The sequence below is a fragment of the Bos indicus x Bos taurus genome, chromosome 16 (assembly GCF_003369695.1).
Source record: "Bos indicus x Bos taurus breed Angus x Brahman F1 hybrid chromosome 16, Bos_hybrid_MaternalHap_v2.0, whole genome shotgun sequence".
Lineage (NCBI taxonomy): Eukaryota > Metazoa > Chordata > Mammalia > Artiodactyla > Bovidae > Bos > Bos indicus x Bos taurus.
The window spans coordinates 401422-471646 of record NC_040091.1 but is presented as its reverse complement, the minus strand read 5'-3'; the positions used below and the strand labels follow the sequence as shown (position 1 = coordinate 471646).

At 37.1% G+C, this 70225-nt stretch overlaps 1 non-coding gene and 6 pseudogenes across 1 annotated transcript; 4 read left to right on the top strand and 3 right to left on the bottom strand.

Moving 5' to 3' along the window:
- Nucleotides 1-11057: 11057 nt before the first annotated feature.
- Nucleotides 11058-12314, top strand: LOC113907036 (annotated as a pseudogene).
- Nucleotides 12315-19703: 7389 nt separating this feature from the next.
- Nucleotides 19704-20596, bottom strand: LOC113907035 (annotated as a pseudogene).
- Nucleotides 20597-29052: 8456 nt separating this feature from the next.
- On the bottom strand, nucleotides 29053-29125 carry TRNAR-UCU. The gene has a single exon. It is a non-coding gene; the product is annotated as a tRNA-Arg (tRNA).
- A 1310-nt stretch (nucleotides 29126-30435) lies between these two features.
- Nucleotides 30436-31702, top strand: LOC113907034 (annotated as a pseudogene).
- A 13904-nt stretch (nucleotides 31703-45606) lies between these two features.
- Nucleotides 45607-46556, bottom strand: LOC113906872 (annotated as a pseudogene).
- A 5617-nt stretch (nucleotides 46557-52173) lies between these two features.
- Nucleotides 52174-55970, top strand: LOC113907033 (annotated as a pseudogene).
- An 8538-nt stretch (nucleotides 55971-64508) lies between these two features.
- On the top strand, nucleotides 64509-65413 carry LOC113907032 (annotated as a pseudogene).
- Nucleotides 65414-70225: the final 4812 nt, after the last annotated feature.

The following is a 70225-nucleotide window of genomic DNA, read 5'->3' as shown; positions in this document are numbered from 1 at the left end:
TTTCTGTCCTTTATTGAGCCCATCTTTGCATGACATGTTCCTTTGGTATCTCTGATTTTCTTGAAGAGATCACTAGTCTTTCCCATTCTGTTGTTTTCCTCTATTTCTTTGCATTGATCACTGAAGAAGGCTTTCTTATCTCTTCTTGCTATTCTTTGGAACTCTGCATTCAAATGTTTATATCTTTCCTTTTCTCCCTTGCTTTTCACTTCTCTTCTTTTCACAGCTATTTGTAAGGCCTCCCCAGACAGCCATTTTGCTTTTATGCATTTCTTTTCTATGGGAATCGTCTTGATCCCTGTCTCCTGTACAATATCACGAACCTCATTCCATAGTTCATCAGGCACTCTATCAGATCTAGGCCCTTAAATCCTATTTCTCACTTCCATTGTATAATCATAAGGGATTTGATTTAGGTCACACCTGAATGGTCTAGTGGTTTTCCCTACTTTCTTCAATTGAAGTCTGAATTTGGCAACAAGGAGTTCATGGTCTGAGCCACAGTCAGCTCCTGGTCTTGTTTTTGCTGACTGTATAGAGCTTTTCCATCTTTGGCTGCAAAGAATATAATCAATCTGATTTCGGTGTTGACCATCTGGTGATGTCCATGTGTAGAGTCTTCTCTTGTGTTGTTGGAAGAGGGTGTTTGTTATGACCAGTGCATTTTCTTAGCAAAACGCTATTAGTCTTTGCCCTGCTTCATTCTGTATTCCAAAGCCAAATTTGCCTGTTACTCCAGGTGTTTCTTGACTTCCTACTTTTGCATTCCAGTCCCCTATAATGAAAAGGACATCTTTTTTGGGTGTTAGTTCTAAAAGGTCTTGTAGGTCTGCATAGAACCGTTCAACTTCAGTCTCATGAGTGTTACTGGTTGGGGCATAGACTTGGATTACTGTGGTATTGAATGATTTGCCTTGGAAACGAACAGAGATCATTCTGTCGTCTTTGAGATTGCATCCAAGTACTGCATTTCGGACTCTTTTGTTGACCATGATGGCCACTCCATTTCTTCTGAGGGATTCCTGCCCGCAGTAGTAGATATAATGGTCATCTGAGTTAAATTCACCCATTCCAGTCCATTTCAGTTCGCTGATTCCTAGAATGTCGACATTCACTCTTGCCATCTCTTTTTTGACCACTTCCAATTTGCCTTGATTCATGGACCTGACGTTCCAGGTTCCTATGCAATATTGCTCTTTACAGCATTGGACCCTGCTTCTATCACCAGTCACGTCTACAGCTGGGTATTGTTTTTGCTATGGCTCCATCCCTTCATTCTTTCTGGAGTTATTTCTCCACTGATCTCCAGTAGCATATTGGGCACCCACTGACCTGGGGAGTTTCTCTTTAAGTATCCTATCATTTTGCCTTTTCACACTGTTCATGGGGTTCTTAAGGCAAGAATACTGAAGTGGTTTGCCATTCCCTTCTCCAGTGGAGTATAGCTATATATAGCTATACTATATAAAATAAAATTACTATAGAAAATAAAAATAAAAATTGCTGATTTCACTCTTTTCACAGAGAGAACATCAAACACACACACACACACAACCAAGAAGCACATCTCACTTCAGTGATAACACCGGTTCTTTTCAATTTTTCTGTATTCCCAGTGTCTGGGTGTTTCTCTTTGTAATATTTTCCTTTTTTATGTGATTATCCTGGTGAGAAGCAACAACAATACTTTTATAATCAGAGCTGACCAGGCTCTCAAATTCCCATGTGTTTTTTCCTCAGTAACTTTTCCTTCCTAGAAATCTAGAATATTCATAAATTTCACAGTCAGTATATATATATATATATATATATATATATATATATATATATATATACATGCACTACAAAGATATATTTTATTTGTATTCTTGGGGACACAGAATACTTGGTCTTGACAGTTATGGCCCGTGACTGCTATGTGGCCAACTGTAACTTCCACAACTTCCCCTACTTATAAACCAACAGCTCTGTATTCAGCTGATGACGCTTGGCTCTTGGATCAGTGGTGTTACAGTCAGGAAAAGGCAAACATGGCCAGATTTTCCCTCTGTCATTTTTGGATCTAACTACAAGCTGGCCTGTGGCGATGTTTTTCTGAATGAGATGTCAGTCCCTGTAGTTGTACCATTAGTGAATCGTTTATCATAATCTCTTTTCAGTTGACACTTGGCTCCTACAGTAAAATCACTTCTCCATCCTGTGTTGCCATCAGCAACAGGATGAGCTAAAGTTTTCTCCACCTGCTCACCTCACATCATGCATGTGCACTAAACTGCTTCGGTTGTGCCCAACTCTCTGCAACCCAGTGGACTGTAGCCCAGCCGGCTCCTCTGTCCACAGGATTCTCCAGGCAGGAACACTGGAATGGGATGCTGTGCCCTTCTCCAAGGGATCTTCCCTACCCAGCGATTGAACCTGTGTCTCTTACATCTCCTGCATTGGCAGGTAGGTTCTTTACCATTAGCGCCACCTGGGAAGACCCATAGTTGAGCCTTTATTTTGTGGACCCAGAACCATTACATATTTATGACATGATTCCAACATTTTTACAGGAAAGATTTTTTTCTGCTTTCTATCCCATGTTACCCTGATGTTTAATCCCATGACATATACTCTAAGGAATAAGGATGTCACAGCAGCCTTGAGAAAATGACTGCATTAATGTTTAACATCCACTGCTTTGAGCTAGTGATCTTTCCCCCCACTTAGTTCTGCAGTTATCTTAATCAGACATTATTTGAAATTTTGCTTCCTGTATTAATATAAATTGATTATCCTCATGATCCTGCCATTTTATGCTTAACTTTCTGATATCAGGATTATCTCCCTAGTGTTTGTATTTATAAGAAATTATTTTTTTTGCTGATCTCATATTTAATGGACTAGTCTCTGTCAGCAAAAATTCACTGCTTATTTGATTTGTTGTTGTTCAGTTGGTAAGTCATGTCCGACTCTGTGTCTTCATGGACCGTAGCATGCCAGGCTCCTCAGTCCTCCACTATGTCTGGAATTTGCTCAGCTTCATGTCCATTGAGTCAGTGATACAATTAATATCCAAGTGTCTCATCCTCTGCTGTCCTCCATTTTGCCTTCATCTTTACTAGCATCAGGGTCTTTTACATTGAGTTGGCTCTCTGCATCAGGTAGCCAAAGTACTAAAACAATATAATATATTTTATCTATCAATTGGCCTCCCAATATTTTCATCCAAAATTTATAATATATATTCTATTTTGTCTCCCTCTGTATTGTTACAACTTACTTAAAACCAAAAGATTTCAGCTAGCAAAGATTAGTGCATATGGAAAGCTTTAGAAAATATTTGTTGAATGACTATAGAATGTGGGCACAGTTGAATAAGCAAAAGTTCATACTGCAGAAAATGTAGAAAAGATGGCATTTTAATAAATTATATTAATTTAATTAATAATGGTGCATAAAAAGAGAGCTTGACCCTCACTTCACAAAATTTATTTTAAAATGTAATCTCAGATAATTTGTAAACTTAAGTAAAATGCATAACAATGAGTCTTTTCCAAGATAATGTTTATTAACTTCATGACGGTGCGAGAAAATTGTTTTTGATAAAATTATTAATCATAATGTAAACATTAATCTGTTGCACTTCCTGGACTAAGAAATACTGGTATTCAGAGTGAAGTTTTTCAACATAAAATGTTTAAATACACTATAGTTAAAGGAGTGCTCTAAATCAAAAGCATCAAACATTCAGGAGAAAAATTGACAACAGACTTAAAGATGCACTTCACAAGACAGAATAATCTAAATGCCCAGAAAAAAGAAGGAAATAACCCATTAGCAACCAGTAAAAGCAAATTAAAACCAGATTAATATACTATGGAGAACAGTGTGGAGATTCCTTAAAAAGCTGGAAATAGAACTGCCTTATGATCCAGCAATCCCACTGCTGGGCATACACACTGAGGAAACCAGAAGGGAAAGAGACACGTGTACCCCAATGTTCATTGCAGCACTGTTTATAATAGCCAGGACATGGAAGCAACCTAGATGCCCATCAGCAGATGAATGGATAAGAAAGCGGTGGTACATATACACAATGGAGTATTACTCAGCCATTAAAAAGAATACATTTGAATCAGTTCTAATGAGATGGATGAAACTGGAACCTATTATACGGAGTGAAGTAAGCCAGAAAGAAAAACACCAATACAGTATACTAATGCATATATATGGAATTTAGAAAGATGGTAACAATAACCCTGTGTACGAGACAGCAAAAGAGACACTGATGTATAGATCAGTCTTATGGACTCTGTGGGAGAGGGAGAGGGTGGGGAGATTTAGGAGAATGGCATTGAAACATGTATAATATCATATATGAAACGAGTCACCAGTCCAGGTTCGATGCACAATACTGGATGCTTGGGTCTGGTGCACTGGGACGACCCAGAGGGAGGGTATGGGGAGGGAGGAGGGAGGAGGGTTCAGGATGGGGAACACAGGTATACCTGTGGCAGATTCATTTTGAAATTTGGCAAAACTAATACAATATTGTAAAGTTTAAAAATAAAATTAAATTTAAAAAAATAAAATTAAATTAAAAAAAATCAAATGAAGTCTATGACACATTCATTACAAGGAAGAAATAAACAGAAAGATTCACCCTATCACATACATAAAGGACATGGAGTAATGAAAGCTCTCCCCTGATGCTGGTGTGTGAACTGTACAGCATATTAACACACAGCCTGCCTTTATCAAGAAAAGCTTACCCTTAGCCATGTACCGGAAGAAATGTGTGGACATGTGTGCCAAGGCACACATCTGAGAATGCTCATTTCACATCATAATGTCAAATCTTTATCAAACTCGAATTGATCATACCTATATACATAATTCCATTTCTTAAATTGTATTTAAAAAAATTGTATTTAATGAGCATATTCTATCATGGAAAAAAGCATAATACTCTTTCTTACTTTTGGCTATGCTTTTATTTTTTTATGAAACTAATTTAGAAAAATGAATTACCTTTTTTTATAAAAAAGTAGTAATCAAGCAACAAAAATATGATTCAAGACTGGTGATGTTACAGAATTGCTTTGAAAAATAAATCAACATCTTTATAAAAGGACATACTTAAAGCCAAGTTTAATTTTCCAACCTCTAAAACAATTAAAAACAAATAACTTTCATTTGCGGTTAAGAGGCACTGGGTTACAATAAGCCACTTTACTTTCAAGCACTAGAAATTTTTGATAAATTATACAACATATTTTAAAGATATCATATAACTGTGGGAGAAAAAAGAATAGATGACAATATCAAAATCAAGGTTCATTAAGTCATAAAATATTCACACTTTTTCAAGCACAAATTTGTTGCAATACCATGCCACTGCATATCTTAGTATGTGTGCATGCTTACTGATTAATTCAAAGAGTGAGCACAATTGTGACATTGGACAATTGGATATTCCTCTCCACACATACATAATGCATAGGAAAATGTCTCAGATTTTTAACACTGTACATTGTTCAGATTACAATTTACTTATTATTTTTTTCTACAAATGAAGCTGTTATCTGTAGTTGAAGGAATAATTTTCTTCTGTGAATTGTTAATTCATCTGTTTTACTCATTTTTAAAATTTATACTTTGGACTTTTCCTCTGTATTAAAGGAGCCAAGATCACTTTATTTGAAATCAGTTGTAACATTTTTTCCATTATATTAATTATATTAGATACTTATGGGGTTTGCTACGTTTTAGCATCTAGAATCATTTATTTTTACAGTTTTGTGTGTGTGTGTGTCCTGCATTCTAAATTTTAATGAGTTAAACTTTCCTTACTCCAAAATTATAAAACCCATTTCTTAGAATAATGTCATCATTTCACTCTAAAATACACAAAATTGTGTATCATTTAGGGTTTATCTTGCTGTGGGATAGTTATCAAAAATACATATACTGTTTTTTTCCCTCTGAGGCTGCCCAGTTGTCCGAATAACAGTTATTTTAAATGCCCACGCCTTACCAATTTAGTAGGCTATTTTAGTCAGTGACAAATGTTCATGTATATTTGAGCCTTTTCTGGAATTTCTATTCTATTCCATCAGAAGGCTTCTTTATTTACGCATGATACTGCGCTGAGCTGTGCTCAGTCCCTCAGCTGTGTCGGACGCTTTGTCAGACGCCATGGACGATAGCCCGCCAGGCTCCCCTGGCCTCTCCTGCCTTCGTAGGCAGATTCTTTACCACTGAGCCACCTGAGAAGCCCCTGCATAATACTGCACTCTGCAAATCACGAGGTCTTGTAACTCCTTCCCAGCACTAGCTATTTCTTGGATGAGCCCCTGCAGGAGCTCAGCCTGGCTGGCCTCTCACTCCCCTTCTGTCCTTTATCACATCTGGTCCCTGTGAGAAGCCTGTCCCACCAGCCACTACTCACGGGCCTTCCGTGATATTTGCCGTGAGGCTCCTGATACGTTTTAATTAACCTTCCAAATCACTCGCACTGTCACATTACTATATGTGTTCCCTCTTGTAAATGTTTTCTCTTCGTAATCATAAACCTTGCTCCTGCTGCTAAGTCACTTCAGTCATGTCCGACTCTGTGTGACCCCATAGACGGCAGCCCACCAGGCTCCTCCCTCCCTGGGATTCTCCAGGCAAGAACACTGGAGTGGGTTGCCATTTCCTTCTCCAGTGCATGAAAGTGAAAAGTGAAAGGGAAGTTGCTCAGTCGTGTCCGACTATTCGCTACCCCATGGACTGCAGCCCACCAGGCTCCTCCTTCCACGGGATTTTCCAGACAAGAGTACTGGAGTGGGGTGCCATTGCCTTCTCCAAATCATAAACCTTAAGAAACCACTATTTACTAAATAATTGGAACCAATATGGAGAAGGAAATGGCACCCCACTCCAGTGTTCTTGCCTGGAGAGTCCTGTTGACAGAGGAACCTGGTGGGCTGCCGTCTATGGGGTCGCACAGAGTGGGACAGACTGAAGTGACTTAGCAGCAGCAGCAGCAGGAACAAATATCCAATTTTGCAGGTCATGAGAAACTGGCTCTAAGCTAAGATTTTTAAACAATCTTTCTGTTGGAGAAATTTCTCCACAGTTGAAACATATAACTCACAAACTTTTTGCTTAGCATCTTTCCTATGATCTCAGATGGACTTATTCCAGATTCTCATTTTATTGTAACTAGAATCTGAAAGTATTCACACCTTGAACATGTGAAATAAATTTGGGGAAGATTGGTGGTAGGCTGCAAAAGAGAGGAAAAATTTTCTCCTACTATGATTAATCTTGGGTTAAATTTTAAAATTTTGATATATGTTTAATACATTCATCAGCTAAATCTCAGGCTGCTGAAGAGATCAATAACACACTAATTTTGCACATAAAAATGTTTGCCATCAGAATATGTATTATAACTATTACACAGATCTGTCCTCTAACTAGGAGTCAAGAAACATATCATACAGAGACTCTGCATAATGCATTCATAATAGTTAAGAATTGGATGCATGTGTGTTTTGGATCAACCCAAATGATGCTGTGTGAGTGTGCATGCCCTGTTATGTATGCCTCTGTAGCCCACCAGGCTCCTGTGTCCATGGAATTCTCCCGGCAAGGATTCTGGAGTGGGTTGCCATTTCCTACTCCAGGTGAATTTCCTGACCCAGGGATCAAACCTGTGTCTCTTGCATCTGCTGCATTGGCCTCTTGTATCTCCTGCATTGGCAGGCCAATTCTTTACCAACTGTACCACCTGGGGAGCCCACAAATAATATTACTTAGCACCCTGTTCACATCTAAGAAATAAAATGCTCTGTGTCCTCTATTCCCTGGAGAGGCTGAAGAAAAAAATATTCTGAGTACAGTGAGAGCTATCTGGGAAAATTTTAAAAAAACACAAGTCAGAAAATGTGTAAATTATAAATTTTAATATGGTAGCAAATGTTTTGGTTCATTAAAGCAACTTCTATATATTTCTTATTCTATTAAAATTTGCAATTAAATAATAATAATAAATAATGGTACTGAGTGCCTTTGAAATGTCAAAAAATGTAATAATTAAAGTCTAGGTATAGATGATATTAAAGAAAACTTCATTTGAGTCAACACATTGTATCAAAAAAGTTATATATGTTTATTCAGTTTGATATTATAATAAGAGATTTAAAATGACATCACACATAAAGTTACAACCATTGGGGAATTCAAAGAACAACTATTTTGAAGAAAGAAACTTTTAGAATTCAGGATTTATAAAATAATAAAGATAGCTTTAAGTCCAACATAGTTTTTAAATTATTTGCAAGGATTATGTTGCTAATTTTTATCAGATATACAAATATACTTGAAATATACCTTGTTCTACTCTTGAAAAATTCAAACTCAAATCTTACCTATTTCATGTCATACAAGATTTGATCGCCAAAAAGTCATATCTGTACAATTAGAAATTGTATTTTATATAGCACTGGAAATAATTTTATTCAAGTAATGGGTGAAATTGCTCATACTAAACGTTTTTATTCATAAAACGATAAAAGATTAAAATTCTATTATTTTGTATATTAATCTTTTCTCTTTTTCAGATTGACAATTTTAAAAGTGTCTGTTTCTTTTCTCAATTTCAGAATCAAATAATGAACACCATATTAAGTAAACAAGCATTTCCTAAGTTCTATATTGTTCCCAAGTAGGAAAATAGTCTCAGTACTTCAATCCCAGATCATGTAATATCAGTGGGAAAATAGAAGGTAAATCAAAGAAATGAGCCAAATTGGAACACTATGTGCTACAAAGTTGTGTGTGTTCTCCCTATTAGTTCTACAGAGTGGAGGTGATAATATTGAAATTATTGGCAGAAAATTCTTGGAGAACTCACATCTAAGAGTCTGGGATTTTTATATCACTGTGATGATTGTTTTAATATCTTATTTCATTCCTTCATTAACCATGTGATACAAAGTCAAGGTAAATTAGAGAGTAGTTTTTCCTAGTGGTAAGACAGAGAGTGAAATTTAGAAGAATAAAATTTAGTTTTTAATGACAAAAATAATAGCTAGCTTTTGAATAGACTTTCTATGAATGCCAAAACATCTTTAATTCACTTTACATGTATCAAATGAATTGATTCATATAGGAATCTTAACTGTTGGTACCACTGTTAGTCAGTTTTGCAGCCAAGTGATCTATGGCACAGGGAGATTAAGCAATTCACATTGTCACAAAGCAGGCAAGTGAAGCCGATTCGATTGCAGGCCATCTTGTCAGGATTGTATTTTTTGTCCATGACAGTATATTTAGACTATGCTTGCATGGAAAAACTCAAAACATAAAAGATGGGGAAATGAGAAGCAAGGCTGGGAGTCATGTTGAGTCAAGTGATGCCTGGAGTGTAATATTTAAGGAGGCAGTCACTTTAACAATGTACAATGCAGAGTCAGCCCTGAAACTCTGAGATTCTGTACTAGAGGAGTCTCATTCCTTATTTAGCTAAGACCGTATTCTACTCCTGGCTCTGATGAAAGGAAAAAAATGCAAAAATGTAATCATCAACAAGTAACTCAGTAACTCTACCAAAAACAATTTTTCTAGGGAGTTGTTACAACCCTGGCAACTAAAGACTTAAGAACATTATACCATGTTAATAATTATAATTATAGGACCATAACTTATACATAAACATATTAAAAGTGATAGGTAATTTTATCAATAATATCATTTTTAATTAAAATAAGAAAGCAAAGAAAATTTAAACACTTAATATAACAGATGATAAATAACGGAGTTAGGATTCAAACTTAAGTATGATTTTAAAAATAGGCACTGATTTGCAATCACAAAACCAATGTGCAAATGATCAATGTATCCATCATTGCTAAATCTCAATATCCTAGCTCAAGAAAAGTGAATTTAGAAACTGCTATCTGAATTATTATTATTATTTTCTGAGGAACAACAAAGACATCAGAGAGGCACACAGAACACGGGGTAGAGCATGACAGGAAGTATCTCACACAGCTGGTGAACACAGTCCAGGTGACCTCTGTTTTCCCAGAGTGACCCTCTTAATTGCTTCTATCTGTATCTATTCCCACACAACTTTTCCAGAGTAAAACCCTCTGATAGCCCCCACATAGTATCTTACTGAAATATATGTATTTTATTCCCCTATATACAATTAAGTAAAATATTCTCTCGTTTTTGTATATAAGAACATGTATGATCAAGATCATCAAGTGATGGGAGGGAAATGAAGAGTTGAAATATGTAGCTGAAAATATATAAGGAAGATAATTTCTGTTATATTAATAGTTCTACTGAAGTATGTAAAGAAAAATTATAGAGAAATACAATAAAATTGCCAAAAAATGTAAATGTTTAAGGGAATTCCCTAGAAGTCCAATGATTAGGACTCTGTACTTTCACTTCAGTCTGGTTGAGGTACTAAGATCCCATAAGTCATGAGACACGGCCACAAAATACTGTAAGTATTTAAAACTGAGATAAAATAGCAAGACTGTGGGTGTATCTTCAATGATTATCAATTTGTCCAATGTCTGTGCTGATCAGGGCATTTGGTGCTTCCCTGGTGGCTCAGCTGATAAATAATCCACCTGCAATGCGGGAGACCTGGGTTTGATCCCTGGGTGGGGAAGATCCCCTGGAGAGGAGAATGACAGCCCACTCCAGTATTCTTGCCTAGGAAATCCTATGGACAGTGAAGCCTGGTGGGCTACAGTCCATGGGATCACAGAGTCAGACAAGACTGAATGACTAACACTTTAACTTTTTTGACTTCGGACTGTATTCGAAAAGAATGCCCTAAAAGATATTTCAAGGGAGAGTGTATGGTGATAACACATGGATTATAAACTGAGAAAAGAGAAATGCATAAATAATACATTCTTAAATTAGAAATAATTGCATTGATCATGGAAATCAATCTGGATATCCTGATACAATTTATAAAACAGGCACTGACCCCTGTTTTTTATTTTTTTATTTTAAAAATAAAAAGCAGATAATACACTTCTGCCTTTTCACAGATGCAACACCATGAAAAAGCACCAGAAGGTAATCTCACTAAATAGATGGAATTTGTTCTCCTGATCTTTGCTGATGTTCCTCATCTTCAGGGGTTTTTATTTGAACTGTTCTTACTCATCTATATAATTATCTTGATGGGCAATGGCATCATATTTCTGATAACAAAACTAGACCCTGGTCTCCAGACCTCCGCGAATTTTTTCCTTGGCAATTTTTCCCTTTTGGAAATCTGCTATGTGCCTGTTACGCTCCCCAGAATGCTCACGAGTCTTTGGACACAAAGAAGAACAATTTCTTTAGTTGCTTGTGCCACACAAATGTGCTTCATTCTTATACTTGGGGCCACCGAGTGCGTCCTTCTGGCCGTGATGGCCTGTGATGGCCTATGATCGCTACGCAGCCATTTGTAGCCCTTTTTATTATCCTCTAGTCATGAACTGCTGCTACTGCTGCTAAGTCGCTTCAGTCGTGTCTGACTCTGTGCGACCCCATAGACGGCAGCCCACCAGGCTCCCCCGACCCTGGGATTCTCCAGGCAAGAACACTGGAGTGGATTGCCATTTCCTTCTCCAATGCAGGAAAGTGAAAAGTGAAAGGGAAGTTGCTCAGTCGTGTCCGACTCTTCGCTACCCCATCGACTGCAGCCCACCAGGCTTCTCCGTCCATGGGGTTTTCCAGGCAAGAGTGCTGGAGTGGGATGCCATTGCCTTCTCAGAGTCATGAACTACAGGGTGTGTATCCAGCTAGTGGCTGGCTCCTGAATCGGTGGAATCCCAATCCAAATAGGCCAGACAGGCCAGATTTTCTCTCTGCCCATTTGTGATTCTAACCTCATCAACCACTTCTTCTGTGACATCCCTCCCATACTCAAGCTGGCCTGTGGGGACACTTTTCTGAAAGAAATGTTGGTCTTCACAGTTTCTGCACTGTTTGTTTTGGTTCCATTTCTGTTGATACTTGTCTCTAATGGCAAAATCATCTCCACAGTCCTTAAATTGCCATCAGCTACAAGTCGCGGCAAAGCCTTTTCCACCTGCTCCTCTCATCTTACAGTTGTGGCGTTGTTCTTTGGATCAGGCCTTGTCACATATTTAAGACCCAGGACCCAAGGCTCAGCAGGAACTGACAAAGTGCTTTCTCTCTTCTACCTGATTGTGATGCCTGTGTTTGACCCCATGATACACAGTCTAAGGAACAAGGATGTCATGATGGCACTGAGACAATGGCCATGCAAATACCTTAATTCATTGAAAAACTGACTTGTATTTCAGAAGTTGATTTTTTATATATTTGTTATAAATTTTCAATATTTATCTTAAACTCAATTTATCTGTCTATAAAGTGGTAATTATTACCAAAATAAAAATTACTTGTAACACTGAGAAACCTTTCTGTCTCCAGTTATACAGTTGTGTATGGGTCAACAAATAGCAAATCATTCACTTGGGAATTCTATAATCTTAGTGTGAAATGTTCTCTTGTAGTAAGAACTTTAGACAAGAATTGCTATAATAGGCCTAGTTGTAATACAGACTGTTATATCACTTATTTGAAAGCATATTATTCAGTTCCATAGAGTTGTCACAGAAATTTTTAAAACGAAGTTAATAATGGGCATTAATTAAAATGTTATGTATAGTTTGGCCAGCAATTATTCTACAGAGAAATAATTTCTTAGAGTGAAAAGTGCCTCTCATTGGGAATGTAGTTTAATAGATGATGTTGTACAATGATATTAGTAATTATTAGGCATTATTTATGTGTATATAAGATTAAATAATAATATGATTTGTTGATTTGATAAAAGATATTATTGAAATCTTTACATATAATAAGATGAGCTTGGAAAAAGTGATGGGAATATTCACAAGTCATGGTTTTTTTTAATATATTTTCCTAGAGATGATAGTGAGGATAGGAAAGTTAGGGGAAAAGGGAAAGGATTTAAATTTTTGTAAAAGTAAGTATCTGCTATAAAAGCACAAGTATTGTACACCTTAAACCTTACATACATACACATATTAGAAACAGTCAATACAAAAATAATTATCATTAATTACGGAAGTCACAGGGTAAATCATTCTATTTTCCCCTTTGTTTTATTAAAATTGTGCAGTTTATTACAATAAGCTTGTGCTATTCAGGTAATCAAAATAACAATTTGTATTCATTCTGGACAAGGAAAATCACAATTATTACTTGTGTGTCCTATTTCTGTAGTTTTATAATTTTCAAAATTCCATATATATGTATAATAATCCTTCCTATAGACAGGCAACAGATCATTGCAGAAATATGACCTGTAACCAGTACTCAAAGTTAAAAAATATGATGAAGCTTGAACTGTTGCTTTTAAAGTTTATTCCCATAAAAATATATGTCAGTTTTGTCACATTTCTATGGAGCTGGCTATTTCCAGATGGATAGGGAGGTGCAATACCACTTTCCCCTTGGGAGAAAGCAACCAGATGAAATGTGACCAGTTCTGATAATAAAGTGAAGAAGGAAAAACCAACTCTTAGAACCAAGTAAACAATAAGTCACCAAGATTCTCAGATAATACAGCCATCACAATCTACTAAAATCTAATGGGAATGATTGAATACAGGGGAGATTAAGAGAAAGAGAACTATACTAACAGCAATAACAAAATTCCAGGAAAATTTCTAGGCAGAAGTTGGATAAATCCTGAAACTATCATATGTTGAAAAGATTGAGACAGAAATTAAGAAATCCTCTCTTTTTGCTCTCCCTCCTGCCCGATTAAAAAAAAAAAAAGTTTTTTAGAGAGAAGAAATAACTAGTGGGCGGTGGGCAACATTTAAAAATATTGATAGATCAAACAGATGTGACTTGATCTCTCTCCTTTTATAGAGAAGAGCAAATAAGAGTGATGTCTTGGAGCATTATGACTTTTTTGGGTAGATACTAAAGCTCCACAAGCTAAAAATGTCAGTGGACAGCTTCAGAAAGTATTTTCTCTTTGGCTTGGCAACTAACAAACCATATCTAAACTAGTTACCACATTCAGTGGTAATAGCTTGCCAAAAATCTGTATCTGTATCACTTGTTTTTAAAACACAATGAATGTGTGCAAATACTACCACTGCTTTGTAAATTATGCTGCTGCTGCTAAGTCGCTTCAGTCGTGTCCGACTCTGTGGGACCTCATAGATGGCAGCCCACCAAGCTCCCCCGTACCTGGGATTCTCCAGGCAAGAACACTGGAGTGGGTTGCCATTTCCTTCTCCAATTATAAATTATCTTTATTATAAATATCTTTATTAGCAAGATAGTCTTTTGTTACTACTTTGCATTGTACTATTTCCAGAGCAAGTCACTTTTAATTCTGAGAAACTAAGCACACACAATTTTATTATTTAGAAACATGAAAACAGATATTCATTTACATAGGTATACATGCTTGTCTGTGTGTGTACTTTAGGAGAATATTGCTCTTGTGGACTGAAGTCAACTGACAACGAAGGATGGGAAGGTCAATAATATGTGCAAAATCTTTCCAAGATTAATAGCCTGATTTGGGGAAAGTGAAAAGTGAATATGTCTTCATTGTGCACCTGGATTGTATTAATAGCTATGGATTCTTTGCTGGAAAAGAATTTCAGGGAATAATGGTAGACATCTTCTCTTTCTTTCCTTCTTTTAAAGATATCTGCATATTTATATTTATATAGGTATCATACGTAAAATTGTTTCTTGGAATAGTGTTTTGCTATATGTCGATAGCAAAAGTGTTTTGCTTTATATCGATAAACTATTTCTTTAGCTGTGACATGAAAGCATGTAAGCTTATTTCACTATCATATAATTAGTATAGAGAACATATATAGAAAAAGACTAGTAGAATTGGAAGATAAAGAGAAGGTGAACATATGGTCTAAGGGAAGAACTGGAAAAAAATAAATTATGAAGCAAACTTTTAGAGAGATAATGTTGAAGTTTCAAAAAGGAAGATGATTGAGCTTTGCCATAATAAGCTTTACACACAAAAGATATACATATTTATATATGTACATTTATATTTTGTGTTTAAAGCATTTAGATAGATGATAGATACATCTATCTATCTAGTTTGTGTTTGTGAATGCAGTAACACAGATGCGAACTTTTCTAGGTGGATTCATTGAAGTAATTATATTTAGAATGATTAAGGTTATCATATATGGCCTTCCCCAGTGGCTCAGCAGTAAAGAATCTGCCTGAAGTGCAGGAGCTGCAGGAGACGTGGGTTTGATCCCTTGATTGGGAAGATACCTTGGAGAAGGGCATGGCAACACATTCCAGTATTCTTGCCAGGAGAATCCCATGGATAGAGGAGCCTGGCTGGCTACAGTCCATAGGGTGGCACAATCAGACACAACTGAAGTGACTTAGCATGCACACACAAGGTTGTCACATATTTATATTTTTGTTGCTATGCAGTTGTTCCGTTGTGTTCGACTCTTTGTGACCCTATGGACTGCAGCATGGACTTCCCTGTCCTTCATCATCTCCCGGAGGTAGTTCAAACTCATGTCCATAGAACTGGTGATGCCATCCAACCATCCTGTCCTCTGTTGTCCCTTTCTCCTCCCATCTTCAATCTTTCCCAGCATCAGGGTCTTTTCTAATGAGTCGGCTCTTTGCATCAGGTGGCCAAAGTATTGGAGCTTTAGCTTCAGCATCAGTCCCTCCAATGAATATTCAGGACTGATTTTCTGTCGGATGGACTGGCTTGATATTCTTGCAGTCCAAGCTACTCTCAAGAGTCTTCTCCAACACCACAGTTTAAAAGCATCAATTCTTCGGCTCTCAGCCTTCCTTATAAAGTGTATCTTTGAGGGTCATTATTCTGTGACAGCCGGAGAAGGCAATGGCACCCCACTCCAGTTGCTCTTGCCTGGAAAATCCCATGGATGGAGGAGCCTGGTAGGCTGCAGTCCATGGGGTCTCTAAGCGACTTCACTTTCACTTTTCACTTTCATGCATTGGAGAAGGAAATGGCAACCCACTCCAGTATTCTTGCCTGGAGAATCCCAGGGATGGGGGAGCCTGTTGGGCTGCCGTCTATGGGGTTGCACAGAGTCAGACACAACTGAAGCGACTTAGCAGTAGCAGCAGCATTCTGTGACAGCCAACATACTTGACAAAACAGAGAATCAGTTAGTAACTGCTTCATATATTGGATTTCCATACTGAAAGTATGTGTAAACATTAACAAACCACTGAATATCTTAAATAAAAAGGGAAAGAGCCTTGAGATAATCTCTGTTCCTTTCTTTCAAGTGAGGTCTCATTTAGAATTGTAAGTAAAATCAAATGACTACAAAAAACTACTCTTTTTCACTGAGATAAAGAATGATAGATGACAATGAAAAACATATTAGGAAAAATAGTTAATTGAATTAAAGAATGTTTCTAGAATCTTGAAAATCAAGTGATGAGAATCAAGAAAGGAAAAGAGATAGAAGAATATGTGTTCTATGGAAATTCAGTGCAAAATTAAATGTTCCTTGTCAGCAAATAGTGGCAGGTGCTGTAAGCCAAGGATAAGAGCAAGCATTTATTCATGCATGCGTATCATGAGACATCAAGACAGAATGAACTCTGTCTGAAGGTTTAAGAAGGCAGGGAAGTATGAACGTTGTTGTAAGAGAATGTATATTAATAATATTGTTAAAATAATTTCAATATTTAAATGAATAGCCTTCATTCTATGGAAAACTAGATGTTGGCAAATGCTTCCTTCTCCAAGATTTTTAAAATTTCCAAAAAGACTCCTTGAATCCAAGATATTGTGTTCATTGCTTTGACATACTTAATCATAGTAGGCATTATTGCTGTTTTATAGACAAAGAAATTGATACAAAAGAACAGTTGAGATACTTGAGAATGCACAGATTATAATAAATTCAAAACAAAAATCAGTTATCTTGATTATAGGACTGATACTGTTTCATTTCAATTTGCTTAGCTAAGAGTTAAGGGAAAGAATTACTATTGTTGTTCAGTCTCAAAGTCATGTCCAACTGTTTGCGACCCCATGGACTGTAGTATGCCAGGCTCCTCTGTCCTCCACTGTCTCCCAGAGTTTGCTCAAGTTCATGCCCATTGAATCCATGATGCTATCTAATTATCTCATCCTCTGCCACTTCCTTTTCCTTTTGCCTTCAATCTTTCTCAGCATCAGGGTCTTTTCCAATGAGTTGATTCTTTGCATCAGGTGGCCAGTATTGGAGCTTCAAATTTAGCATCAGTCCTTCCAATGAATATTCAGGGTTGATTTCCTTTAGGACTGACTGGTTTGACCTCCTTGCATCCAAGAGACTTCTTTAGCATCACAGTTTGAAAGGGAAAGAATAGCACTCCCATAACCATTATATCTTCACTTTCTTTATCACCATCAGTAATGTATTTAATTTTTGACACATAAAAAAATAGATGAAGTAGGTTAAGATATTTACACTCACGTGTGCCATGTATGTGTACTCAGTCACTCAGTCATGTCTGACTCCTGCTAACCCATGGACTATATAGCCCACCAGGCTCCTCTGTCCATGGAATTTTTCATGCAAGAATATTGCAGGGAGTTGCCATTTACTTCTCTAGGGGATCTTCCCAACCCAGGAATTGAACCTGCATCTCCTTCATTGGCAGGCAAATTCTATACCAATGCACCACCTAGGAATCCCCACAAGCCCTAGAAAAATAAAAATCCAAATTTATAAATCAAATGTTTTAATTAAACTGTTAACTCTTTTAAAGAGAAATTAACCTGAAGGAACAAAATCTACAAAAGAAATTAAACCTATAAAGTGACATTATCATTAGATAAATAAATGATGTTGTCTACAAGTATTAGTAATAATTTTTAGTTATAGAGACTGAGTATCCCTTGAGTTACACATTTGAAAGAGAGAAGCAGGTATATAGTGAAGTGTTGATTCTTTTTTCTTTCCTGTTAGGATATTTATGATGGATTAATTCTTGATTTTATCTGTCAGTTCAGTTAAGTTGCTCAGTCGTGTCCGACTCTTTGCAACCCCATGAATAGCAGCACACCAGGCTTCCCTGTCCATCACCAACTCCTGGAGCCTACACAAACCCATGTCCATCGAATCGGTGATGCCATCCAACCATCTCATCCTCTTTCGTCCCCTTCTCCTCCTGCCCTCAATATTTCCCAGCATCAGGGTCTTTTCCAGTGAGTCACTTCTTCACATCAGGTGGCCAAAGTATTGGAGTTCCAGCTTCAACATCAGTCCTTCCAATGAATACCCAGGACTGATCTCCTTTAGGATAGACTGATTGGATCTCCTTGCAGTCAAAGGGACTCTCAAGAGTCTGCTTCAACACCACAGTCCAAAAGCAGATTTTATCTGTACCCTCTGGTTAATTTCATATACATTACTGAAAGATCAACTGGTAAGGATTAGTTATATTCATACTAATTTAAATACAGCTTATAGGCAGGCAGTGTTAGGCATTTTTAAAGGATATATTACTATTTGTGATATTAAGTAATTGTGTGTGAATCTTTGCTTTTAAAGTGAAAGTCACTCAGTCATGTCGGATTCTTTGCAACCCCATAGACTATAGGGTCCATGGAATTCTCCAGGCCAGAATACTGGAATGGGTTGCCTTTTCCTTCATCAGGGGATATTCCCAACGCAGGAATTGAACCCAGGTCTCCTGCATTGCAGGCAGATTCTTTATCAGTTGAGCCATAACGGAAGCCCAAGAATACTGGAGTGGGTAGCCTATCCCTTCTCTAGGATCTTCCTGATCCTGGAATCGAATTGGGGTCTCCTGCATTGCAGGTGGATTCTTTAACAACTGAGCTATCGGGGAAGCTCTTAATTTTCATCTAAATTACTAATCTATTCCTTGATATTAAGTGTAAAAAAAGAATCCATACATAGATTTTTTTTTTCATTGCAACTTTGTTAATTCCAGTAAGCTCTAGCAAAGATTCTAAGTAGGAAATGCATTTTGGAGATCAGTATGAAGCACAGTAATGAGAGCAGTATGACATTGCTGTGTCAGATGTTTGATATTCAGTTTTTATAACTCTTGGAAGAAGTGGGAAGAAAAGATCCAGGTATCCAGCTCCCTCTGGTTACACATGGAATAATTTTTTAAATTTACACTGAGAAAGTGGATGTAATGAAAGGTTTTTATTCTATTTTAAAATTATTATTCACAAACATATGACTTATAATTTAGACTTGGGTTCATTCCTCATCACATATCTAATAAAAATTCTCCCATGAGAAATGAGTCACAAATACAAATGGTGGTACCAGCATATTTGTAAATAATTTACCAGTTATCAAGGCAAAGTATTTTTTTTTTCTACACATTTTAAGCAAAATTCTAGCGGTTTGTTTATCTGAAAGTGTTAGAGTTGGGTAAAATTTAAATGGCTATGAAAAAGTGGATTTGTTTTAAAGAATAAAACACAATTAATTAATTTTCTTATTTAAAATGTAGTCAAACTGACTTTAGGCAGAAAACCTCAAAATACGTAATAATTGTAAATGACAATATAATAATTGGGAATAATTACACTATCAGTAAACATGGGAAGAATGAAATTAAATCATATTTCTGTGAGCCCTCTGAGACAAACTTTAAAAAGTGACCTTTCACATCTTCAGTGTTTTCTTAAGTAATAATTTTTTCAAAGCTGCAATCACATCCTTAGTCCTAAGACTGTATATCAAGGGGTTAAACACTGGTGTCACAGCAGTGTAGGAAACAGAGCATTTTGTCGGTTCCTGCGGAATGATTTGATTTGGGGCGTAAATCGGTAATAGTCACGGAGCCAAAGAATAAAAGCACAAGGGTGAGATGGGAAGAGCAGGTGGAGAAGGCTTTGGACCGGCCTGTGGCTGAGTGCAGCTTTCAGACGGCAGAAATGATTTTGACATCAGAGCCCAGTATCAGGAGGAAAGGAATCATGGCAAACAGCGCAGCAACCGCATAGACACAAATTTATTAAGCGCAGTGTCCCCACAGGCCAGGGTGATCAACGGGGAATATCACAGAAGAAGCCGTCGATCTGCTGTGAAACACAGAAGGGCAATGAGGACACCCGGCATGTCTGTGCTGTGGGAACTGGAATTCCCGCACCCAGGCGCCAGCAGCCGACTGCAGGCCGGTCCTGTGGGTCGTGAGCAGAGGGCGGCGCAGAGGCTGCACGTGGACGCACAGGACACGGGCCTCGCCCCCAGGAGGAGCGCCCCCGGAGCAAGGAAGAAGCGCGTCTGATGGCGCAGCTCAGCGAAGAAACGCTTCTGTCCTGAGTCCAAAGGGTCACTAGAATCCTAGGGAGAGTGACAGATACGTAACAGATTTCCAGTGACGAGAAATTTGCAAGGAAAAAATACAGGGGCGTCTGGAGCACAGGGTCTACCCTCGTGATTATTATGATAAGACTATTTCCCGTTAAGATGAATATGTAGATGAGAAAGAAAGTTCCATATAGAAGTCCTTGGAGGTTTGGAAGATCCGAAAATCCCAGGAGAACAAATGCCATGACTGAAGAGAAATTGCCTTCTGCTGTTTGATCTCCTGGAAGCATCTGCAATATATATATAAATACACACACACACACACACACACACACACACACACACACACACATAAAATCAATGTAAAATCCTCTATCTCTCTGAGTTGCAGTTTGCCAAGTGATAAAATGTGTGCACTGCACTTTCAAAACTCACTAATTTGAGTCCTAGAAAAGCATCTAAATTTGATATTAAGCCATAGTTTAAAGAAGTTCATTCTTTCACGAAAAATTATCCATCAGAAAAGAGTAATATCAGGAATTAGGTCTGCTGATACATGGCTGTATTTTCCCGTTACTGATAGTGAAATAATTGATGCTGCATTTTGTTATTCAGCTGTGTGAGGCGAATATATAGCAAGAAATCTGACAATTTTATTTAGAATGACCTTTCCATCAATTCTTTCTCATGTTATTTCTTTTAAATTAATTGCATTTATTTATATTTTGATTTAAGCTATCCAAATATTTTTGAGTCATGCAACTATAATTAAAAAATAAGCCAGAAAAAGTGATTTGGGGGATGATCTTTGTGATTTTTTTGTTATAATATTTGGTATAGTCAGTTTATTTCAATTGAAAGAGTCAAAAAGAACTCAGCCAAAAAAGGTTTTTATCAAATCTCAAACACTGATTTTGCATTTGAGTGATAATTCCTGCAATCGGCAGCCATGCTTTTAATAAATTTCAACATAAAAATGTTATATAAATTGACTAAGATCAAAGTAAATAAAAGGCATTATTAAGACTAAATTTTAAGCATGTACAACTCAAAAATCCAAGTTACTTTTACGGCAACCGATAATTTCAGGGGAACATAGAATGTATCATTTACATATACTTCTCCTTCCTGGGAACTAACATATATAAATAACCCAATAAGTATTTGATTTACGAATGGATAACAATAGCCAATAGAAATTAGATTACTATATCCTCAACTAAGGATTGGTATGGGATGCACTATTCTCATTATTGTGTTTTGTGTTCACCTCTCTCTCTCTGCACATTGAAGTCTTGTCTTAATTCTTCTCCAATATTGTAATAATATCCTTCTTCCATATTTTTATTAAGTAATTTGGGGAAAACAAATCAGAGAAAAGTAAAAATAACAATTGAAAAACAAATTGGAAATTAGCAGTCTATAACTGAGTACTAATTTGCTTGACTAAGATTTGAGACAAGTTCTTAATAAGATGCAATGATAAGTAATTTTTGAAACTTCCACACGTATTGTGAATATTAAATAGAAATTGCATGATAAAACCTTTTCAAATGTAGAGAAGTTATTAAGCAATTTCTATCCAATTTCTAATTCCCTCCTTAAATATTATAGTAGCATAAAATCTTTCCTTCATATAAAAATACTGAGGATTTTCTCCATGAATTTGAAATGTTTTCCAGGTGGTGTCAGGGATACCATTCATGCATGGCTTTATTATAATACTGAAAAATATTATGTATTCATCTATGACAGTGAAAGATGTATATACTGATCGCACGTTGTGTTGGACTCATATTATTTCTGTTTTAATAATCTAAAACACTGAAAATGGAGTTACAAAGAAAAAGTGTACAAACCAAACAGTTGGTGACTACAAATTCCATTCTAAGTCCACTATTTATTTCAGACTTTAACAGTTTCTATTTGTGCTAAATGATTTTATGTTTACTTTCCAAAACAATTTAATTGAAATTACAGTGTTCTGCAACACAAGGGGTTTCCCACATGGCACTAGTGGTAAACAATCCACCTGCCAGTGCAGGAGATGCAAGAGTTGCAGGTTCGATCCCTGGGTCTGGAAGATCGCCTGCAGGAGGAGATAGCAACCTTCTCCAGCATTTTGCCTGGAAAATTCCATGGACAGAGGAGCCTGATGGGCTACAGTCTAGGAGACTGCAAAGATTCAGACACAGTTGAGCACGCATTCACACATGCAATACAGAGATGGTGGTATTATCCACCACATCTACTATAAGGCTCTCCACATTTTATTTTCTCAAATGATACTTAAGCAATAAAACGATTATGAGCTGGATGAAATTCAAGCAACATAAACAAAGAAAATAAAGAAGAGGACAAGAGAAAGAGAGGGGAAGAGAGGAGGAAAGAGGAAAAAAGAGGGAAGAAGGGAGGGAAGGAGAGAGGGAGGGAAGGAAAGAAGGGAGAGAGAGATATGGAAATTCAACCTATGAATTATTCTCAGTATTTTCATAACAAAATATTCACCTTAGTGAATCCCTGGTGGCTCAGCGATAAAGAATCCACCTGTAATGCAGGAGACATGGGTCCGATCTCTGGGTCAGGAAGATCCCCTGGAGAAAGAAATGGCAACCCGCTCCAATATTCTTGCCTGGGAATTCTCTTGGGATGGAGGAGCCTGGTGGGCTGCAGTCCGTGGGGATCGCAAGAGTCAGACAGGGCAGTGACTAAACCACCACCAGTGTTTTCAATCTCCGCCTAATACTGGAGATGAGATTAGTATTGTGGTTTGATTGTATACTTATATCCCTTCACTGTAGATAGAGAAAGGCAGTGTCACGTCACTACTCTGAAATTAATTCTACTCAAACTTTTCTTTTGCAGAAGTCCTTCCAAGTGAACAGTAAACAAGCTTGATTCTTTTAATTGAGGCTTTTTGTTTGTTTGTTTGTTTTTCCTTTAGGTTGGCTTCTTTTCTTAGGGACATACGCCAATTTCTCTTTTACTTAGCTAATGACCTCAGGGCTCTAACTCCCTCTGGATGAGGACAAAGACAGTTATATTCGTAGTCTGATTTTGTAGTATTTGTTTAATCAGAAAAGTATAACATCAATGATTTTTCTTTTAATGCCCTAAAATGTTAGATTCCTCTTCAAGAGGACTTTCCTTTTGGCTCAGATGGTAAAGAGTCTGCCTGCCTGCAGTGCAGGAGACCTGGGTTTGACCCCTGGGTCAGGTAGATGCCCTTGAGAAGGGAATGGCTACCGACGACTCCAATATTCTTGTCAGAAAATTCCATGGACAGAGGAGCCTGGCGGGCTACAGTCCATGAGAACAAAGAGTTGGACACAACTGAGCAACTAATACTTTTCAAAGTAGTGTTTCTTCAGAAATAATACTGTATTTCATTGATTGTAGTATGCAAACACTTTTAAAACGTTTAAAAATAAGCCAATTACTGCCTTCTTCAGTAAGTTTTTCTACATTTAGAATTTTCTTCAAAACTGCCTCAACTATTTTAATAACTTGTTACATCAAAACTAACAATTCAAAATTCTTTTAGTCATTTATCTCACTAATTTTCTAACAGAATAATGAAGATGTTGCCTGACATATAGTCTAACTTGTCAAATTTAATATATTATCTTAATAGCCTGTAAATATTCAGGTTTATAAACTTTGATATTTAAGATGTGATTAACAAAGAGAATCAATCTAAAATGTAAAGAACACTTTTGATGTAAGAGTTCACACTTACCTTCCTGGATTGGAATGAAGTTATTTCCTTCTTTGATATGGAGTATTTTAAATGTTGTTTTATTGATATTCAACTTTAAATAATTTGAATGTTAGGTGTTGCAAATGTCTTTCTAAATCATTTTTTCCCTCCAAAGCAAATAGTGCTCTTTAAGTAGAAATAGATTTCTTTCAGCCTTGGGAATTAGTTCTCTCCCGTATCAATGTGCTCTTGCCTGGAGAATCCCAGTTAGCAGCAGTTTCTCATTAAATTTAACAATTGGATATTTTAAAATTAATATATATTAACAGACACAGACATAGATTGCTTCTGCTGCTGCTAAGTCACTTCAGTCGTGTCTGACTCTGTGCGACACCATAGATGGCAGCCCACCAGGCTCCCGCATCCCTGGGATTCTCCAGGCAAGAACACTGGAGTGGGTACAGACATAGACTAGACATCTAGATACAGATACAGATACAGATACAGATACAGATACAGGTATAAATATCCTGTGGCTTCCCAGGTGGCGCTAGTGGTAAAGAATCCGTCTGCCAATATGGAAGACCTAAAAGATGCAGGTTCAATCCCTGGGTTGGAAAGATCCCCTGATAGTTTGTGAGTTTTGAGGAATCAGTCCATTTCATCTTATTGGCAATTTTATAGATACAGAGTTAGTAAAAGCATCTTTATTAATCCGTTAATAATATCTATAGATTTCAATGTGCCAACTCTCATTCTTTGTGTTTAATACATGTGATATGTCTTTTTTCATTGTCTATTTTTTAAAAGTAATATCTACTTTATAAAATTTACGAAGTATCTGCTTTTTACTTGATTGCCTTTCTGTATTTTTTTTTTTTTTTTAGTTTTGGTGATTTCTACGCTTTTTGTTTTTTCTTCCTTCTGTTTGATTGGATTTATTTCATTATGACTTTTAGAATTTATTGTGGTGAAAACTTAATTTATTGACTTAATATGTTATTTTAATGTTCTAAATGTTCAGTACTATAACATTTTGGTTAAGTACTGCTTTGGCTGCATCTCAGAGATTGTGATATGTGATATTTATACTAAGTAAAAATGTAGATCAGTAAGAGGAAGACCTCCAGATACTTGAAAAGTTACATAACATATAGCTCTTCAATAGTGATAGCTTTCAATCCATGGACAAAATATTTCTAAAATGTATTGTGCTAACTCTCTTTCTATTATTCTTTATACAAGTCTGTTTATTCCTGCTTACATGTGTGCATGCTTAGTCATCTCTGCGACACTTTGGACTGTAGCCCACCGGGTTCCTGCTTCCAGCTTGTACACCTGAAAAGGAATAAGTGTATGTTCCCCTTCCCCTCACTCCCCTTTCTGTAGTCTAGGAGACAGTGAGGTCTACCTGGTTAGTGTGAATGTGGAGATGGAAAATTCATGTTGAACATGACCTAATTCTCCCAAGTCTTCTAGATTTCTTACTTTTGAATTTTTAATGACAAAGACAATTCTCTTCAAGACATTATTCATTTAAATCTTTTTTAGAACATCTTTATTTTTATTTTATAGCATCAGTAATATGTAATCATAAATTTCTGATTTTACAATACTTCTATTTATTAATAATAACAAAATACAGGAAAAGAGGTAGAAAATTTTAAGGAATACTATGGACAGATATGATTTTGGTTGTCGTATGAAACTCCTCCAGTGGCAGACAGAAAGGTTTAGTTTAATTAAGAAATGACATGGGGAATAAGCTGATCCCAAGGGTAAAGAATATTTTATATTTAAAGAGCACTATTTTTTATGACAAGGAATAGATTATAGACTGTGGTTAGCATCTGTTCCAAATAAATGTAAATTGCCTAATTGCCAAAACAAAAAAGGTTTCACTTTTTTTCTTTTAACTCTATCTACAAAGGTAAGCATGCATTTAGCTTCAATTCAAACAGATAGGCATGAATCATTTTTTCCAAAGCAAATTTAGCTTTACAAATATCTATGTACATTTAGCATCAGCAAAAAAGGCATTCGTTTCAGAAGAATTAAAAATAGATCCTTTCCTCTTGCTGCTGCTGCTGCTAAGTCGCTTCAGTCGTGTCCGACTCTGTGTGACCCCATAGACGGCAGCCCACCAGGCTCCCCTGTCCCTGGGATTCTCCAGGCAAGAACACTGGAGTGGGTTGCCATTTCCTTCTCCAATGCATGAAAGTGAAAAGTGAAAGTGAAGTCGCTCAGTTGTGTCCGACTCTTCATGACCCCATGGACTGCAGCCTACCAGGCTCCTCCATCCATGGGATTTTCCAGGCAAGAGTACTGGAGTGGGGTGCCATTGCCTTCTTACTGTTAATTAATTTAGAAAACCCTGATTCAGATAATCTTTTTACTTTTCTTATTCTCATCATTATATTATCAAATGAGAAATTACAGAGTACTTTGTAATATGCATGTGTGTGCTCAGTCGCTTCAGTCTTCTGACTCTCTGGGAACCTATGCACTGTAGCCCACCAGGCTCCTCTGTCCATGGCATTCTCCAGGCAAGAGTACTGGAGTGGGTTGCCATGCCCTCCTCCAGGAGATCTTTCTGCCCCAGATCGAACCCATGTCTCTCATCTATTACATTCCAGGCAGATTCTTTACCACTGAGCCACAGGAAATGTCTTATGATATATTTGGCCAATATATCAAAGATTAAAACCTCATTATCATTATCATCAGTCATCTTAAGTATTAAGATTTATTAAGTGATTACTACATAGTAAGCATATATTTAAGTAGTTTGCATGTAGTATTAAATCAGGATATATCACAAAAACATTTTAAAAATTATTTAACTAAGTTGTACGGTAGTAAAAGGAATTATTAAAATGTGTTCTCATCCAATACCAAGGGAATAATTTATTTGTTAAAATTAAATTCTATGTCAAATGAATGAGAAAATATTAAAGTAATATTGGCATGTTTTCCTTTTTATCCTAAAGGAAGCAGGCTTCTGAACTGCATTCACCAATTTTAGGTTTTCATTTCCTATTTCAAATTGATTTCATAAACTTTCTCTAAACAGTATTAAATGCATTATGATATAGCTGATTTACATATCATAATCCCTACATCAAATAAAATTGTCATTTCAGTGGAAATACTGGAACAATAAACATGAATTATTTGAGCAAAAACACAAGTGGCTCTATTTAGATGAATTATATAGTGATTTTCTCTTTGAGTTGTATAACGAGAAGCATTGACAGTTTTCAGAAGTCAGAGAAACCAACAAATATGTCACAAGATTTGAGGAAATCTTTGAACCTGAGATTGAGTTTAGAATATAAATACAGTTTGTACAGAATTTGAATAATTGTAATATTTCTTACTTTAGAAATGGTTTTATACAGACAATTCTATTTATTATTCATAAAAAATTTTCATTTCACAAATAAAAAGTTGAGACAAAAAATATTTTAATAAATGTGGAGCACTCCATTCTTGATATTAAGTTTTGCTTTCTTACTTTTTCTGGCTTTTCTTTGACATCTTAGTTTCAGTATGCTTTTCAAATGTACTATCCTACCCGAACAGCAAGGAATAATTTATAAAGGGGATTAAAAAATGATAGAAAACTTTACATACATAAACAGCAGATACAATAATAAGAATAAAGCAGAAGGCAGTTTCTGCGGGAAATGGGTGGCTCAACAAATGTAGGTGCATGCTGCTTGCTAAAAAGATTGATGATTCATTCAACAAGCAGTTTTAATCAGTATCCAAGTACTAGACTCTACATTGATTTAAGTATGTGAATAAAATTTGGTAAAGGTGTTGGGACAAGGTATTGAAAAAGGAGGCATGATTGCATAGACTCATATATAATGCATCTGTCAGCCACTAGCTTCTGACCGTTTAAAAGACTCATTCATAGCATTTTTGCATTTCTAACAATCACATTTTTATTGACAGAATTGTATAATAATGGAAAAGTTTGAATACCTTTACTACTGTAATGTGTAGTTTAAGATATTGTAGATGGTACATATATAAATATTATATGGCTTCCCTGATGGCTCGGATGATTAAGAATCTGCCTGCCATGCAGAAGACCTGGGTTTGACCCCTGGGTAGGGAAAATCCTCTGAAGAAGGGAATGGCAACACACCCCAGTATTCTTGCTCTTGTATGGACTATTGGTTCTACCCCATGTTTGTCTACATTTTTGCAGCAGAAATCTTGACTTTTGTCCTCACTTAATATCCTTAGAATATGTAATTAGTTGTGTATCTTATTTTCAGTGACTTGTTTTCTATTGACTTTCAAATAAGTTAACACATAATATGAAAATACATGTATAACATGCTGAAAAAAATGAAGCAATTTACTACTTCTGCAAGAATGAGTAAAAAGAGTATAATTTCTAAATATACAGACATGCTGCTGCTGCGGCTGCTAAGTCGCTTCAGTCGTGTCTGACTCTGAGCGACCCCATAGACGGCAGCCCACCAGGCTCCCCGGGCCCTGGGATTCTCCAGGCAAGAACACTGGAGTGGGTTGCCATTTCCTTCTCCAAATATACACACATGCATGCCCCACAAAAAGTATGCTTGATCTCTAACAGGAAAGAGAGGAAGGAGAGATTTACATTTTCAGTGGGAATCCATGTTTATACTTTGGAAATGAAGTGAAGTGAAACTCTCAGTTGCTTCTGGCTCTTTGTGACCCCATGGACTATACAGTCCATGGAATTCTCCAGGTCATAATACTGGAATGGGTAGCCTTTCCCTTCTCCAGGGGATCTTCCCAACCTAGGGATCAAACCTAGGTCCCCCACATTGTGGGTGGATTTTTTACCAGCTGAGCCACAAGGGAAGCCCAAGAATACTGGAGTGGGTAGCCTATACCTTCTCCAGCGAATCTTTCCAACCCAGGGATCAAACAGGGGTCTCCTGCATTGCAGGCAGATTTTTTACCAGCTGAGTTATCAGGGAAGCCTGAAATAACCTCCGCCCAAACAGGGACTTGAACCCTGGACCCTCAGACTAGAAGTCTGAAGCTCTACTGACTGAGCTATCCGGGCTCTTATACCTTGGGGGAAATTCCAAAGAAGCAATCAAATTGATTCATCTTTAATGTATTCTACAAGTTAATGAATCACATTTAGTGGAAGAAATGTACTATGCGTTGCCCAAAAAGATCTACAGAAAAAATGAAAGAAGCTAGTAATATAGTTAATGCAAAAAAGGTGGGAAATCTCAACCTATCACATTCACATGCATGATTAACACAAACACATGCAAAAAAGGAAGAATGAAAAAGTTGAATGGGATCATCAGTAAAACAACAATTGTTGAGGATGTGGGTAATTTAGGAAGATCTCACAGATGAGTTGTGGGTGGTGTCTCTTTCATGCAGTAAGTGAATTAGAGGTGAACATTCTAGCCAGAACTGCTTTTGTGAACATAAACCTGGATGTACTTGCCTCTTTCATCTTGAGTGTTCCTGGACCAAAAGAACAGCTTAAAATTCCTTTTCTCTCAACTGAGAAATCTGAATAGAACTTATCACTACTGATTTATGGACTTTACACGGAAATATACATGTTTGAAAACTAGTAACATCCCATAATATTATATAGTCAGCTCATCAATTTTATTTATAAGAAAAAAATGAAATATGTAGAATGTTAATGCCCAACAAGACTTTGGAAATACCACAGGAAAACCAACACTTTGAAAATTAACTATATTCATCCCTAAAACTATCTTAGGTCACTTACAATATATTTCACCATACAATCAAATTAACTTTCAACTGACAATAATTAAACACAGAATTGAGAGGTGAAGAGAAAAACATAGGCTATAAGAGCAAAATCACTAATGTAAATGAATTTAACTCAAATTTTTGCATTTTTGAGCATTCAGATGAAGAAGTGAAGTGAAGTCGCTCAATCGTGTTCGACTCTTTGCGACCCCATGGACTGTAGCCCACCAGGCTCCTCTGTCCATAGAATTCTCCAGGCAAGAGTACTGGAGTGGGTTGCCATTTCTTCCTCTAGGGGATATTCCCAACCCAGGGATTGAACCCAGGTCTCCCGCATTTCAGTCAGACACTTTACCATCTGAGCCACCAGGGAAGCCCAAATTATAATCACATATCTTCAGAAAAAGTGATAATTCATGGCAGAAAATAAAGATTAAATGGATAACTTTTCTTACAAATTGATTTCATAATGATGAAAAATGTAATTCACAACCTGTTAGGCACCTAGCAATTATAGGTTTGTTTTCTAATGGAATTGGAAAAAATGAATGGTGTACCATCTTTTATATATATAAGGAAACAAAAACCAAAGAAAGTGAAATAACAGTACTTTTGATTGAATCATTCCCACAGATGAAATATGAAGAGATGGAAGCAGAAGACAATGTATCCACAGTTATACAATTTGTACTCCTGGGGTTTTCTGACCTTCCAAACTTCCAAGGGTTACTGTTTGGGGTGTTCTCCATCATTTACATCATTATCTTAACTGGAGATAGTCTCATAATAATACTGCTGCTGCCGCCAAGTCGCTTCAGTCGTGTCCGACTCTGCGACCCCATGGACTGCAGCCTACCAGGCTTCTCCGTCCATGGGATTCTCCAGGCAAGAACATTGGAGTGGGTTGCCATTTCCTTCTCCAATGCATGAAAGTGGAAAGTGGAAAGTGAAAGTGAAGTCACTCAGTCGTGTCTGACTCTTAGCGACCCCATTGACTGCAGCCTACCAGGCTCCTCCATCCATGGGATTTTCCGGGCAACAGTACTGGAGTGGGGTGCCATTGTCTTCTCCCATAATAATACTAACTATGCTTAACCCAGCTCTGCAGAAACCCATGTATTTCTTCCTGGCAAACTTTTCCTCCTTGGAAATCTGTTACGTGTCTCCCTAGGATTTTGGTGAACCTTTGGACTCAGGAGAGAAGAATATTTGTCTTGGACTGTGCCACCCAAATGTGCTTCTTCCTTATCCTTGGAGCCACTGAGTGCTTCCTGCTGGCAGTGATGGCCTATGACCGCTGTGTGGCTGTCTGTGACCCTCTGCATTATCCCCTGGTCATGACCCCAAAGATGTGCCTCCAGCTGGCTGTGGGCTCCTGGGTCAGTGGAATCCCAGTGCAGATAGGGCAAACATGCCAGATCTTCTCTCTGCATTTCTGTCATTCAAACGAGATTAACCACTTCTTCTGTGACATTCCCCCCATTCTGAAGCTGGCCTGTGGAGACACTTTTGCACATGAGCTGTCGGTCTATGCAGTAGCTCTGTTGTTTGCTGCCATCCCTTTTTGTTGAACCTTGCCTCCTATAGCCAAATCATTTCCACTATTCTGAGGTTGCCAACAGCCAGAGGACAGGCTAAGGCCTTCTCCACGTGTTCTTCTCGTCTGTTGGTTGTGGTGTTATTCTTCAGATCTGCTGCCATTACCCACTCAAGACCAAAATCCAGTCATTCTGCAGGAACTGACAGACTCCTCTCTCTGTTCTACACCATAGCGGCTCCGATGTTCAATCTCATGATATACAGCCTTCGGAACAAGGATGTGATTACAGCGCTGAGAAAATTATTACTGATGAGTTTAATTATAATTATAAATGTTTTAGTTGTTTTCTAAACAGGTAACAGAGAAACATTTTCAGCTTCTATCTTCCCTCTTTAAGGAGTTAGCCACTTCTATTCTCAGATGCACTTAGGAATACTTTAGAAAACTAATCCACAATTTACTGGGCTTGGATAAATACCAGATAAGTGAGTCGTCAATCCTCCATGTCTAAGGAATAATCCTGCCTCATGAGTTACATAGTAATTTACACGTTAAAAAAGCAAAAACAAAATTGAATCCAGTAAGTTTTTTGGCTTAAATATACTAGAAAATATGTTTATTTATCTAAATAATTATCTCTATCTCCACACTTGGATTTGTTGGCGTTCTTTGATTCTATAGCACAGAAAATGACTATAAGCAGTTGAAAATTGAATGTTTGAAGGAGGGATTGAATGAGTGAATGGGTAAATGAATATTGCTAGTGCCAACATCAGACTGCTAGCAAAAAAATCTAGATTTTTCAGAGAACCAATAATATTGGGAGCATATTTGCTTATCCACTATAAACTCACATGAAATTACTGCAATCATAAAACCAAAAGAATAGCAGTCATAGACTTTGTTCTCTTCCTAAGTGCATGATAAAAACAGTACCTTCCTACTCATCTTAACTGGTTTATTTTGCACATATTTGCATGTTCTACTTAGCAAATTTGATCCAAAATAATTTGCTTTGCATTATTTCATCCTTTACATAACTGGATTCTAACAGCTAAGTCTGTCAATTTGAATTTTTAAAAGAAAATATATATGGATATAAAAGTGAAGAAAAGTTTTAGAAGTTATTTTCAGAATTACCCACAGTCCGTACAATCGCATTACATTAGTGTGTCTGGACTAACCTCCCATGTCTTTATCCCCTCCTTTAGTGTTGAAAACTGTAAATCATTGACTAATATAATCAAGGAAAGTGAACATATCTCACTAGGATTATGAATGCCCATCTTCCCAATTCCATCCTCAAATCAGCAACATTAAGAGATGATTTGTTGTAGCTGTCCCTGAGAACTTCTGCTATAGTTCTTTTGACAATTATTCCATTCTCTAGTTTTAGTTTCAATTATAACCTAACTGTCTTTATCCTGGGATGTACTATCATATGGTGTATCAGAGAAAAATTTATGGAAGTTAATGGTTCAATCAAATGAAGACCACATAAGCCAGTCATGCTATTTCATTGGGAGATTGTGATAGATATTCTCTCCAGGTGAAATGAATTAGAATCCCTGGAAACAAGTGCACTACATTAGTTGACAAAATGGACTTTATAGATATGATTAATATCATAAATCATTGAAATGGGGAGATTATTCAGGTAGAACCAATCTGATCACATAAGCCTTAAAAACAAAGAAAAGCAATATTCAAAAAATGGGTTATCACAGATGGAACAGAGAAAAGGAGGGCTCATTTTGTCAGTGCTGGCTCAAAAGTCTTTTGGGACAAAGAGCAAGGACTGTCCTGATCTCTATAAAGTGAACATGGCATTTGACCAGTTGCCAGCAAGGAATTAGTCCTCTGTTCGACAACCTCAAGGAAGAAAATTCTGCCAATAATTTAATTGAACAAGAAAGATGGAATACTCACTAGAGCAAAAAAAAAAAAAAAAAAGAATGTGGCCCTCCCAACAGTTTTGACCTATCATCTACAGACCTCCAAGATAATAAACTAAAACTGCAAGAGACAGCTAATACACAGAAGATAATGATGTCTTTCACAGAAAATAATATGAGATGGTGTAGACTTGCTCAGGATATACAAATTCAAAACTTCAATCTCATAACCAATTTAACTGTACTATAAGAAGAGACTTCCCTTGTGGCTCAGATGGTAAAGCGTCTGCCTACAATGAGGAAGACCCGGGTTCAATGCCAGGGTCAGGAAGATCTCCTGGAGAAGGAAGTGGTAACCCACTCCAGTATTCTTGCCTGGAAAATCCCATGGACAGAGAAGCCTGGTAGGCTACAGTCCATGGGGTCGCAAAGAGTTGGACACAACTGAGTGACTTCACTTTCCTATGAGGATTTGAAATATTCAATTTCTCAGCCTCCTTTCCAGCTGAGTATGAAACAATGACTCAATTTTGGCTAATAACATGAAGATAGATGTCAACAAGTGTTCAGTCTTTTGTTTCCACTACTTTCATCCTTTGTGTTAGTCCCTCAGTCATGCCCAACTCTTTGTGACCCCATGGACTGCAGTCCCCTAGGCTCCTCTGTCCATGGGATTTTCCAGGCAAGGATACTGGAATGGGTTGCCATTTCCTTCTCCATCTTTCATCCTTGGAAGGGTGCAGAAGTCATATCTAAGAATGGGAAAGCAGGAGAGCATAAGGAACCTGATACTCCAATGTCTTTATTTTTAAAGTATAAGACTAATCAGACCACCCCACCAGAAGTGCTCTGTGAAGCAAACAAATGTGTTTTATTTCACAGGCTTAAATACAGTTCTAAAGAAGAGTATATCTGCATACATATTAATGTTTCAAAATGTTTGGTGGTAGTAGACAGTACCTCTTTTGTGTCTGTTCATCTGGTGAAAAGCTGTATTGTGGCAGGAGATTTTTCTCAGGAATGTAGATTTTGGTGTTTTTTTATTTTTATTTTTTAATTGGCGGATAATTGCTTTATAATGTTGTATTGGTTTCTGCCACACAACAAGGTGGATCAACCCTAAGGGTACATATGTCCCCTCTCTCTTGAACCTCCCTCCCGTTCTCCACCCCATTCCACCTCTCTAGGTTGTCATAGAGTACTGGGCTGAGCTGTGTTATGCAGCAACTTCCCATTAGATCTGCTTTGCACATGGTAATGTAAATGATTCAGTGCTACTCTCTCAATTTTCCCCACCCTCTCCTTCCCCTGCTGTGTTCACAAGTCTGTTCTCCATGTCTGCCTCTCTTATCCTGCCCTGCAAATAGATTCATCAGTACTATTTTTCTAGATTCCATTTCATTTGCATTAATATACAATATTTGTTTTTCTCTTTCTGACTTCCTTCACTCTATATAGCACTTCACTCTAGATTCATCCACCTAATTAGAACGGATACAAATTCATTACTTTCTATGACTGAGCAATATTCAATTATATATATGTACCACACCTTCTTTATCCACTCATCTGTCAGTGTACATCTAGGTTGCTCCAATGTCCTGGCTATTGTCAATAGTGCTGCATATCTCCTTGAATTATGGTTTTCTCAGGGTATATACACAGGAGTGGGATTGCTGGGTCTTATGGAAGTTTTCATGGGGATGATTTTGATCACTGCCTCCTTTATATTACAGACTTCCATTTATAGTTCTTTAGGCAATCTGTCTATCAGATCTAATCCCTTGAATTGATTTGTCACTTCCACTGTATAATCAATCATAAGAGATTTGATTTAGGTACAGTGCCTGATGAACTATGGAATGAGGTTCATGACACTGTAGAGAAGACAGGGATCAAGACCATCCCCATGCAAAAGAAATGCAAAAAAGCAAAATGGCTGTCTGGGGAGGCTTTACAAATAGCTGTGAAAAGAAGAGAAGTGAAAAGCAAAGGAGAAAAGGAAAGATATAAGCATTTGAATGCAGAGTTCAAAAGAATAGCAAGAAGAGATAAGAAAGCCTTCCTCAGTGATCAATGCAAAGAAATAGAGGAAAACAACAGAATGGGAAAGACTAGGGATCTCTTCAAGAAAATTAGAGATATGAAGGGAACATTTCATGCAAAGATGGGCTCGATAAAGGACAGAAATGGTGTGGACCTAACAGAAGTAGAAGATATTAAGAAGAGATGGCAAGAATACACAGAAGAACTGTACAAAAAAGATCTTCACAACCCAGATAATCATGATGATGTGATCACTGACCTAGAGCCAGACACCCTGGGATGTGAAGTCAAGTGGACCTTAGAAAGCATCACTATGAACAAAGCTAGTGGAGGTGATGGAATTCCAGTTGAGCTATTTCAAATCTTTAAAGATGATGCTGTGAAAGTGCTGCACTCAATATGCCAGCAAATTTGGAAAACTCAGCAGTGGCCACAGGACTGGAAAAGGTCAGTTTTCATTCCAATCCCAAAGAAAAGCAATGCCAAAGAATGCTCAAACTACTGCACAATTGCACTCATCTCACATGCTAGTAAAGTAATGCTCAAAATTCTCCAAGCCAGGCCTCAGCAATATGTGAACTGTGAACTTCCTGATGTTCAAGCTGGTTTTAGAAAAGGCAGAGGAACCAGAGATCAAATTGCCAATGTCCGCTGGATCATGGAAAAAGCAAGAAAGTTCCAGAAAAACATCTGTTTCTGATTTATTGACTATGCCAAAGCCTTTGACTGTGTGGATCACAACAAACTGTGGAAAATTCTGAAAGAGATGGCAATACCAGACCACCTGACCTGCCTCTTGAAATATCTGCATGTAGGTCAGGAAGCAACAGTTAGAACTGGACATGGAACAACAGACTGGTTCCAAATAGGAAAAGGAGTATGTCAAGGCTGTATATTGTCACCCTGCTTATTTAACTTCTATGCAGAGTATATCATGAGAAAACCTGGGCTGGAAGAAGCACAAGCTGGAATCAAGATTTCCAGGAGAAATATCAATAAGCTCAGATATGCAGATGACACCACCCTTATGGCAGAAAGTGAAGAAGAACCAAAAAGCCTCTTGATGAAAGTAAAAGTGGAGAGTGAAAAAGTTGGCTTAAAGCTCAACATTCAGAAAACTAAGATCATGGCATCTGGTCCCATCACTTCATGGGAAATAGATGGGGAAACAGTGGAAACAGTGTCAGGCTCTATTTTTTTGGGGCTCCAAAATCACTGCAGATGGTGACTGCAGCCATGAAATTAAAAGATGCTTACTCCTTGGAAGGAAAGTTTTGACCAACCTAGATAGCAAATTCAAAAGCAGAGACATTACTTTGCCAACAAAGGTCTGTCTAGTCAAGGCTATGGTTTTTCCAGTGGTCATGTATGGATGTGAGAGTTGGACTGTGAAGAAATCCGAGCGCCGAAGAATTGATGCTTTTGAACTGTTGTGTGGAGAAGACTCTTGAGAGTCCCTTAAACTGCAAGGAGATCTAACCAGTCCATTCTGAAGGAGATCAGCCTTGGGATTTCTTTGGAAGGAATGATGCTAAAGCTGAAAATCCAGTACCCTGGCCACCTGATTCGAAGAGCTGACTCATTGGAAAAGACTCTGATGCTGGGAGGGATTGGGGGCAGGAGGAGAAGGGGACGACAGAGGATGAGATGCCTGGATGGCATCACTGATTCGATGGACGTGAGTCTGAGTGAACTCCGGGAGTTGGTGATGGACAGGGAGGCCTGGCGTGCTGTGATTCATGGGGTTGCAAAGAGTTGGACATGACTGAGCGACTGAACTGACTGAATGGCCTTGTGATTTCCCCTACTTTCTTCAGTTTAAGTCTGAATTTTGCAATAAAGAGTTCATGATTTGAGTCACAGTCATCTCCCAATCTTGTTTCTGCTGCCTATATAGAGCTTCTCCATCTTTGGCTGCAAAGAATGTAATCAATCTGATTTTGGTATTAACCATCTGGTGATGTCCATGTGTAGAGTCATCTCTTATGTTGTTGGAAGAGGGTGTTTGCTATGACCAGTGCATTCTCTTGGCAAAACTCTGTTAGACTCTGTCCTGCTTCATTTCATACTCAAAGACCAAACTTACCTGTTAATCCAGGTATCTCTTGACTTCCTACTTTTGCATTCCAGTCCCCTATGATGAAAAGGACATATATTGGGTGTGTTAGTTCTAGAAGGTCTTGGAGGTAATAATAGAACCATTCAATTTCAGCTTCTTTGGCATTAGTGGTTGGAGCATAGCCTTGGATTATTGTGATATTGAATGGTTTGCCTTGGAAACAAACGGAGATCTGTCATTTTTGAGAGTGCATCCAAGTACTGCATTTCAGACTCTTTTGTTTACTATGAGGGCTACTCCATTTCTTCTAAGGGATTCTTGCTCACAGTAATAGATATAATGATCATCTGAATTAAATTTACCCATTGCTATCCATTTTAGTTCACTGATTACTAAAATGTCAGTGTTCACTCTTGCCATCTCCTGTTTGACCACTTCTAATTTACCTTGATTCATGGACCTAACATTCCAGGTTCCTATGCAGTATTGTTTATTACAGCATCGGACTTTACTTTCACCACCAGACACACCCACAGATGAGTGTTGTTTCCACTTTGGCTCAGCCTCTTCATTCCTTCTGGAGCTATTTCTTCACTCTTCAGTAGCATATTGGGCACCTACCAACCTGGGAAATTCATCTTTCAGTGTCATATCTTTTTTCCTTTCCATACGGTTTACAGGGTTCTCAAAGTAAGAATGCTGAAGTGGTTTCCATTCCCTTTCCAGTGGAACACACTTTGTCAGAACTCTCTGCCATTTAGTTCAGTCACTCAGTTGTGTCTGACTCCTTGCAAACCCATGAACTGCAGCATGCCAGGCCTCCCTGTCCATCACCAACTCCTGGAATCCACCCAAACTCATGTCCATGGAGTTGGTGATGCCATACAGCCATCTCATCCTCTGTCATCCCCTTCTCCTCCTGCTCCCAATCCCTCCCAGCATCACGGTCTTTTCCAATGAGTCAACTCTTCGCATGAGGTGGCTAAAGTATTGGAGTTTCAGCTTTAGCATCAGTCCTTCCAAAGAAATCCCAGGGCTGATCTCCTTCAGAATGAACTGGTTGGATCTCCTTGCAGTCCAAGGGACTCTCGAGAGTCTTCTCCAACACAACAGTTCAAAAGCATCAATTCTTCAGCGCTCAGATTTCTTCACGGTCCAACTCTCACATCCATACATGACCACTGGAAAAACCATAGCCTAGACTAGATGGATCTTTGTTGGCAAAGTAATGTCTCTGCTTTTGAATATGCTATCTAGGTTGGTCATAACTTTCCTTCCAAGGAGTAAGCGTCTTTTAATTTCATGGCTACAATCACCATCTGCAGTGATTTTGGAGTCCTCAAAAAATAAAGTCTGACACTGTTTCCACTGTTTCCCCATCTATTTCCCATGAAGTGATGGGACCAGATACCATGATCTTCGTTTTCTGAATGTTGAGCTTTAAGCCAACTTTTTCACTCTCCTCTTTCACTTTCATCAAGAGGCTTTTTAGTTCCTCTTCACTTTCTGCCATAAGCGTGGCATCATCTGCATATCTGAGCTTATTGATATTTCTCCCAGCAATCTTGATTCCAGCTTGTGCTTCTTCCAGCCCAGCGTTTCTCATGCTGTACTCTGCATGTAAGTTAAATAAGCAGAGTGACAATATACAGCCTTGACGTACTCCTTTTCCTATTTGGAGCCAGTGTATTGTTCCATGTCCAGTTCTAACGGTTGCTTCCTGACCTGCATACAGGTTTCTCAAGAGGCAGGTCAGGTGGTCTGGTGTTCCCATCTTTCAGAATTCTCCAGTTTTGTGATCCACTACCGGGGTCTAGCCCCAGTTGGATCCAGGGATTCCCTCAGGCGGATGGCGTAGGTGATTAAAGGATAGATAAAAGGAAGAAGACAGAGGTGAACTAACTGGTTTATGCGGAAAGCCAATAAAACCTGTGACATCAGGTTGCTCTGACCACGAAGGCCGCAGGCGCCCTCTCAAATAGTGGAAAGGTGCCCCCACCTTAGGCACCTTCTCAAGTGGGTCTTAGAAGCCCAGGCAAGTAAGTGGTCTCAGAGAGCCCCCATGCTCCGATCAGTCACCCTGAAGGAAGAACAGAGAAGAAAAGGAGAGAAAAGGAAGCAAGAAAGAACTACACGTGGAGACCAAGCTTTGAGCAAGGCCCGTGGCTTTATTTTCAAAGGGAGCTTATATACCTTAAGTTGTGCATAGAGGATAATAGGGGGTGTGAAATCATGCAAAGTCAGCAGTCTTTGATCCTTATCGAGACCAGGATTTCTTTTCTGCAAACTTATCGTATACAAATGGTTTAGGTGATTTACATCATCTTCTGGCCAGAAGGCCTGTTAACATTTTATGACCCTGATAAAGGTTTGTCAAACATAAGACTTATTTTCTCTAAGAGTAATTATTTTAAGGTTTGGAGGCATCCTCCGAAGGTGTTAGATAAAGTTGCATTCCTATAGGGCAAAGACGCAGTGGGCTTACAACAAAGGAAAGAATTCATTACCTTAAGGGTCTAAAGTTGTTAACACCAAGGCCACTACTTATTTTTTCTATATACCAACTATATTAATTAATACACTTCCAAGGATACAATACAGGGGATGTGGAAACTTGGCAGCAAGCATTGGCTCAACAATGAAATCTTCTACTAGTTCTTTTCTAACAATTTCTAACTCTCCGAGAGGCTGTATACTATTTGAATATCTTAAGCTTGTCCTGCGGTTGGAAGACTGTAAACAATCGGATGCATAGCTGTAGGAGTCTGGGTAAACCTGTCAGGCAAGTTAGAAAGCCATCTGAGGGGTTTGGATTGAAACACTCCTATTATGCCCAAGAGGCTAATTAATAGAGCTCTAAGTTGATTTCCTTCAGAGAAAAGTGGTCGGGGATAGCCCCCCGTTAATGTCAGAGGAGTTGGTGAAAGTCGTAAAATAGTGAAACAGACAGATTCTGGTTTTGGGGTAGACGCTCAGGCAGATCCTGTGGGGGGTCCTAGAGCCCTGACTCGCCTTGCCAGTCAGGGCTCTCCCGCATGACCATGTCATGGGTGGGAACTCCCGTGCTGGCTCCCGGCAATCCACACAGTCAAAGGCTTTGGCATAGTCAATAAAGCAGAAGTAGAATTTCCTGGAATTCTTTTGCTTTTTCCATGATCCAGCAGATGTTGGCAATTTGATCTCTGGTTCCTCTGCCTTTTCTAAAACCAGCTTGAACATCAGGAAGTTCACAGTTCACGTATTGCTGAAGCCTGGCTTGGAGAATTTTGAGCATTACTTTACTAGCATGTGAGATGAGTGCAATTGTGCGGCAGTTTGAGCATTCTTTGGCATTGCCTTTCTTTGGGATTGGAATGAAAACTGACCTTTTTCCAGTCCTGTGGCCACTGCTGAGTTTTCCAAATTTGCTGGCATATTGAGTGCAGCACTTTCACAGCATTATCTTTCAGGATTTGAAATAGCTCAACTGAAATTCCATCACCTCCACTAGCTTTGTTCATAGTGATGAACAAAGGCCCACTTGACTTCACATTCCAGGATGTCTGGCTCTAGGTGAGTGATCATACCATCGTGATTATCTTGGTCATGAAGATCTTTTTTGTATAGTTCTGTGTAGTCTTGCCACCTCTTCTTAATATCTTTTGCTTCTGTTAGGTCCATACCATTTCTGTCCTTTACCGAGCCCATCTTTGCATGAAATGTTCCCTTTGTATCTCTAATTTTCTTGAAGAGATCTCTAGTCTTCCCCATTCTGTTGTTTTCCTCTATTTCTTTGCATTGATCTCTGAGGAAGGCTTTCTTATCTCTTCTTGCTATTCTTTGGAACTCTGCATTCAGATGCTTATATCTTTCCTTTTCTCCTTTGCTTTTCACTTCTCTTCTTTTCACAGATATTTGTAAGGTCTCCCCAGACAGCCATTTTGCTTTTTTGCATTTTTTTTTTTTTGCATGGGGATGGTCTTGATCTGTCTCCTGTACAGTGTCATGAACCTCCATCCATAGTTCATCAGACTATCTATCAGATCTAGTCCCTTAAATCTATTTCTCACTTCCACTGTATAATAATAATAAGCGCTTTGATTTAGTTCATACATGAATGGTCTAGTGGTTTTCCCTACTTTCTTCTGTTTAAGTCTGAATTTGGCAATAAGGAGTTCATGATCTGAGTCACAGTCAGCTCCTGGTCTTGTTTTTGCTGACTGTATAGAGCTTCTCCATCTTTGGCTGAAAAGAATATAATCAATCTGATTTCGGTTGACCATCTGGTGATGTCCATGTGTAGAGTCTTCTCTTGTGTTGTTGGAAGAGGGTGTTTGCTATGATCAGTGCGTTCTCTTGGCAAAACTCTTTTTGGCTTTTGCACTGCTTCATTCCATATTCCAAGGCCAAATTTGCCTGTTACCCCAGGTGTTTCTTGACTTCCTACTTTTGCATTCCAGTCCCATATAATGAAAAAGGTTCATTATAGGGGATAACATTCAAGGTCAGGAGGGGCGGCCGTGAGGAGATACCCCTTGTCCAAGGTAAGGAGCAGCAGCTGTGCTTTGCTGGAAGAGCTGTGAAGAGATACCCCACGTCCAAGGTAAAAGAAACCCAAGTAAGATGGTAGGTGTTGTGAGAGGTCATCAGAGGACACACTGAAACCATAATCACAGAAAAGTAGTCAGTCTAACCACACGGACCACAGCCTTGTCTAACTCAATGAAACTAAGCCATGCCGTGTGGGGCCACCCAAGATGGGTGGGTCATGGTGGAGAGGTCTGACAGAATATGGTCCACTGGAGAATGGAATGGCAAACCACTTCAGTATTCTTGCCTTGAGAACCCCATTAACAGTATGAAAAGGCAAAATGATAGGATACTGAAAGAGGAACTCCCCAGGTCGGTAGGTGCCCAGTATGCTACTGGAGATCAGTGGAGAAATAACTCCAGAAAGAATGAAGGGATGGAGCCTAAGCAAAAAGAATACCCAGCTGTGGATGTGACTGGTGATAGAAGCAAGGTCCAATGCTGTAAAGAGCAATATTGCATAGGAACCTGGAATGTTAGGTCCATGAATCAAGGCAAATTAGAAGTGGTCAAACAGGAGATGGCAAGAGTGAACATCGACATTCTAGGAATCAGCAAACTAAAATGGACTGGAATGGGTGAATTTAACTCAGATGACCATTATATCTACTACTGTGGGCAGCAATCCCTTAGAAGAAATGGAGTAGCCATCATGGTCAACAAAAGAGTCCGAAATGCAGTACTTGGATGCAATCTCAAAAAGGACAGAATGATCTCTGTTTGTTTCCAAGGCAAGCCATTCAATATCACAGTAATCCAAGTCTATGCCCCAACCAGTAATGCTCAAGAAGCTGAAGTTGAACAGTTCTATGAAGACCTACAAGACAGCACTCTTATCAGGGATAGGTCAATTTCTATTGAACACATGGATACTAGAAATATTTGTCACAGCCATCTAGGAAGCATGAACTTTTCAATTAAAACTCTAGGGGATTGCCTTTGGATTTATACATTCTTGGGAAGATGTTAGTTTAGATATACATATAGTATTACAGCCAAAGTATTTTAAAATTAATCACAGTAATTTCAGTAGTTAATATGAGGATTACTTAAAGTTTCTATAGCTAATAAGAATTTTAATAAGTGTGAGTTGAGAAAAGTCATCCATTCAGAGTGGAATGAGTTTTGTATGTAACCAAATTATTTTCCTAGAACTGTAAATTGCAAGAATGATATATCTTCCCTTTGTTTTAATAGGATCACTCTAGTGGCTCAGACGGTAAAGCGTCTGTCTGTTATGCAGAAGACCCAGGTTCAATCCCTGGGTTGGGAAGATCCCCTGGAGAAGGAAATGGCAGCCCACTCCAGTATTCTTGCCTGGAAAATCCCATGGATCTCGGAGCCTGGTAGGCTACCGTCCATGGGGTTGCAAAGAGTCGGACACGACTGAGCGACTTCACTTTCACTTTTGTTTTAATATGTTGATTTGTGGTTATTAATTCATGACTGTTAAACCACTTTTCAGTTTCTGGAATAAAATCCAGTGCGTTAATATTCTGTCTTGAATATTCATTATATAACCTCATGAGAAAGATTGATCTATAAATTTATTTCTTATAATAGCTTTTTTTGAATTGATTGTTAAAAATCAGTGAATATAATGCATTATTAAGTATCCTCTCAATCTATTCTCTAGAAAGACTTGTGCATGATTGACAATATTTCTTAAATGTTTGGAAAAATTCACCAACATAATAAACAGGGCATAGGATTTCTTTGTTAGGAAGTTTTTGAAAACAAATTCCATTACTTTGGGCTTCCCCAGTGACTCAGTGGTAAAGAATCTGCCTGCAAGACAGAAGACACAGGAGACAGGGGTTCGTTCCTGTCAGGGATATCTCTTGGAGAAGGGCATGGCCACCCATTCCAGTATTCTTGCCAGCAAAATCCCATGGACAGAGAAGCCTGGCAGGCTAAAATCCATGGGGTCACAAAGAGTCAGACATGACTGAGCACACTCAGACATCCATTACTTTAATAGATAAGATTTTACCTAGATTTTCTATTTTTATTGTATAAGATTGAATGCTATGTTTTTTCAAGGAAGGTGTTTATTTCACTAAGATTTGTAATTTCTTAATAGCGATTCTTCACAATATATTCTTATCTGCCCTACCTGTAGAATATTACCTATGCCCATTTTTCCCCCTAATCAGTAAAGAAAGAGATAAAGTTTGGATTGTTTTTAACTCAATATGTCAGACTCAATATATAACATGCTTTTGTTGTCTCTCTTTGACCTCAGAAACATAATCAATCATAGTAATGATAATGAGAAATAAATCAAATGGCAAAGTCACATCAATAAAAACAATGGTGGGATTTCCCTGGTGGTCCAGGGGTTAAGGTTCTTTGCTTCCACTGCAGGGAGCACGGGCTTTATCCCTGGTTGGGAAGCTAAGATCTCACATGCTGTGCAGCACAGCCAAAAATAAAAATAAATAAATTCAAACAAAGGTAAAATAAACCCAGCTAATATGATCTTATCATTATGAAGGAGTATAGATGAATGAAGCAGAGAGGGCATGGCTACTACAGTCAAGCATGTTTTAACATGCAGAGCTAAAGAACAAGTGACGTAAATTTTAGAGCCCCTAAGAGTCTCAGAGTTTAAAAGAATGAACAAAATAAATACTGAAGTCTGTATGAAAATGAAACGGTCAAGGATAAACAGGATCCACTCACAGGGAAGAAAAGATGTCAGAAGTTGCTCTAATGGATAGTGAGATTTACTTCAAAGTTAACATAAAGAATATGTGGTAATGGCAGGTACTTCAAATGAATATAAGAAAGACTTATGAAACTGAATGAGGTAGATTCATAATTAGGTCCAGTTATTCAAAAACATCTCTGTTAATCTATTATAATTTTTTCATACTTCATTATGGATAAAGAGCATTTCTTCTTCTTTGGATTATGAGTGCAAACCTGAGACATGAATGAGTATGTATGTCAGAAGAAGAGAAAATACAGCAGTTCTTAACTTGGGCTTTACCACTGGGTAATCATTATATCTCCTTAGAAATACATTTAACTTTTTCTCAGTATTCAGTATTATTTTAAACACCTTTTACTGAACTGTATTATACTGGTATTCAAATATTGGTGATGCATACAGAATAGTGATGCTATTATTTTCAGGATCTTCTTGCTTAAAATCAGGTAATATTTTTGTAATGCAAACTCAAAAGTCCTCATTTTACCTGGAGTAAAATAAAGTTTTGAGAAAAGCTAAAAGTTGCATTTTATAGAACTGAATCAAAAGAGTTAGTTATGAGAACCTGAGTACAAATTTAACCCTAACCCTAACCTTAACCCTGACACTAAACAGAGTTATCATCTGTGTTTGCAGCAGTGTTACAAATCACAACATAAACTGTAGCATAAGGAATGAGTCTCTAACAATATATATCTTTTCATCACTCTGACTTCCATAATGTATTATTTCTATATTAACTCAGAAATAATTGTAATTGTAGCTCATCCTGACCATCAAAAAAAAAAAAAAAAGTAAAATGCAACATACAATTTATTTGAAACATGATCATATATTTACTTAGAGGTAAACTAGCATCAGAAATATATAAGAAAATTATTAGGGATAATATGAACATAACATATCTATTTGAGTTATACACAGCTTGACTTTAATTCAAGTGGTTTTTCAGTCCTATTGGACTTCTGAATTATATTGAGGGAGAAAGCAGTTTCATAGTTCTCAAACTTCTGACTGTCTCTTTCACACCTTTATTCCTAAGGCTATAGATAAGAGGGTTCAGCATAGGAATCATGACAGTAAAAAACACAGTGGCTACTTTGATGAGGAGCCACGAGCTTTTGGAGTTGGATACACAATAAAGGAATAAGACAGTCCCGTGGAAAATGGTGATGGCGGTCAGGTGGGAGGCACAGGTGGAGAAGGCTTTTTGGAGTCCAGCAGCTGAAGGCATCCTGATGATTGTGACAACTATGAAAACGTAGGAAGTGAGGATAATCAGGAGGCTACATACCTCATTGAGTGTAGAAATGATGAAACACGTCAGTTGACTGAAATGGGTGTCAGAACAGGAAGCAGAGATGATGGCAGAATACTCACAGCCAAAGTGATGTATGACATAGAACTGCAGAAGGACAGCTCCAAAAGAGAACATGTGATTGTCCAGGAACACATTCCACCCCACGTGTAAGTCCCGGCAACCAGGATGCTGCAGAGCTTAGGAGACACAGCAACTGTGTAGAGCAGGGGGTTACAAACAGCCACAAACCAGTCATAGGCCATCAATGCTAGCATGGACATCTCCGTAATCACAAATGCACAGCCAAAGAAAAACTATGCCATGAATCCTTTGAAAGGGATAACTCTGTCTTCCACTACTAAGATATCTAGGAGTTTGGGTGTAAATACACTGGAAGAACAAATATCCCAAAAGGATAGACAGTTAAGAAAAAAGTACATGGGTGTGTGGAGTTTGAGACTTGTCCTTATGATCACTATTATGCCAAGGTTTCCCACCAGAGTGACTGTGTAAATGGTCAGGAACACCAGAAAAAGGGGTTCCAGGAGGCGTGGGTATTCTGAGAAGCCCAAGAGGATGAACATAGTCACAGAGCTCTGATTTCCTTCACTCAGAACCATGGATCTTGATTTAAAAGATAAAAATAAAGAAGAATTAAATTTGGGCAATGAAACATGAGAAGGTGGAGTAAAAGAAGCTCAAGATTGCTCAACCTAAGCTAGTGAAGGCAGTGTGATCAGTGTATACCCAGGGATGTTCTGAAGTGTCAGGTTGAAATCTTTGCTCAACAAAATTGGCTTTATCCTTTAGAACTTAAGTTTCTTTATCTGGAAAATAAGAAAGAATAGTATTTATCAATAGTAGTATTATATATAAATGATTCCTGAATGAGTATAATGTTTAGAGTATTAAATATCCCCAAGATAGAATATAATTATATGAGAACACAGGCCACATAGAAGGAAATAAAAAGAAAAAAACTAAACAAATCATTGATTGGGTTATGGCAGTCATATGATAATAGCAGAATTGGCCTGGGAAAGATTAAACATTTTTAACACATAAAGAAAAATATAATAGTAAATTTCTCTGGGGTTAAACATATAACTGCACATGCATGATGATCCTGGGACTAATAAAAGTAGAATTTAGCCTGTATATTGCTGTTTTCAGTTCATATAGGTTTCCTCTGCCAAAAATCTTCTGGATTCCACATCCCTCAGATCAGAGTGAAAGGATGATCCTAGGTTAAATCAACTCACCAAATGCCAGATATCCTTGGTGTATTTCTATGATGGATTCCTTGCTAACACTAATATGCTGCATACACATTTTGTATCAAAATTGAAATTTTTGTTTAAATGTTTCCAGTCCTTTAATCAGAAAGTTGATGATTCTTGCAAAATATAGTTAATAATAATAGCAAGAAATATAATCTGTTATTTTTGCAACAGTCAAGAAATTGCAGGAGAATAAACATGTCCTTGACTAATAGGCAGGCCTAGAAATTATACTTCATAATGGTGTTTTAATTTTATATCTAACCACCTAACCCTAGGGACTCAAACCCTGAAGAATTCTGATAGAGTTTATTGTCATGAGCTATAGACAGAATAACTAAAAGAAAATTCCTCTTCTGTAATTTACAGTATGATTTCTCTTGTCATTGACCTATTGCTGATGTTTTTAAAAATAATTCACCTCCATACAGAGGCTGTGTTTGTGCATGCTAAGTCGCTTCAGTCGTGTTGGACTCTTTGTGACCCCATGGACTGTAGCCCACCAGATTCCTCTGTCCATGGGATTCTCCAGGCAAGAACACTGGAGCAGGTTGCCATGCTCTCCTCCAGGGGATCTTCCTGACTCAGGAATTGAACCCCTGTCTCTGTATGTCTCCTGCACTGGCAGGAGGGTTCTTTACCACTAGTTCCACCTGGGAAGACCATACAGAGGCTATACTTCTTAAAATCATGAAAAATTACATTAGTATATTTTCCAATGAACCTAAGCCAAGATATGGCTGATAAAATGTGCTTTTTAGTCATATATATCTCTATGTACATTGATATGGAAACACACTTAACATTACACTGTACATAACACACATTATACTATACATACTTTTGCATTTAGCCAGTTAGGCTTATTATTCATTGTGCCCTGAGTATAAGTGCCATCAGCTATGGGTTGGTAGAGTGGATATTGATTAGGTGTCATGAGCCTAGCTTGGACAGCAAGGACATCCAACCAGTCCATCCTAAAGGAAATCAGTCCTGAGTATTCATTGGAAGGACTGATGCTGAAGCTGAAGCTCCAATATTTTGGCCACCTGATACAAAGAACTGAGTCATTGGAAAAGACCCTGAAGTTGGGAAAGATTGAAGGTGGGAGGAGAAGGGGCTGACAGAGGATGAGATGGTTGAATGGCATCATTGACTTGATGGATGTGAGTTTGAGTAAGCTCCGGAAGTTGGTGATGGACAGGGAAGCCTGGCATTCTGCAGCCCATGGGGTCACAAAGAGGCAGACACAACTGAGTGATTGAACTGACTGACTGATCAATGATATTGCTGATAGATCCAGCTATATTTCTGTACTACAGTCACAGAGGTCATAGCACTAATATTTTTAATTCATCCATGTGATCCCTGCACCTACTCCTTTACATCACATATCAAGAAAGGAAAAAAAGGCCATATAAAATATTGACCCAATAAGATGATACTACATAGTTTCTTTGGAGGAGGAAATTGCAACCACTCCAGTATTCTTGCCTGGACAATTCAATGGACAGAGGAGCCTGGAGGGCTACAGTCTAGGGGGTCTCAAAAAGTAATACACAAATGAACATATGGACATATTCATACACACACACATTCACATACACACAGGCACACACATGCACACACACATGCACACACGCAGCTTCTTGTGTAGGAAATGATATACACATATGTAGGGGCATTGGAAAACAAAGATTCCACAGATTATTCAGTGGTGGAAAATTCTGATGCAGCTAATTTTGGAAGTTAGCCAAATGGGCAACCTATAACTCAGCAGCTAATTGAGGTTCCCATTTACAAGTGTAAGCTATTTTTAATATATGGCTAAGAAATAAAGAAAATATCTGCTTACTTGTTTGATCATCTATTGTCACCACATCAGTGCAGTTGGCCTGGTATTTCAACTGAAGCTTTGTCAGTGATGGAATCAACAAATATGCTTGTAAATCCAATCAAAAGAGCATTTTAAAAGAGAATCACTTGAAATAGAAGGTTTTTGGTTTTTTACTTTTTTGGTATTTTACAGATTTCTTAGTATGCTTTTTATTACTAAGTCAAATGTAAATGATAAAGATAGTTGAAGTCCACGTAGACCAAAGATAATTAGTGCAACAAGTTTATTAATTATATAGAGTATTACTTTGTAATTCTAAATTCCTTTCTTCCAAATTTTGTTCAGAATTGCATGCTAGTTTTAGTTAAAGCAAGAACTGTGTATATGATACTAACTTGTTTCTTTTTTAAAACATTTATTTATTTATTTTTGGCTCATGGCTCCAGAGCACAGGCTTGGTAGTCATGGTGCACAGGCTCAGTTGCCACATGACATGTGGGATCTTCCCAGACCAGGAATCGAAACAGTGTATTTATCCTCCAATATGTAGTTTAGTTAAAGCTTGAAGACCTTAATTTCATAAGCTTTGACAGTGCTTCTAGATAGAGAAGCCCAGATTGTGCATGCTCCCACGGAGAGGTTGGGATTGCATTATGTAAATACATTTTAAAAAATGGATGTCTTAATTATTTGTGATGTGGCATCTTTTTTGTTAAAAAACAGAGATTTCAAATTCAGATTTAAAGATTTGTGAAAGTGGTAAGTGCCAAATACTCATTTAAATACTAAATGACTAAATAGTTTCATTTTCAGAATTTGTTATGCTTTTAAATAACTAAAACAAGTACAGTGAGAAAAAAAACAAAAGAAAAATTAGAAGAAATACAAGTTAAACTACAGGACAATATTTGTCAGGAGAAATGTTGAGGTTCAAGAGTCTAAGCCAGAGAGATATTAAAATAAATTGTTAATGAACCCAGACAGATTGTTGAAAAAAGTTTTTCAAAGGGAGAAGTATTTCATTTGTCTGATACAAAATCAGACTGTATCCTAACAGACACCAACAAGCAATTGGGGGAAAATATCAAAATAGACTGGAATGCCAACAATATTGCAGAATGCCACAGATCATGTGATAAAGAAAATTATTTTATAATGTTGAGGACTATATAGGCCCTGACACACAGTTTTTCCACTGAGAAACTTGGGGAACTTTCCTAGTGGCTTAATAAGAAAGAAGATTCTTTTAGGGCTACCATAAGATATTTCAGCTTCGTTCAAAGTAAGTTTTGCCAAAGTGTTGATGCCCAGAATTTTGTCGTTTCCTACTGCAAGCTCCCCAGGACAATCCAAAGAACCTATACCTCATTTTCTCCTATTTCCTGTGATCACCACAACTTTCATGACAATATTCTTCATCAGACACCCAATTTTTCAAGACATATGTGGAAGAAACACAAGCTGGAATCAAGATTGCCAGGAGAAATATCAATAAGCTCAGATATGCAGATGACACCACCCTTATGGCAGAAAGTGAAGAGGAACTCAAAAGCCTCTTGATGAAAGTGAAAGTGGAGAGTGAAAAAGTTGGCTTAAAGCTCAACATTCCGAAAACAAAGATCGTGGCATCCGGTCCCATCACTTCATGGGAAATAGATGGGGAAACAGTGTCAGACTTTATTTTTCTGGGCTCCAAAATCACTACAGATGGTGACTGCAGCCATGAAATTAAAAGACACTTACTCCTTGGAAGGAAAGTTATGACCAACCTAGATGGCATATTCAAAAGCAGAGACATTACTTTGCCAACAAAGATCCATCTAGTCAAGGCTATGGTTTTTCCTGTGGTCATGTATGGATGTGAGAGTTGGACTGTGAAGAAGGCTGAGTGCCGAAGAATTGATGCTTTTGAACTGTGGTGTTTGAGAAGACTCTTGAGAGTCCCTTGGACTGCAAGGAGATCCAACCAGTCCATTCTGAAGGAGATCAGGCCTGGGATTTCTTTGTAAGGACTGATGCTAAAGCTGAAACTCCAGTACTTTGGCCACCTCATGCGAAGAGTTGACTCATTGGAAAAGACTCTGATGCTTGGAGGGATTGGGGGCAAGAGGAGAAGGGGACGACAGAGGGTGAGATGGCTGGATGGCATCACTGATGTGGTGGACGTGAGTCTGGGTGAACTCCGGGAGTTGGTGATGGACAGGGAGGCCTGGCTTACTGCGATTCATGAAGTCGCAAAGAGTTGGACATGACTGAGCAACTGAACTGAACTGAACTGAGGCTAGAAGAAAAGACTTAGACTTATAAAAAGGATTATATTTCTACTGTGAATAATCTGAACTGGGTCTTTTGGAATATGTCATATCTTTCATACTGAAAGCTACATATCCCAAGACGAGGCAGGATAATTTGAAATTGGAATTAGATCTGAACATTTTGAAAATCACTAATATCATCTAAGACCAGAAGGTAAGTTTTTTGATAGTGTCGATCATAGAAATTGTGATTTTCTGTATACAGTAATCATTGTGTTCCAACCGTTTTCAAATATAGTAATAGAGCATTTTAACTTCACCCCATTTTTCAAAGGTAGTTTGTAATTATCACTAACATAATTTTACAAATGAAAAAATTATGGCTCATAGAATTTAAGAAATTTTTAAGATCTAGCTAAATATCAGATATAATTCTTTGGCCATGAGATACTTCTTTTAATAATGAAGACTAATCATGTGAATGAAAATAAAACTCAAATATAATTTATACACATGTAAATAAATGTAAATATTAAGTGATATAAATCATCACTTGTTTAGTTCAAACATGAATGTGAAGAACATTTCCTGGGATCAACTGCTGTGCATAATAAGGGTCTCTGTGACTTCATTAAAAGTAAAATTGGAAATGACTCTTCCTCAGTTTAATAGATTAATTTATTTGTATTATTGCACAAAACATCAATTCTTCCTACTGCTGTGTCCATAAATAGAAGAACAAATGAAATGCCTTTATGCGTTCTCCACAGTGTGGTGGATATATTCATACATGTTTCCTGAATCTCTTTTTATAACAACCTGTGACGTAGACACTATTGTTCTGTCTTGATTAGAGGAAACAAGGATGGAAGCTGCAAAGAAATGTACCCCAGATCAAGAAGTTGTAAGTAGGGGAAAGCAAGATTCTCATCTGGTCTTTCTGATTCTCAAAACAATATACTTAAACACTGGGATTGTGATTTTCAACATTTTGCAGAAGAATCTGTGAGATTATATTTTATAGGGAAATTGGAGAGAGAACAAAAAGGCTAAGGGAACATAAAAATAAAATGGATCTACAAAGAAAGCAGCACCATATGTCATTGTTGCTGTTGTTCAGTTGCTCAGTCACGTCCAGCTCTTTGTGACCCCATGGACTGCAGCATGCCAGGCTTCCCTGTCCTCAACCATCTCCTGGAGCTTGCTAAAACTCATTAATTAATTAATATTTGAGGATTCAAAAAAGCTATATTGTGTGTGTATATGTGTATGTTCCTGTGTGTCTGTTGTATTTGCTTCATATATACTTGCCTCTAAAGTTATTGAAGTAATTCAAGTCATCATGGTCATATCAAAAGAGTTTACTAGTTAAACATTGTTTTTTTAAATTAAATTTATTTATTTTAATTGGAAGTTAATTACTTTACAATATTGTATTGATTTTGCCATACATCAACATGAATCCGCCATGGGTGTACACGTGCTCCTCATCCTGAACCCCCCTGCCATCCTGCCTGAACCCCCCATACCATCCCTCTGGGTCATCCAAGTGCACCAGCCCCAAGCATACTGTTATGACATAATTTAGAGCAGAGTTAAAAATTTGAAACACAGTCAGTATTCATTAAGTTTTAGTTAATAATTATTGTTATGACTAAAAATAGTCTTTACAATTTTTAAGCCTGTGCAAAAAATGAAATAATACTATCCACATAAGTTGCTATCATGCCATAATGATGTCAGTCATTGAAAATATGTTTGCTAGCATTATAAATTTACTGGAATCAGGCAAAACACTGATTGTTCGATTACAGTAACTGTGTCCTTTCATTTCCTTCTCATCAACAATGCTCTGTAAAATTTATGCCAACTATTACAATTAGTCTGGCCCTGGGGTTCCCTTATCTGTCCTCCTTCACTTTCCTGAACCTCAACCTGCTTCATACAAGTCACACAAAGACCTCTATTAGAGTTATATCCAGCATTCCTTCTTTCTCAAATGCTTCTTCATTCTTCCACTAGTATTCCAGTTACTTTCCGTGGTTTCTCATTTTCTAAGATTAAAAGGAAAACTCTTTAACTTTGAATTTATAGTCCTTGCATCCATTTTATATTTCTTTTTTCAGGCTTAGTTGCCACTACACATGAGACCTACAGCTTCTAAGGCCCTAAGTCATCTCACATGATTCAGTGTACACAGATCTCCTCTTGCCTCTGTGTTCACTAAGTTCCTCATGATTCTAAGCATTATCTTCTCCAAGGAAAGAATTTGAGTAATTTTTCAAAATATCAGAAACTCTTTTTTTATTTTAATCACAAATAAACTCATAAGGATACAGAACTCAATAGAATTTAGGTATTTCTTACCAGAGACAATGAGTTCAAGGTTGCATTATGAAAAAATGACATTTTTTCATGTAATGTAATTAACTATAATATGAAATACATGGAGAAAAGGAATAATGTGACAGAGTTTATTCTACTGGGACTCACACAGAATCTGAAGCTACAGAAAGTCATATCTGCTGTGTTTCTGGTCATCTACGTTGTCTCTATGATAGGGAATGTGCTCACCTTGGTCACCATCACCACCAGCTCATTATTGGGGTCCCCCGTGTATTTTTTCCTGGCTCATCTCTCTTTTATTGATGCCTGCTGTTCCTTTACTCTTTGTCATTGAGGACGTATATGCATACATTTTAGTTTTTCTTAAAATTTTATTGAAAAAATAATTTAGATACCACACTATAAATAACAATATGTGCAAACAATTCTGTGTAAATCATATGCCAATATATACTTAAAGAAAATCTGTCACCAATATTCTATTTGTTATATCAACAGATATGTGTATACATGCAGACATGACACATGCGAATACATACACACAAGGAGGAGACTATATTTATCAGAAGTGTTTATTATACCTCATCCCATTTTCTTTTTTTTAAATATGAAAGCCAATTTAAAATCAAAGAAATGCAAATGCATACGTTAAATTCTGTTGTTTTCACTTTGTATCGTTTTTCTTTGGCTGGTCAAGGGATTCATCCCCTGGCACCAGGGCACTGCAGAGATTGGTAATGAGTACTGTGTCAGAGCAGCAACACATTTCTATAGTAAAGATCAATAATACTTATTTCATGTCTACCAAATGCTGAAGGAAACCTAGACTAGGCCAGTAACATAGTACTTTTCATTATGAATTGTTGCTGATATGCGCTGGAACAAATAGAAAATCATTTTAAACCAACGTTATCTGAGCTGTTTTTGAGAAACGACAATGGTAATGATTTTTTGTGTCCAAATAACTACTTCTAGAGATGGAAAATGCCTAATCCTATAACTGACAGCCAGGTGTCTCAAACATTGATGTCTCTTCTATGGTATTTTGAACATAGAATGAGACATTCATCCAATTATACTTCCATAGATAAGAAAGCAAAAATCTAGGAAAATGAAAAACTCATACAATTTTATATACATCATGATGACATGCAGACTTAGATAAAACTTTTTCAATGTGTAATATAGTTTTGTGTTTGTTTTTATTTTTCCAGGTAGGTAACAATGTTCCTTCAAAAAGTAGGTACATGATTGGGTAATTTTCTGAGTATAAAGTGACATTTACACAAAGAGACTGTGCTCTCCTTTACAGATATTTTGCAGATGTCCATACGCTCATCTATAGTTTTGCTGATCACTTTGTCAAAGTTTAGATAAGAAAAATTAAAGAATTAAAATAGAAAATTGCTCCTCTGTGACTGAATTCATTTTCTTGGGGATTACCAGTAATCTGGGAGGGAAAGTGACCTTATTTGCCATGTTGCTACTTGTTTATCTTATTAATCTTCTAGGAAACTTGGAATGATAATTTTGATTAGAATGGATCCCCAGCGGCAAACACCAATGTACCTTTTCCTCAGCCACCTCTCCTTCTGTGACCTCTGCTATTCGACAACAATTGGACCCAAGATGTTGGTTGACCTTTTAGCCAAGAACAAACCAATCCCGTTCTATGGCTGTGCCCTACAATTCTCGATTGCCTGTACCTTTGCAGATTCTGAGTGTCTCCTGCTGGCAGTGATGGCCTATGACCGGTACAATGCCGTCAGCAGCCCCTTGCTCTATGCAGTCAGCATGACCAGCATGTCCAGCATGTCTCTGCTCATGGCTGGGGTTTACCTGGTGGGAATGGCAGATGCTCTGATACACATGACATTAGCATTCTGCTTATGCTTTTGTGGGTCAAATGAGATTAACCACTTCTTCTGTGACTTACCTCCACTCTGCCTTCTTTCCTGCTCTGATACACAGGTCAATGAATTCACAGTATTTATTGTTTTTGGAGTTATTGAATTGAGCTTGATTTCAGGGATTCCTATCTTTTACTGTTATATCATCCTTGCAGTCTGAAAGATCCACTCTGCTGAGGGGAGGTTCAAAGCTTTCTCCACCTGTGCCTCCCACCTAACTGCTGTGGCAATTTTTCAGGGAAGTCTGCTTTTTATGTACTTCAGGCCAAGTTCAATTTACTCTTTAGATGAAGACAACATGACCTTATTGTTTTACACCCTTATGATTCCCATGTTAAACCCTCTCATTTATAGCCTGTGCAACAAAGATGTGAAAAATGCCCTAGAAAAACTAAAAAATAAAAGATGGTTTCAAATATTTATATCATACATATGTGTACACATATAATAGTTATTATTTTTGCAAAATTACATGGTATGATATGTGAGAAATATAATTTTATCAAATTATTTAATAAATGAGTATCTATACTAAAATTCAGCCATAGGAAACTGTTGCAGTTTTCAAAACTTGTCATGCTTCATTATGTCTTGACCTTATCTATGAAACTCTCTCTGTGCAAATCCTGGTTCTTCAAATTCTATCATGTTTTTTGTGTGTATCCATTCCTTCAAGTATTATTATTTCAAGTATGTTAATATTTATCAACTATTTACTGTTTCTTTGTCTGCCTCTAAATGCTTTACATTTCTTGAAAAATCCATTAGTTTGTATAAAAATGGACCTTATAATCTAGATGAATAAAGAGACATTTATTAACTAACCATACATACAATTCATAGTAAAGTTTAAGACTTTCATTAATTAAAAAATAGATAAAAACTTCGGGTGAAAAAACTAAGAACAAATGTCAAAACATAGTGTGCAGAAGAAAGGTTCTCTTGAATGGAGATATTAATTGTCAGATTCAAAAATAATTTGGAAAAGGAAATGATTTTAGGAAGATAATTTGACACAGAGGTCTTGAGTTGAGCAGCTGTATACCTTTTTAGGGAATTTCCAGTGGCTCAGTGCTAAAGAATCTGCCTGCTAATGCAAAAGATGCAGGAGACTCGGATTCAATCCTTGGGTCAGGTAGATCTGCTGGAGTAGGAAATGGCAACTTGCTCCAGTATTCTTGTTTGGAAAATTCCATGTACAGAAGAGCCTGGTAGGCTGCGGTCTTTGGGATCACAAAGAGTCAGATGTGACTGAACATACAGACACACACATACACACGCCTTTTTAGAATTAAGAAATCCAGAATTTAAAGCAATTTAAAGTGCCTCGGTAAATTGCATAGTTTTATTTAATAATAAGCCATCAACTCCTCCCCTTCTAGGCTCTGATTAAATGTTCCTTTTTGTAGTTCACAGACAACCATTTCCTTTAATCATTTAATTCCTTTAATCACTTTATTTGATATCATCCTGTTTGTGAAATCATGGCCTACAGTATGAGATTGTGAACAATCTTTGCTCAAGGATTCTGCATTCTGTCTGTATTATCCAAAGCACTTACCTAATGTTTGGGACACAATGGAGAAAGAGAGAGAGAGAAAAAAGTAAAGGAAAAGGAAGGAAAAAAGAATAGATAACATTTGTGAGTGTTTATTACTCATCAATAATTAACAAAATCAAAATTAACTGAAGATATTGTATGTGGCTTGAATATATGTATATACATATATATATATAATAAATTTTAAGAAAGAATATAAAATGGTTGGAATACTAGGGTGCTGATCTAGAAAGAAGATACATATCACACTAGAATTAAAGCACATCCATCTGTATACATTCTTAATATGTATCTATTTTGTCGGTTTCTATTCTACAATCTGATGCTAAAGCACTGAATCAGCATGTCTAAACAGTACAGATATATTTGAATAAGCATGTAAAATTCATGTACTTATTTATTACAGTTGCAGAAGTTAAAAACCACTGTTTCTTAAATTTTCTAGCTATGATTTTAAAGTGTCTTTGTGCCAAAACATTTCAGAATGAAATTAAAGCCCAAGAAGATTCTCTGGCTTCCACAGGGGGCATTTGTGAGAAACTGACCTCTTCCACAGAATTAAAAGACTTCAGGGGTTTTCCCCTGTACTATGTTTCCTCAATTTACACACAATATTTTAGAACTCTTATTTATGAACAGAAATATAGTATAAATCATTTTTTGAGATATATCGTCCAAGAAAAATGGAGTGTTGGTGGATTGTTGCTAATTTAGAGAATATAAATGTGTAATCTGGCCAGGTAATCTCTCTCCTTTTGATTGCCCTGTATCAGAGCATCTAAACATACATTTTATCTACATACTGGCTGTTATTATGAGATCTAGCAGCTTTCACTTTTCACTTTCATGTATTGGAGAAGGAAATGGCAACCCACTCCAGTGTTCTTGCCTGGAGAATCCCAGGGACAGGGGAGCCTGGAGGGCTGCCGTGTATGGGGTCACACAGAGTCGGACACGACTGAAGCGACTTAGCAGCAGCAGCAGCAGATGTGAAATAAAGGCAAGAATATTTTAAGTCCTATAAATGGGATTATAAAATTAAAATTGACTTATTCAATCATCTATGGGCCTCTCACCCCAATTTACCAGTATCTCCTTGGAAGGAATTTGTACACATAGATATACCTCAGCTTTTATGACTATCCTAGGGATATGGTAAAGAATCTTCCTGGAATATGGGAGACTTGGGTTCAATCCCTGGGTCAGGAAGATCCCCTGGAGAAGGGAATGACTACCCACTTCAGCATTCTTGCCTGGAGAATTCTGTGGACAGAGGATCCTGCTGGGTTACAGTCCATGAGGTTGCAAAGAGTCTGACATGACTGAGTGACTAACACTTTAAGGGTCAACACGTCTCCAGATCATCTGACTCTGACAGACAGTAAGAATTCATTCAAGAATGTCACAGAAAATTGAAACCATATCAAACATTTTTCCAGCCACAACAGTATAAAATTAGAATTCAATTAGAGAAATAAGTTAAAAAATTTGCAAATGTATAGAGCTTAAACATATCCCTAAACAACAAGGAGTTCAGAAAAGAAATTAAAAAATAATTTTTAAAAATATCTGAGACAAATGGAAATAGAAAAATGTCATTCCAAAAATTAGAGGACAATAACAAGCTACAACAAACACAGTTTCAAGAGGAAAGTTTGCAGCAAAAAAAATGCTCACATTAAGGAAAAAAAAGAAAAAGCTAGAGCTACCTTTTATACCCCAAGGAATTAGGAAAGCAAAACATGCTGTCCAAAGTTAGTAAAAGAAAAGAAATAATAAAGATCAGAGTTAAAACAAATGAAATAAAAAAAGGCAATCAACATAAAAGCTGTACTTTTCACTTCAGTTCAGTTCAGTTCAGTCGCTCAGTCATATCCGACTCTTTGCCACCCCATGAGTGGCAGCACAGTAGGCCTCCCTGTCCAACACCAACTCCCAGAGCCTACCCAAACCCATGTCCATTGAGTTGGTGATGCCATCCAACCATCTCATTCTCTGCCATCCCCTTCCCTTCCTGCTCTCAATCTTTCCCAGTATCAGGGTCTTTTCAAATGAGTCAGCTCTTCACATCAGGTGGCCAAAGTATTGGAGTTTCAGCTTTGGCATCAGTCCTTCCAATGAACACCTAGGACTGATCTCCTTTAGGATGGACTGGTTGGACCTCCTTGCAGTCTGGGACTCTCAAGAATCTTCTCCAACACCACAGTTCAAAAGCATCAATTCTTCTGCACTCAGCTTTTTTTGTAGTCCAACTCTCACATCCATACATCACTACTGGAAAAACCATAGCCTTGACTAGATGGACCTTTGTTGGCAAAGTAATGTCTCTACTTTTGAATATGCTGTCTAGGTTGGTCATAACTTTCCTTCCAAGGAGTAAGTGTCTTTTAATTTCATGGCTGCAATCACCATCTGCAGTGATTTTGGAGCACAAAAAAATAAGTGAGCCATGATTTCCACTGTTTCCCCATCTATTTGCCATGAAGTGATAGGACCAGATGCCATGATCTTAGTTTTCTGAATGTTGAGTTTTAAGCCAAGTTTTTCACTCTCTTCTTTCAATTTCATCAAGAGGCTCTTTAGTTCCTCTTCACTTTCTGCCATAAGGGCAGTGTCATCTGCGTATCTGAGGTTATTGATATTTCTCCTGGCAATCTTGATTCCAGCTTGTGCTTCTTCCAGCCCAGCGTTTCTCATGATGTACTGTGCGTATAAGTTAAATAAACAGGGTGACAATATACAGCCTTGACGTACTCCTTTTCCTATTTGGAACCAGTCTGTTGTTCCATGTCCAGTTCTAACTCTTGCTTCCTGACATGCATGCAGGTTTCTCAAGAGGCAGGTCAGGTGGTCTGGTATTCCCACCTCTTTTGGAATTTTCCACAGTTTATTGTGATCCACACAGTCAAAGGCTTTGGCATAGTCAATAAAGAAGAAATAGAGTTTTTTCTGGAACTCTCTTGTTTTTTCTATGATCCAGCGGATGTTGGCAATTTGATCTCTGGTTCCTCTGCCTTTTCTAAAACCAGCTTGAACATCTGCAAGTTTACGGTTCATGTATTGCTGAAACCTGGCTTGGATAATTTTGGCATTACTTTACTAGCATGTGAGATAAATGCAATTGTGCGGTAGTTTAAGCAGTCTTTGGCATTGCCTTTCTCAGGGATTGGAATGAAACTGACCTTTTCCAGTCTTGTGGCCACTGCTGAGTTTTCCAAATTTGCTGACATATTGAGTGCAGCACCTTCACAGCATCATCTTTCAGGATTTGAAATAGCTCAACTGGAATTCCATCACCTTCACTAGCTTTGTTTGTAGCGATGCTTCCTAAGGCCCACTTGACTTCACATTCCAGGATGTCTGGCTCTAGGTGAATTATCACACCATCATAATTAACTGGGTCCTGAAGATCTTTTTCATACAGTTCTTCTGTGTATTAACAAAATGGAGGATAAATATAGCTAAATTTACCAAGAATAAGGGAGAATCTCATATAACTAATACTATAAATGGCAGCAGGGGTAAGACCCTTGATACTGCACAAAAACCAAGGATCATAAGAAGCTACTATAAACAATACACATCCTCTCTCCCCGCCAAAGAAATCAAATGCCTTAGAAGAAATTGTTAATTTCCTAAAGCATAACAATCTACAAAGCCTGAATGATGAAAAAATAGAAAATCTGAATAGACCAATTACTAGTAAGGAGATTTAATCAGTTATCCAAAGCTTCCCCAAAAGATAAGTTCAGAACCATATGACTTCACTGGTGATTTATAATATTTAAATAATTAATATTTTTTAAACTTTTCCAAAAAAAAAAATAGAAACATAGGCAGTACCTCCAAACTCATTTTATGAGCCCAGCATTACCTTGACTCAATACCAGACAAAACACAACAAGGAATGAAAATCAAGGGTCAATATTCCTGATGAACATGAATGCAAAAATCTCTAACAAAATATATTAAAAAAAACAAATTCAAAACTGTATTAATAAGATCATACACTATGATCAAGTGTTATTTATTCCAAGCATGCAAGGACTGTTCAACATGTGCAAGTCAATTAATGTGATATACACATTAACAAACACAAGAAAAAGTAATATAATCATCTCAATAAATGCAGGAAACAAATGTCAAGATTCAAAAATTTTTCATGATAAAATTCTCAGCAAACAATTTAGAGAGGGAAAGTATCTCAGTAAAAATAAAGGACAAAAATGACAAACTCAGCTTATATCATATTAAACAGTGAGAAGGCAAAATCTTTCCTTCAAAGATGAGGAACAAGACAAGAATTCCAACCCTTGCAAATTTCATTTAACATTTTCTTGAAAGTCCTAGCCAGAACAAACAGGAAAGAAAAGAAATAAAAGGCATCCAGGTGGAAAAAGAAGTGAAATAGTCTCTTTGCAGGTAGCATCATATAATATATAGAAAATACTAAATTTTTCACCATAAACAACACCAATAAATAAATTCAGTAAATTTCAGGTATAAAATAAATACAAAAACAGTTGCATTTCTATACACTTAACAATTATTTATCAGAAAGAGAAATTAAGAAAAAAAATCTCATATAAAATAATTAAAATAAACTTAGCCAAGAGGTGAACTATACACTGAAATTGTATTGATGAAATACAGGAACATCGTACTGCTGAAAGAAACTGAAGAAGACACAAATAAATGGAACAATAGTTCATTCTCATGCATCAGAATAACTATTATTGCTAGAATACCTGTATCACTCAAAGCAAGTTACATATTCAATATAAACCCTATCAGTTTCACAAAGAAAAAAAAAAATTCCCCTAGAGACATGGAACCACAAAGGATGCTTAATAGCCAAGCAATCCTGAGAAAGCAAAACAAACCTGGAGGCATCACATTTCCTGATTTCAAACTATATTATGAAGACATAGCAATGAAGACATAGCAATCAAGAGTATGGTATTGGAATAAAACAGACACAATGGAACAAATAAGCCACCTTATACATGGTTGGTAAAGGTACAATTATGGATCCAATAATATACAGTGGGGAAGATAGTCTTTTTTAATAAATGGTGCTGGAATGACTAGAGAGCTGCAGGCGAAATAATGAAACTGTGTTGAGTTGCTAAGTCGTGCAACAGCATGGGCTGTAACCTGACAGGCTCCTCCGTCCATGGCATTCTCCAGGCAACAATACTGGAGGGGGCTGCCATTTCTTTCTCCAGGGGATCTTCCCTACCCAGGGATCCCACCAGGATCTCTTATGTCTCCGAAATTGGCAAGTAGGTTCTTTACCACTGGCTCCACCTGTACTCTTTATTCCATACACAAAAATCAACTCAAAATGAGTTAAAGACTTGAACATAAGAATGGAAACCATAAAACTTCTAAACAAAATACAGGAGGTAAACTTGACATCAGTCCTGGAAATTAGCTTTTGGTTTGACACTGAAATAAACACACAAAATCAAAAATAATTAAGAATAAACAATAATAAGTAAAATAATCATTTTAATTATTGTATTAATTTAAGAATTAACAGGATGAGTGATAACATAAAATAAATAGAAAGTTTGTTTCACTTTCATTAGATGTCTAATTTGAGTGGATGGTGTAGACTTAGGGTAACAATGAATCATACTATTAAAATCATTTTACCTTTATAATATTGATCAATTTGAAGCAAGTGCAAAGAACTAAGGTTTGGCCATCACTGAAATGGTTGCATCAATCACAGGGGAAAATACAGAATTAGAAATTTAATTAATCACATGTTTGCATAACACAAAAGCATGAGGGGAAAAACTTTAGAGATGTACTCCCAAATGTCACTATGAAAAATTAAATGTGATTTGCATATGTTGTTCAGTTACCAGGAGCAAGCACCGAAAGACTTGCTGACCACAGGTAGGTTTCTAAGTAACCAAGTATAAGAGTGAAAAATAAAATACTTTATGTCTGAAGAAATAAGGAATAAATTATTTAGAAAAGTGTAGATAAATTAGTCATAGTCTGCAATCTCCTTGCAAAAAAATGATGTTTCTTTTAAATCAAGGAAAAAAGGATTAATTTTGATTAGATAAGTAAAGTTATATTAATTTTGTTAATAATCAAAATTAAGAAGATAATCTTCATGTTTTTACCACTGTGAAATGGTATATCTATACTTAAGACTTTTTTCAATATTTCACCAGTGACCACTGATATATCCCAATACAATACAAATACAAATTTGTATAAATTCAACCACATATTATATTTACTTGTTTAAAGCAAAATAAAACTCACTCATATTCCAGTTTTCATATATTAACAGGGAAACAAAAATACATGCACACACACATACACACAAATAGAAGGCAATATATCAAAGATATGTTTATTGCTCATTTTTCCATTTCTATTTTTAATGGATGTGTGTTCATGCTAAGTTGCTTCAAGTTGTGTCCAACTCTTTGTGATCCTGTGGACTGTAGCCCTCCAGGCTCCTCTGTCCATAGGATTCTCAAGCAAGAACACTGGAGTGGATGGGCATGCCCTTCTATAGGGGATTTTCGCAACCCACGTATGGAACCCCTGTCTCAGGCATCTCCTACCTTAGCAGCTGCCTGGAATAAATGAGGCTAAAATCTAAAAGGCTGTGTTGATCCTACTTGTTGTTGGAATTTGTTTGGCTGATCAAGAGACATATCTTTTGACCCCACACTACTCCTGCATGTAATTAACAATAATGTGGAATATATCTAAATAAAACCTTATGAAATATCTAATGTCTCAAAAATATGAACACTATACAGAGAATAGTAATATCATATTGTTCATTTTAAATTCCAAGATATGCTCATTGTGCGAGTTTAATACACAATCTTCAGCAAATTATGATTCCTTTTTAAGTTTTATTTTTCATTGGAAGATAATTGCTTTACAGTGTTGTGTTGGTTTCTGGCATATGATTCTTAAATAACTCAAGAAGTATAACCACTTTTATGCTCAACTGTATATTTATCTTATAAACACACGGTTGTATATTCCAGTTTTGTCTCTTTAATTTGGGTGTTGTTTTCATATCATATTAACCTGTAGTGATCTCTAATCTCATGATTGATTGCTGAGATAAAGCAATGAAGTTTCACACAATTCACATACCTCACAGATGACATCCAAATTGAGGATCAAACTGTCAAAATCCTATCCTAGACACTTCAACTTTTGTCAACAACATACAATGAGACATCTCTAAGCTATGTTATGAGGATAAAGGATATAAAAATATAATGCACTGTAATAAATCTTTTTTCCAAATGTCAAGAAAAGTTAAACCTTTGATCTCACTCTTTTTTTTTTTTTTATGAGTTCTGGATCATTTTAGAATAAAGAAGAATGGATGGAGAAAACTGCTCTTCCTTGAATGAATTTATTCTCTTGGGAATTAGTAATGACCCTAGAATCAAAGTGACACTTACCACATTTCTGGTTGTTTATCTCATTATTCTTGTTGCAAATCTTGGGATGATCATTTTAATAAAAATGGACTCCCAGCTTCACATGCCAATGTACTTTTTCCTCGGTCACCTCTCCTTCAGTGACCTCTGCTATTCCACAGCAATTGGACCCAAGATGTTGATAGACCTCCTTGCCAAGAACAAATCAATCCCCTTTTATGGCTGTGCTCTGCAGTCATTGATCTCCTGTACCTTTGTAGATTCTGAGTGTCTCCTGCTGGCAGTGATGGCTATGACCGGTACAAGGCCGTCAGCACCCCCTTGCTCTATGCGGTCAGCATGTCCAGCAGGGTGTGCTCCCTGCTTGTGGTTGGGATTTACATGATCAGCATTGTAGATGCTTTAATTAATACAATATTAATATTCCACTTGTGTTTCTGTGAGTCAAGTGAGATTAATCATTTCTTCTGTGATGTTCCTCCTCTACCTTCTCTATCTTGCTCACATGCACAGGTCAAAGAGTTAGTGATATTTATCATTTTTGGCTTCGTTGAACTGATTACGCTTTCAGGTCCTTTTCTGTCTTACTGTTACATCATCCTAGCAGTGATAAAGATCCACTCTACTGAAGGGAGGTTCAAGGCTTTCTCTACCTGCACCTCCCACCTAACTGCTGTGGCAATTTCCCAGTGAACTCTGCTCTTCGTGTATTTCCAGGCAAGTTCATCTTACTCTCTTGATGAAGACAATATGACCTCCTTGTTTTATACCCTTGTGATTCCCATATTAAACCCCCTGATTTATACCTTAAGAAACAACGATGTGAAAGAGGCTCAAAACTAATACAATTATGTAAAGTTTAAAAATAAAATAAAATTAAAAAAAAAAGAAAGTGGTTCCATTGTAAAGCTGTAGGTATATGTTTTTCTCCCACTCTTACACTATGATTAAAGTCAAAATTGTTTTGATTCATTTGGTTTAATCGATAAGTATTTTTTAATTATGTTCAAGTCATTCCAAAATGTGTTGTTTCCTATATACTCTATGCTTCCATTTTATGTCTTGAACTTATATTTAAGACTCCCTATTTGCGGAAAAGTTCTTAACTGTTAGTTTGTCAAGTTTTTGTTTCCTCTGAATTTAATGGTAAATCTAGCAGTTTTTACACAAATTAATCTTTTCTAATGGAAGTGATAGGTGTTAATTAGATAATTATTCACATTATTTATAATTAACTATATTTGCACCATAATGTAAAAAGACTGGACAACATAAACCCAAAGCACATTGTTCAAATGTAGTGCAGAAAGTTAAAAATTGCTTCCTGAAAATGAACACAACTAGTTTGGTATCCAAGAGATAAGTAGGAAGTAACAGAGATGCAACTCAGCAGACAAAGCATTTTGTGCAGATGGTTGGACAGTTAGAGTGACTGTGAGGTGGACAAGACCGTGTCATTTAAGGAAACTCAGTATGTCCAGGTTGGAGTGCTGCAGTTTACAACCCAGTTACCTCCTCCAGGGATTTTCTGTCTCTCCTGCAAGCTCTGAGCTTGATTCTCACACCAGCCTGTGTTTCAGATCATTGTTGTATCCGTTTTATAAATCATTTCCTTCAATGTAGGATTATGAACATCCTGATTTTAAGGACTGTTAACCAGGAGATATATAGCAAGTGGGTAAATGAATGAAAGAGAGAGAGAAAAGGAGAAAGAAAGAAGTTAATTTTATTGAAAATTTATTCACAATAAAGCAAAAAAAATACTGATAGCTTTAAATGCATGTGCCTTAAACACATGTTTTGTACTTTATATCTGCTTCCCAGATGGCACAGTTGTGAAGAATATACCTGCCAATGCAGGAGATGCAGGAAGTGCAGGTTTGATCCCTGAGTCAGGAAGATCCCCTGGAGAAGGGAAAGGGAACCCACTGCAGTATTCCTACCTGGATAATTCCATGGACAGAGGAACTGGCAGGCTACAGCCTAGGGGGTCACAAAGAGTCAGACATGACTGAGCACAAACTCACACAAAAATACACATACCTTATATCTAAGTACATAAACTGGTTGTGAATACTAAAAGTAATGGAAAGTTACTGTATGTAAAGACATAACAGATGATTTTTTTTAAATAATTAAACCAAAGAACTCTTCTCTGGGTTAGAAGATATTTGAAAACTTCACAAAGCTCTACTATAGTTTGCTGGTGATTGAATCGCTGAAAGTGGCTTATTTAGTAAACAGAAGCATAAGCATTCATTTGAAGGACCCTGTAAGAATCAAATGCATTCTTGAGTGTTTGCTACAATAAAATAAGCCAAAAATAATTCGGTAACTAAGTCTATCCAAGTGCCTTCGTAAGATGCCTTTGAGTGAAAACATTTTATTTACTAATTTTTTTCAGTTTTATTTATTTAATTTACAATATTGTACTGGTTTTGCTAAAGCCCAAGAAGGAGAATGAGACTCCAGAGTAATAGCTTTTCTAGGATTCTGAGACAGGTAGTGGGATGTGTTGGTATAGAAAATGAGGAGGTGTTTCTTTTATTTATATTATTTTCTCAATCCTTTTGAATGTTATTACATTTTGAAATGTTTATCTGCTGCTGCTGCTGCTAAGTCACTTCAGTCATGTCCGACTCTGTGTGACCCCATAGATGGCAGCCCACTAGGCTCCTCCATCCCTGGGATTCTCCAGGCAAGAATTCTGGGGTGGGTTGCCATTTACTTCTCCAATGCATGAAAGTGAAATGTGAAAGTGAAGTCACTCAGTTGTGTCTGACTTTTTGCTACCCCATGGACTGTAGCCTACCAGGCTCCTCTGTCCATGAGATTTTCCAGGCAAGAGTACTGGAGGAGTTGGCATTTCCTTCTCCTGAAATGTTTATCTACCTTCTAGATACTATATTGAACAGCAGCATGGCAGAAGTGAGACTGATTCAGAATGAAGCCTGACACAAAGATGGGTGTCAATCTCAGAAGTATAAAGATTATACAATTAGCACATTACTCTCCTATAAAAAATGCTAATGTGTCTAAAATCAGATTTCATCTGCATTTAGCTCTTAAGAGCAAATCTAAGGCTAATGAGTGAACTGAAGAAAATAAAATGTTGCATATTAAATGAAGAATTTTAATCTCAAAAAAGGGTGTCTTAAATTGATTGGCTTGTACAATGTGTGAGGTCCCTGGCCCTAAATAGAATGTGGAGGATAAATAGTCATTTAATGTGAACACCTCACAGAATTTGTGATTCAAATAGGGGCTTGAGCTAAGGACCTGTAAGAGATTTCTGGCTTGATTTTCCATAGAAAGGGAAAGCTGGCCTCAAAATATTTTGTCTTGCATGATATAATTCCAATTCTAACCATTTTCTTCACTTTCTATATATTTAATTCATATGCTTTTCATAGTATACTCACTTACCAATTGGTGGCAAATATGATTGTTCATCAACATTAAAGTAGATAAATAAATGATGCATATGCACAAAGAATTAAGATATTTCAATGACAATGAATGTACTGAAACTGCATGCAACAGCAGGGATGGATTGCATGTAATTGAACAAAATAGTGCGTGCTATAGACATCTAATTATGTCTGGTTCAAAAAAATACAAAGCTGATCTGTCACAGTAAAAGTCAAGAAAGTATCTACTCTTTGGAGGTAAGAGATTAGCCATTTAGGAGGGAGTTTATAGAAGGCTTTGTTAATTGTAGAAATTGTTACTTCTTGGTCTTACTTACCTAGCTATACAGGTAACATTTTGGAAAAATGTTTATCTATATAGTTATTATTTAAGTGTTCTCTATATAGCATAAGTTTAAGCAAGCTCCAGGAATTGGTGATGGACTAGGAAGCCTGGCATGCTGTAGTCCATGGGGTTGCCAAGAGTTGGACACGACTGAGTGACTGAACTGATTTGTTCATGGCACATCAAAAACATTTTCCAAAAGTAAAGTCTGTTTGCCATTACCAGAAACTTCGGAATTATTATAAATTTTTATCCCTAGAAATTCTTTTTTTTAAATTTTATTTTATTTTTATTTTATTTTATTTTATTTATTTTTTTAATTTAAATTTATTTATTTTAATTGGAGGCTAATTACTTTACAATATTGTGACTCTTAACTCTTTATTTATTTATTTTTTTTCAATTTTCTTTTTTTTTTTTTTTAAATCTTCCAATTTTATTTTATTTTTAAACTTTACAATATTGTATTAGTTTTGCCAAATATCGAAATGAATCTGCCACAGGTACACCCGCGTTCCCCATCCTGAACCCTCCACCCTCCTCCCTTTCCTCCCCTCCCTCTGGGTCGTCCCAGTGCACCAGCCCCAAGCATCCAGTACCGTACATCGAACCTGGACTGGTGACTCATTTCATACATGATATTATACGTTTCAATGCTATTCTCCCAAATCTCCCCACCCTCTCCCTCTCCCATAGAGTCCATAAGATATACATAGTAGTGTAGTATATTTTTGTGAAATAAATAGTGCAACCTTCAGAGATTATTTAGTAATGCAAAAATGTCTTATTCAACCCCCTTTTTAACCCATGTGTACTTCTAATACTCTTCCCAGCAACAAAGAGATTTAATGAATCTTGTACTCCTTGGTACCCCTCTTGGTACACTGAACTTACACACATTGGCCCATGACTCAGTGGCACACAATTATTTTCTAAAGGCAAGTGTTTATATTAATAAATAAACTGTTGCCTATAGAGTATTACAAATAGAGGCATAGTGGCACAAGGGAATCATGTAGATATTTCTTTCTCAATTGCTTGTCTCTGATGTATTAAATTTTAACTACATGATTTTCTTCTGTAATGTAAGAAAGTCAACTTCAATTAAATGTAAAACTGTTTGTTAAGCTAATTATCCAATTTTTAATAATAATATAGCCACAGCATCTCATTCCCTCATAATGGCAGGAAGTTATACTAAATGGTCTGCAGAGATGGCCATGTTTAGGAAGCTAAATTTAAATCCTATTTCAATGGAGTGAGATCCTAAGAGATTTTATATCCCGGGAAATAGAGAAGTGTCTTATGGAAAAAGTGATTTTGCAAAGGAATCATAATGAAGTGAACAAGGACAAACTCCAACCTTCAAATATGTAACTAGATAATGGTAGTAAAGCTCTTGAGTGACACAAACACCTTCAGTTTAGTATGTAGCAAATTATTATAATTACTTTGCTTGCACTTGGCCTCAGCAATATCTCCTGTAATGTAAATTAAGTATATTTATATAGACATCATCACTCTAATAATTCCAATAAGGTAACAATTAATATATCATTCAGGTATTCTTTATGACATATCAAGAATATTTTATTTTAATGATTTTAGTCTACAGTGGGTTCTAGGTTTATAGGACCCTAAAAATAAAACTAGGTCTCTATCTAGTTCTCAGTGAGATTTCAGAGGAAAAAATTCCCTGGAGCATTTGTAAACATATACTGGCTTGTATTTATCTTCATAAATTACTTCCCATACACAAAAATTTTGCATTTACCTTTTCTGTGGTAAAGAAATAAATTGTGGTAAGCAAAACTCACAGTAAGAAGACTTTATGTTACATTCAGGAGAAGGATTTAATGAATACACAGAATTTATGCTTGTCAGCATCCTGAAATGATT